This window comes from Nicotiana tabacum, chromosome 22 (assembly GCF_000715075.1).
Source record: "Nicotiana tabacum cultivar K326 chromosome 22, ASM71507v2, whole genome shotgun sequence".
Taxonomy (NCBI): Eukaryota; Viridiplantae; Streptophyta; class Magnoliopsida; order Solanales; family Solanaceae; genus Nicotiana; species Nicotiana tabacum.
Genome location: NC_134101.1, coordinates 194689926 through 194762014, shown reverse-complemented (window position 1 = coordinate 194762014; position 72089 = coordinate 194689926). Strand labels below are relative to the sequence as shown.

General features: G+C 38.6%; 1 protein-coding gene across 1 annotated transcript; it reads left to right on the top strand.

The window, feature by feature from the left end:
• The first annotated feature begins 13409 nt into the window (after positions 1-13409).
• Positions 13410-56694, top strand: LOC107780783 (DExH-box ATP-dependent RNA helicase DExH3). The gene is made up of 19 exons (XM_016601363.2): positions 13410-14129; positions 18040-18194; positions 18284-18371; positions 18665-18901; positions 20796-20891; positions 21463-21651; positions 21807-21966; positions 22057-22187; positions 22623-22793; positions 27495-27767; positions 29064-29258; positions 30345-30548; positions 39486-39555; positions 39734-39882; positions 46899-47207; positions 47299-47358; positions 51225-51377; positions 51473-51583; positions 55395-56694. The coding sequence occupies exons 1-19, from the start codon at positions 13839-13841 to the stop codon at positions 55857-55859; spliced, it is 3507 nt and encodes a 1168-aa protein (XP_016456849.1). The 5' UTR covers positions 13410-13838; the 3' UTR covers positions 55860-56694.
• Positions 56695-72089: the final 15395 nt, after the last annotated feature.

Below are 72089 nucleotides of genomic sequence, written 5' to 3'. Positions count from 1 at the left end.
CAAAATCATTCTCTTAACTTTCAAATATTCTAACTTTTCCAAACACGTATGAAAAATACTTGACATTTCGGATCACTACCAAACTTTGTACTTCCAATCAACTAAATGAACCTATCTGAAGTTTCAAAACCACAATAGAAGTCCATAACACCAAAGTCAACTTCCAGTCAAATTTATAAACTCTTAGATTCTTCAAATTGCCAACTTTTGACAAATAGAGTCAAAACCCTCTAGGAACATCCAAATTCAAATCCGAACATACGCCCAAGTCCAAAATCACCATACGAACCTATTAAAACCATCAAATCCTGATTCAAAGGTCGTTGATTCAAAAGTCTAACCTTGGTTAACTCTCTAATTCAACTTCGAATTGAAATTTTTTATTCCAAATCAACTCTGAACCTCTTGAAATTAAAATCAACCATACACGCAAGTCATAATGCATCATATGAAGCTACTCAAAGTCTCAAACCACCGAATGGAAATACTAAAGCTCAAAATGATCTATCGAGTCGTTGCATTCTCCCCCACTTAAATATACGTGCATCCTCGAACGTGCCAAGAGTCGTTATAAAGCCATTAAATCACTGTATAAGCTCATCATACACATACACATGGGTGTTCTCATATTACCTCAATCCACATAAGCCCATTAATATAATCCGGGCTGAAGATTCTTCCTTCAACCTTAGCTTACAGTCCTTAGAACCAAATTCCAACTTCCGAAACTCTCTCTGAAATACGTCTCTTATATAAATATGGTGTTTTAATCCCACAAGCTACACCAAGACATAAATATACTCCCAAGATATAACCATTTGGTGTATCGGATAACTCATATACTCATAGCAATACCTTCCGACCATATTAGCTGCTCATTACCAAACCTAGTATCGGTAATATACCTCATATCAAGTAAAACCTTATTTCAAACCTTCGCAATAATTCTAATGATGAAAGAAGCATGAAGAAACTCATAAACACCCAATCAAATCAACAAGTCGGGGAGTCCTCTTGCCTGATAAGAACCTTTGTTAAATTCTGAGCTGACTAATGTCATTTCTCTTCTTCCAAACATACCTTATACAAATCTGATTATACTAATTCCAGGTCTAATAACCTTGTCTCACATGGTACAAGCTATTCGGGCGACATGCCATATCAAATGCCATCTAGAACCTCATACGATGCGATCTGTGCGACAAACAAGCAACAACTCGAATATGACTAATAATGGGAAGAGAAACAAATAAGAGAACTGTCAAACAAGCTTAGCAGATACACCTACTAAAGCACAATGCTATGAATCCATCCCTACAAGGGAGAAATAAAACATGCGAAATAAGAAAAAGGAATCATACCCAATCATCACTATGTTGTGGCATTCAATCCGATCCAATATCACATGATCATGGAATGGAATCCAGTCCAACCTAACATCATTGTAGCGCGCAACCCTATCCAAACATATCAATCCACATGGAAAATACCTATTGAGCCATAATTCTCATGCTCGCTAAACATAGGTGTATCAACAAGAAGTACATGAAGTGCATACACATAACCATAGGGAGACATATAGCATACTACACTATGAATAAGGAAAGCACAACTACGGTGCAATAAGCAAATCAACATCTCAAGAGCCATCTCGCTCAATATATAGCCCCAAGGCCTAAACAAGACCATAACAGGCGTGTGAATAATCAAGTATCCTCACAACTCATCATAGCATAAGAGAGTAACATATGAAACAGATAAGGGAATTAATAACATCCATTCTGCCCGATAATACACCCACAGTAAATGTAGCGTAAGAGTAAGCAAACTCGATTCGATGTAGAATACACATTCTCACTAGACCTACTATTGGGCCCCCAAATCAATTACTATCATCCTAAAATAGGTAAATAAACTTCCAAAAGTCCATAGTGACCTATTTATAAAACATATAATCGGTTGTCTAACCCTTAACACACCTTCACAATCTGCAACCAAGGATCGTCTGCCCTTGAGAACATCCAATCTTTAAACCTCAAGAATATAGGAATATCCATATTAGATCTCCAACTCTCCCACAAAAATGATTGCCACATCATTCATACACAATCACCTCATGAAAAATGCTACCATAAATCTACTACGCCAGGTAGCAAATCCTAAATATCAACGGTTACCAAATACACGAGCTTTGTAGTACTAGTCAAGCATTTGCAAAATCAATACACAATGTGTCTTCTATAAAACACACCCTTCTCAAGCGACTCAAGATGGTGCTAACATTCTCTTAAACAACTGAAACCTCTCATGTTGTCTAAAACTCATGACATTCCTTTTAAAATTGAACTGCAACATTGTCCATTCAATCCCAATTTCACACGGCTCGCCGCCTCTATTAGGCTACAATATGAAAATACAAGGATCACATCATCAACTCTAAATCACAAGTAGGATAAATACTCCATCAACTAGAAACCTTTCACTTAACTCACTCTAGGAGAACATCACAACATGCAATAAACCATCTATACCCATAAAAGACATCATCCTCAAGGCATGGACTAAAACCATCATGAACTCTTCAAAACCCATTAGTACATAACTCCAGAACGGAATCCCTCTAAATTGACCAAGTCACGCAGAAGTTAAACCCAAAGAGTATCTCAAACTGAAATGCTCACCCAAAGAGACCTTCAATAAAACTGAAGCTATTCATCTCATCTTTCATATCCTAAAATGTAGAATCAATAATGATATATAGAAATACTACAAGTCACGGGCACAGTCCAATACAAATCTCGAATTTTTAGCTACATAATAGAACCCCGCAAATCCTTAAGTACCACATTTCAAAACTTAAACCCACTAGAACCTTCTCTGGGGTCATTTACTATGCTCTAATCTTCGATGCACAGCTAACAAACACCAAACGGCTTGTGCTCTATTAGCATATAAATACTTTAAGAAGCAACCTTATCCTGAAGCACCAAGTGAATCATTTCTCCTTGCACACCATATCCACAACGAATTTACAACTTGAATCATTCACCAACCTTCATATATCAATAAAGCATACTACATCAATGCACCCAGCAAATTCCTTGCCCCAAATCATCCCCGATGGCACCCTTCTCACATCATAGCTAATCCACAATCACATTCTAGTCCATAAACTATAACAACGAATGCCAATATGACTTAATCATTGATGGTAGACTCCCCCACTTGATTGGAAGCCACAAAACACATCATGTGATAGCACACAATACTCTTCCTTCTCAACTGCCATGATCTCATATTGTTATTTAGCTGAGTATCCTCATAAGTTCATGTAGCACTAGTCATCTCACCTTCCAAATCATCTGCCGAGTGCATACTCATCCTCGTGATAGTCGTGCGAACTTCCTCAAACGATCTGAACTCTAATAATAATATATGTATTGGATAGAATGAAAAATCTTTATAATAGCCTCATAAGAATCATACAACCTCAAACTTTCTCGCAGGAGATAACCCACCTGCTAGCCTTAAATCAACATCCTTCCATGACCCTACTATGGTCACAACCATTATGTAATTAATTAATCTTCCCGAGTTTATACTCGGCAACAAGATACAAGAATTCATTTCATTCCATAAATGAGCAACTGAAAGATCCACCAACACACCCACATCTTAAGACTATACGACACATCGAGGCGATAATCAAGCATGCAAAGTTCTTCACATCCCAAGCAAATTCTTCTCGTCATATCCAAACCATCTAAGCATAGTTCTCAACCACATCATACTCATCATATAGATATCTTGCCACTAACTAAGCGACTAGTCCTCGACTACCTTGCAACACAGGAAAACATCCCACTACTCATCCAAGACATCACAAATCTTCAGTGCACAACCGGTACATAGTATTCAATATCGCATACGGGTAAACATGAAAGAACTGATGATATGGACTTCAATAAACTGAAACACAATCGCACAATAAGGATGAAAAATAAAGGGGAACTTTTCCTAGATTCCTAGTCGCTTCTTGAAGATAACTATGGATGTCATCATACCGATCCACAAGACTCTACTAGACACTTGCTCATGACTCGTAGAACCTAGAGCTTAGATGCCAACTTGTTACGACCCAAAATCTCACCTAGTTGTGATGACACCTAACCTCTAATATGCCAGGTAAGCCAAACAATAAATAATATAACTTGAACGAATAATAATATATAAACAATAAATAAGATGGCAGAAAAATCCATACAACTATCCCTAAGATTGGTAATATACATCATGAGCCACTAAAATTAAGATTTACAATGCTGGTATGAAGAAAAATACAATATATGTTTGAATATTCATAAACAGAAGTAAATATTCGAATCTACCATGAACAAGTGGTAGTTCTTATCTGGAACGTTGGTAACTCCTCAAAGCTAACCTTCGATATCCACAAAAGCTCAGCTCTAAGATCTGCACGCAAGGTACAAAAGTGTAGTATGAGTATAGTCGACCATGTTTACTCAATAAGTATCTTGACTAACCTCAGTGCAGTAGTAAAGATGTTTTCAAGTCAAAAGATACTCACTTTACTTAACCTACGTAGCTCAAGAGCATATACATGTACACAACACTGTACCAAAATTTAAGCATGAAGTACAGGTAAAACCACCAATGCATATTGATATGATGTGCCCTAGTATCATAAACTACCATAGTTCGGTATATAGAGGAGATATACATAAGTATCGTTAACCAGCTACAATCAGCATATAGAAAATATATGCATCTGAACACCAAATAACTCGTCAACAATTGCATATATAGAAGATATGCATCAAAATAATCCATCAATCATTGCATATAGAGAAGATATGCATGAAATATCAAATAATTTATCAATTATTGCATTTAGAGAAGATATGCGTGAAATATCAAATAATCTGTCAATGGTTACATATAAAGAAGATATGTATGAATAAACAAGTCAACTTACACATATTCACCTATAAAGAACATATGTACCGTGAATCATTTCATCAAGTAAAGCAACATATAGAGAAGATATGCATAAAAGTCATGTATACATTCTGGAGCTAGCATATATAGAAGATATGCAGTAAAAATCATGTATACATCCAAGGATTTTATAAATAGAGAAGAGATGTAAAATCCAACCACTAATCAGTTTTTTCATAATCCACATCAATAAAAACCCCGTAGGTTTCTCACAACCTGTGTGTACATCATCAAGAGAGAAACATGAGAGTGTGATCTTAGAGGGACAAATCCTTATCCACACGTTGCACTAACAACTCACGTGCCATAAACACAAGGACAACTCACGTGCCATAATAACTAAACTCTCACGGACCACTCACGTATTGTCATTCCAGTCCATCACACAAAAATCATATACAAGAATACATATATACGAATAACAGATATCAATCACATACTCGTGGACTAAGGAAAATAGCATACTAAGGTTTATGTATGTGCAAAGTGTACGACTATAGCTTAGATTCAGCGAATATTCTATACAATAACGAGTATCACGTTCAAATTGAAAATCAACATTTACACATGATCTCCAGCATAATTCAAGAAGTTCACGTAATCATACAATAATTTGAGGCATAGCTCAAGAATAACAGGTATGGAAAATGTGTTCATAATATACGTGTGTCTGCGGCTAAATCAAGTATATCAATAATCTTGATAATAACTCATCACACTCAAAACAAGATATCATTAACCGAAACATTAGCTCTATCATGGCCCACCATGCTCACGTAGTCATCCAATCAAGTAAATCATAGGACAAGTAGAACATACAACCGAACAAAGCATAAAGTGATCCATAATCTACCCCGAGCATAAATAACTATGGCACATGTATATATGCTCATCACCTTGCATAAACATCCTCTCCCTCCCATTCCTCTGCATTTAGCAAATAATGTTATTTATTAGGAAAAATTCTCTCAACCCAAAGTTATGCACGACACTTACCCCATCCGGACTAGTTTTCAACCTCAAATCGCGTCAAAACTTTGTTCTAGCCCTCCAGTCACACAAATCCAAGCCAACATCATTCAAGGAAGTCAAATAACAGTATAGGAAGCAATCCCAATCAATAAAGCTTCGATCTTTTATGAATTCTCAAAAGGTTAACTCAGGCTTGCGTGCCAGAAAACCAATACCAAAATTAGATGACCCATAACCTATAGAGTCCAAGTATATAATTTATTTTCAAAATTGAGTCCAACTCGATCCTCAAATCCCAAAAATATACTATATTAAAGAGCAGTCTAAATCCCAAATTTCACTTTGGAATTTCATGATTTAGGTGTAGAAATCCATAGGATTCATGATATATATTAAAAATCAAGTAGAAATTATTTAATCTCAAAATATGGTTAAAATACATCTCCAAAATCACCTCATTCTATGCTTAAAAAATCAAAATAATGAAAAAATATGTGAAACCCTCGAAAATATACCATTTCCAGGCATCGTCGCACCTAAGCTCACTAAGCAGGTGCGATGTCGCTTCTATGACCAAATGTTTGCTTATGCGAACACCCAGCCTACACGACACTCTCACTTCTGTAATCAAGTCTCAGCAGAAGCGCCATCGTTGGTGCAACCAAATCATCCGCATTTGCAATCCTTCCCCAGCATGACCAACATGTGCATTTGCGCAAAATGCATTGCAGATGCGACTTCGCATTTGCGCAACCACACTCGCAGGTACAATGCATTAAAACCATCTATGCCAAACAACTCCCAAAAGGTCTGAACCCATTCTAGAACACCACTGAGCCCCTTGGGACCCCGTCCAATCATACCAACAAGTACAAATATATTATCAAAATTTATTCAAAGGCTCGAAATACTACAAATAACATCAAAATCAAGAATCAAAGATCAAAATTATTCTCTTAAATTTCAAATATTCTACCATTGTCGAACACGTCCGAATCACATTTACACATTTCACATCACAACCAACTTTGTACGCAAGCTTCAATCAACTAAATGAACCTATTCGAAGTTTCAAAACCACAATAGGAGTTCGATAATTTCAAATTCAACTCCTTGTCAAACTTGTAAACTCTGTAATTCTTCAAATTGCCAACTTTCAACAAATAGAGCTAATTTTTTTAGGAACATTCAAATTCAAATCGAACACACAACGAAGTCTAAAATCACCATAAGAACCTATTGAAACCATCAAATCCTGATTCTAAGGTCGTTGACTCAAAAGTCAAACCTTGGTTAACTCTTCTAATTCAACTCTAAATTGAGAATTACTCTTCCAAATCATCTCGAAACCTTTCAAAAATAAAAACAACCATACATGTAAGTCATAATGAATCATATGAAGCTACTCAAAGTCTTAAACCACCCAACGTAGATGCTAAAGCTCAAAAATAACCGGCTAGATCATTACAGACACTCACTAAGTACCTAGTACTCATACATACTATTGTTATTTTTGATAGTATGTTAGATATCCGAGAAGAGCAGGTATAGGAAGATTGTACGGAGTAGGAGTACTTGTTGCTTTAAGAAATTTGGTTAGCTCACATGCTTGTCTGTGGGACTCCAGTTATTTATTTTTTCATTCATAGTAGTTTCAGGATATGTCCTGAGATTACTTTATTACTTCATCCTTCATATAAGCTCCATAAATAGATGTTGGTGTTGTGAGTAGTATTTTGTTAGAGTCATTGGTTGACTTGTTGGGCTACCGAGATACAGATTATTTATTTAAGTATTGATTTTTAACTCATGATTATTGCTTTTAATCTGCATTAGAATATTGATTAAGTTGTGTCTTCACTTTAGTTATGTAGTAGTGGATAATTAAATGAATTTGGAATATTTGTTGCAATTTCTATCTTATAGGTACTTCTGGTATGGTTCCTTAGCATCGAATGCATGTTGCGCCAAACTAGCATGATAGAAAGTTAAAAAAAAAAAGCAAATTACAAAACAAATAAAAAAAGAAAAAACTTATATTGCCAAGAAGAATGTTTTAGGAAATTTGGAGAAAGTAAAAAATATAAAAGAGAGTAAACAAATTAAAGTTAAAAGAAAGAAATATAAAAGGCATCAACTAGAAAAGACAACATGATTGGGGGGATTCGACCCAAACCCACGGTACTAGGCGCTCCTACATCTAGCTTTAACAACAACACCCACTCATCTTTTGAGTGTCTAGATGCTGACTTAATATATTATCTCTTATTATTATCAATTGTTACATAAAATACAAGTTCCACGTCAAAAGCAATGGATGCTCGAGCACCCATATAGCTCCACGTGGTTCAGCCCATGCATGCATGGCCTGCTGTGTTTAAAATAGAAAAAATTGCACAAATATACATACCGACATATTGCACCCACATAATTATATTTCTTAACAAAATTTACATAGCCAATATATTTTTTTACAACAATATTTATACACTTATAGAAGCAATGTATCTACCTTATATAAAAGTATGTAATGATGTAATATGTATCAACATTGAATAAAAGTGTATAGTAATTTTTAAAGACAAAAACATTTCTACCTACAATGATGAAATTCTTCTATAATTTTCAGTTGCAATTCCTATTTACTACTTCAAATCCCCACCAAATGGTTTCAAATTTTATAGACAATGTCCTAAGATTATTTCTAATAAATCTAAATAACACTCACTCCAAATTTAATATAAAAATTACAATCGAAATTCAAACTCACTTCTTCAAAGTTGTTCAACAATGATAGATTACCTTTCTTATATGATTTTCACCACCCAAATTTTGTAAAATAAGTTCTTAACCATGATTTGAGTTCCAAACACAACAACAAATTCGAGTTTGTCAACTACCAACCAATAGGATTTACACTTTGTATTATTATCCTATCTTGATTACTGCAATTTTTCGATTCGACAACAGTTACATTTGCACACATCGGATTGTAGCGAGTATAGTTCAATAGTAAAATTATGATTTGTATTGTTACTTCTTAGATAGTTAAAGAGTCATCCAATTTGATTCATACTCCAATTGAAAACTTTATTTTTAAAAGGATTTAACCCTTTTCTTCTCAATGACTGATTCAAGAACAATCAATTGGGTCTATGGCGGAGAAGAATGTCACGACCCAAAATTCACTGAGGGTCATGATGGCACCGGATACCGCTGTCAGGCAAGCCAACCAAATTACTTAATTAAATTCTCATTTTAATAATTTTGAAAACTATGATTTTCCTTCGATTTTACAAGTGAAAGGTAATCATTTCCAATTAAATATAATGTTAAGAAGTTAATACAAGATACCCCATAATCATTCGAGAATCCGATGTCACGAGTGCATGCGCATTTACTAGGGAATGAAATAAAATACAATAACTGTCCGGAATACAAAGTGGACAGAAATGAAAATACAGTTTAATACTTTGAAGGAGACTCTGCTGGCTACGGGTCGTCTAGATAAATGCAGCTCACCTAAGTCTTCGTATCAACCATGCCGCTATGCCACTAAGCCACATGAACCTGTGCAACAAAAATGCACAACAAGTGTAGTATGAGTACAAAAACAACGTGTACCCAATGAGTGTCCCGTCTAATCTCTAAGAAGTAGAGATGAGAGGTCGACTTCGACACTTACTAGTGGTCCAATGATAATATAGTAAAAATGTAAGGAAATCAAGGATTTCATAAAGCAAAATTTAACTCATAAAGCCGGAAAGCAGGTAAACAACTTCTCAAATAATAAAGGATTTCCAAAGATTTACTTTTCATTATCTTTATCAATTTATCTCTGGCCAGGAAAGGCAATTATCAACATTTATAATTCTCAGGCAAGTAATACTGATCCAACAAAAAAATAAAATGTGCACTGCCAGAGGGTCGTATGGCGCGAACCATAGATGTATCTATTACCCCGCTCGCGAATCATACAAGCGACGCGGTCAAATATAAATAAACAAGCACCCTGCTCGCGAATCATGCATGCGGTGCAAGTACTTATAGAAGCACATGCTCAAACAGTCAATCAAGACGTTCATCTTGGAGACAATTATACAAGGAGGTGTAAATTTTCCTCTTTTTTACAAGTCGTGAAAATGAAGTTTAACTCTTTTAGAAAATCATTTGCCACTTCGATATGATTTAAGCAATTTAAACTATCAATAAGGTTGCACCTATTACAAGTAAGCATGCTTTTGGATCCTAGACTACCCGGCAATAAGCATAATAGTAGCTGCGCACGGACTCTCGTCACCTTGTGCGTACGTAGCCCCCACAATTAGGAGCACATATTCAATTAATTCATCTATGGGGACAATTCCCTCTTACAAGGTTAGAAAGGAGACTCACCTCGCTCCGAAGTCTATATTCCGATTCAAGAACGCGCTCAAATCTCCAATTCGGAACCGAACGATCCAAAACTATTCAAATAGGGTAAGAACTAGTCAATACATGCTCAAAAGTTCATATTCTAATTATTAAACCAATTTCCCAACCATAAATGCAAGGTTCCTAAAATTCATCCCCGGACCTACGTGCCCAGATTCCGGAACTTTTTGAAGAAAGTTTTTACCCATAACCTAAGGATCAAGAATATATGATTTTTACTCCATTCCCTAACAAATTTCGTGGTTAAATCTTATTTTTACCAAATTCTAGGTTTTTCATCTACAACCCTTGATTTTTCCTAATTTTCACATGTTAATCTACCCATAATCTATGTATTTAACTCATGTTGTGTAGAAATTACTTACCTCAAAGTGCTAGGTGAAAACCCTATTCCAAAAGCTCCAAAAATCGCCTAAGAGGATGAAGGAAATGAGCTAAATGGTCTAAGTCTCGAAATTAATAGCTGGGCACAGCCCTCTGATGTCGCATTTGAGACAAGGAAATCGCAAATGCGACCCCCGACTGAATTGGCTGACTTCGCAAATGCGATAAGGGTTTCGCAAATGCGAACTCTTCAGGCCTCGCAAAAACGACCCAATTGTCGCAAATGCGAACGATCCCCCCAGCCGCCCAGGTTCTCAAATGCGAACAGAACCTCGCAGATACGATGACCGCATTTGCGACCAATACATCGCAATTGCGATCATACCAGTACCAACAATCCTATTTCTTAGCAAATCACTCCAAAGCTATCCTAAATCACACCCGAGCCCCTGGGGCTCCAAACCAAACACCCGCACAAGTCTAAAAACACAACACGGACTTGCTCGAAGCCTTAAATCACATCAAACAACACTAAAACCATGAATCACACTTCAATTCAAGCTTAATGAACTTTAAAATTTCAAACTTCTACTTTCGATATTTAAACCTATCAAATCACGTCTGATTGACCTCAAATTTTACACACAAGTCATATTTGACATTACGGACCTACTCCAACTTCCGGAATCACAATCCGACCCCGTTATCAAAAAGTCAACTCTCGGTCAAACTTCACAAAAACTTTCAAATTTCTATCTTTAGCCAAATGACTCCAAAATGACATACGAACCTCCGAATTCACTTCCGATCGCGCTCCCAATACCAGAATCACCATACAGAGCTATTCGAAGACTCGGAATCCCAAACGGATATTGATAACACTGAAATGCACTTCAACCCAAACTTATGAGATTCTTCCAAAATGCTAACTTCCACAATAGGTGCCGAAACGTTCTCGGGTCTTCCAAACACAGGCCGGACATACGTCCAAGTCCGAAATCATCATATGAACCTGCTGGAACCTTCGAATCCCGATTCCTCCGAGGTCGTTTGCTCAAAAATTCAACATTAGTCAATTCTTTCAACTTAAATCTTATGAAATGAGAATTCTCCTTCCAAATCAACTCCGCACTTCCCATAATTCAATTCCGACCATACACACAAATCGTAATACCTGAAATGAAGCTACTCATGGCCTCAAACTGCTGAACGATGCGCTAGAGCTCAAAACGACCGGTCGGATCATTACAAAGAAGAACCACTAGAAATTGCCTATTATATTCAACGTAACTAACATGCTTTTAAATCGATTTCATAATTTGATAAATTCTTTAGGTGAAAAAAGGGCGAAGAAGAAGGGAGAGATATGGGGGCATTCAAGTTTTTGGCATATGTACAAGTTAGGCTAAATCAGGCAAGACAATAGAGCATGACTTAAATTGGATAGAGAAATAACGAGGTGTACTTTCTAGTAATATAATTTCTAAAATATGTGTTATGATCAATTTAGAAATAATTTATTGAAAAGTAGCCAAGAAAAACATCGCCTTAACAAGACCATGTAAATAAATATTTTATTTGTATATTAAACTTTTATATTTGACCTTATAAAATGTGAAATGAAAACAAATATCGATTGTAGTTTAAAATTTTATGTGATTGATGCCTGAGGATAAGAAATAGTATTTCATTAAGTAAAAATGGGTTGAAAAGCATGAGATCTCAAGTTCAAATCGAGCAGCATGTCTTGATGGATAAAGTTACCTAACAGTGGAATATAGGAGGTACCTTATGAAATTAGTTAATGTGCCTACAAACTGACCCATACATTATACATTATATAAAAAAAGTTTCCTTATGATAAAAAAGAATGAGATTATTTGCTTATTAATTCGTTAAAAAGATGATACAATTATAATTTGATTTTTTTTTACTAAAACTCCTTACTTTATCCTTAGCCATAAGCGTTCGTAGCCATACAAAAATTATGACATGTCCAAACACAAGTTTTCAAAATCTTATAGCCACACGAATATTATAACACATTTAAGACCATAAATTTTAAAAAAAATTATTTTTTTCTTAAACTCTATTTAAACTACTTCCTATAACCTTTTTAGTATTACCATATGGTTTATTATTCACGAACTCGACTAATTTAAAGTTGTCTCGTGTTAGAATTATTAAAAAGAAAAATACTCCATATAGAAATTTCTTCAATTGCAACCTGATACCTTTAGTTAAGGTGCAACAATAGTACACACATGATCTAACATGCGTGGCTCGTAGAAGATCCATCCACACGTATTTTTTTTGTAAACCAACACGACACCACTGCTTTAAATCCATCGCAGGTGCGAGCACAAATGATCACAACAATCAAGAATGTAGCTATATAGATACTGAAACCACTTTTTTTGTATTAATCCATCTACGGATGAAACTATAGATCTAGAATATCTTTTTCCTTATGCTACCAGTGGTGTACCTGCACCTTGCTACTTGTATGCTCCTTTTTTGAAGTAATGAAAGTGTTTGATCTTATAAACAAAAAAATAAAATAAAAAAAATCCACCTCAATTATAGTATTCCATTCCATCCATATGGACTAAGTAATTATTTGTCGAGACAAATAGGTCAAACTTATTACACCCAAACACAATTACAAAGGTTGCCTTCCAAATGGCCCTAAAATTGAGAAATTAGTTCTAGCTATTTTTCGGGAGAAATTCAAAAATAGCCAGATTTACAACTGGTCGTTTAAAAATAGCTCAGTTTCAAAAGTAATAGAAATTTAGCTACTTTTTATGTAACTGAGCAAAAATATTTTTCAAAACCCAAAAAATATGCTAGTATATTATGGTATAGTTGTGGCATAAGTATACTATACTTAACTACAATTTTACTCACCCGGCGCCAGCGCCAGCGCCACTCTACTATCCTTCACCACCGCCTCTGTGCTATCGGAGCTACCATTTTCTTGGGCACACTATCATCTTCTTTTCCTTCCCGAGGCAAGAGAAGGTTAAAAAACTGAAGTACAGCAATGATCATAGCCCCTTTCAAGCTCCTTTTATCAAATACATAGAATGCATTCGAGAGTAGGGTTTCTCTTAGCATGCACAAAACGGAGGTCTTCTTATTTTTCTACTTGCTCTACACTTCTCTCTAATCTATTCTCTTCCAATTCAAACCGGAATATATTCGCGGCTTGCCACCGGCGAATTTTGATCGGCAGTGATGTAAGTAAGGTTTATTATTTACCGGATTCGAATTTTCGTTGGTTGGGACAGCCGCGTGGGTTTTGTAGGTACCCTGCTACCGCCGCGTTGGAGCAATTCTCCGACGATGAATATGAATGCGACTACGAAAATCATCCGGTAATTTCATTTTAGTTATTTTGAAATTTCCTTTTTTGGGATAATAAAAGTAGGCTTTATTGTTAAGTTCTATGCCTACGAGAATCATTGCATGTGTGTGCTTATCTTATTCTATGTGTTGAATTTCATTTTGGCTTATTTTGGGAAATTAAATGCTATATATGGATTTTAGATGTTTACTGTTGTTACTGTTGTAGTTATTTGTAATAATAACAAAATAATAACTAAATTGAAGTGCTAATTGTTGTTTGACAAGTTGATTTGGAATTAACAATGTTTTTAATATTAATACTTCCCAATTGTCCTTTTTTTCTTGGTTGGGCCAAGCAAGCAAGGGGTAGCTGTGTTGTGTGGACTCTTCAGAAAGCTGCTTCACCCATATCGGACCTTCCAAAAACTATTTTCAGAGGATATGATATGCACTCGGCTACATTTTTGAAGAGTCCGATCAACATAGAGGGGGTAGTGTACTGGAAAGGAGTTTTAAAAATTACTTGTAGCTTAGGTCATGTTTAAAGCTGGGAGCTTTGAGTTCTTTTCAGTTGTGGAACCTTTAGTGTGAAAGGAAACACTTACAATGTCGTTCTCTTGAAAATTTTGACTTTTCATTTTCAGGACAATGCTATTTTTTATTGGGGGGGGGGGGGGGGCTCAACGTTTTTCCCATTTTTCTGTTTTTAAGTTGTTCTTTACTTTTGAAAATACCACTTGGCTGGTGTGCTTGGGACAAGGATTCTTTCAGTTGCTATTACTTGAGCCTAGCGACCCTAGCCAATACTAGGCTGCTGCCATGTGTTGGATCTCTGAAGAGGTAGCGCAAGAGGTTGCGAGTTGGTCTCTCAGAAGATTGCTCTGTTTTAAAGTTGGCAATAATAGTTATCGTTGCTGATTAGAGGACAGATAGATTTGTATGCTCCAAAAAGATGTGTGAAGAATAAACTGGAATGTGGATTCTAGGAATTTATAGGGGTGGGCAAAAGCTCCATTTTGAATGCTTCTGCTGCAGACCTAAAATAAACAAATCAAAGTGGCTCTTCTCTAATAGTTTTTGTTTTTAGTTTTTAGTTTTTAGACCAAGAGGTTGTGAGTTCGAGTCACCCCAAGAGCGAGGAGGGAAGTATGCCGAGGGTCTATTGGAAACAACCTCTCTACTCCATGGTAGGGGTAAGGTCTGCGTACATACTACCCTCCCCAGACCCCACTTGTGGGATTATACTGGGCTGATGTTGTTGTTGTAGATGAGGTGGCTAGGAAACTGAGCACCATATTGATTTCTCTATTGTTTTTAAAGTGCTAAAATCAGTCAGAATATTATTCTTATCATCAGTTGTGCCAAGAGGGTAAACCTATTACAAACATTGGGATTTGTCTTGTGCAAATGTTGTGAAGGTGGAATTCTTTTGTGGAATGGGTGTGTGAAGAATAAGCTTGTGTACGAACTTTAAGGGACTTGTTTGGGTGGCAGTAGCTCAAATTATAAATGTTCAAGTTGCATGCTTGAAAAAAAATAAATGAAACTCATTCAAGATTATTCTTCATACAACCATTCAAAGCACACAAATCTAGTCACTCAACTCCAAAATTGAACAAAGAGGAGTTTGGAGCTCAATAATCTTGAATTCAACATTAATTATGAGACAGACACAAGCAGGGGAAAAGGCAGGAAGGTACCTTTTTAACATTTAGATGAAACTGAAAATCTTGTCGTGGAATGTTAGAGGTGTACAAAGTTTGGAAAAGTAGAGTGTGTTAAAGCTTTTATTAAAAAGACGAAGCTGATAAAATGCGTTCACAAAAAACCAAGCTGCAGATTTTTTCCCCTTCACTTTGCAAGTTAAGTGGGGATGGGTCGTACTGATTATGTGGCTTTAGAGGTAGAAGGCACTAGAGGAGATGAATTATTATTTGGGACTAATAAGCTTGGATTAATAATGAAATCCTACGGGTCAACATACCATTTCAGTGCTTCTCAGGAATATTGTGACTATTTCAAGCTGGTGTTTGGCTTGAACTTAGCCCAATTGAAGAATTATTCAACAAGCCTCGAGTTATACGTGATGGCTTCAATGTTACCGGATTCCTAGGGGAAAGGATGAAGAACAACAGAATGACAAGTGCTGCTATGGAGGACTTCTCAATCTTCATCGAAGAGCTTGAACTAAATGACCTGCCGCTTGTGGGTGGCAATTTCATCTGGTCAAGAGGTCAAACAGCACAACAAGCTCCATAATTAATAGATTCTAATTTTCTTCAAGCTGGGATGATTGTCTTAGAAACATAAAACAATCATTAATGCCTAGTGTTGCTTCGGATCAGTTCCCTTTCTACTGCAATGCTGATAGTGGTCAAACAACCCATTACTTCAAGTCCGAAACATGTGATAACATTAAGGATTCGATGACCTGGTAGAGGAATCGTGAGATTCTATATACGTCCAAGGCAATCCAGTTCATTTTTTCTAAAAACTCTACCAGATTAAGGTTATGTTGAAAAAGAATTTGTACACCTTTGGAATGCTAAAAATCAAGAAATCTGAAATATTAAGCAAGGTGCTAATTTTAGACCGGCAATGGGAGAGCAGGGACTTAAGAGGAAGAGTTGGTGCCCAAAGCTGATCTTATGATGGAATTGGAAAAAAATGCTAAACTAGAGGAACTCTCTTGGATATAGAAGTTAAGGTGCCTATGGTTACGTCATGGGGCAAAAACACTAATTTTTTTCATAATATGACCAATGCACTCAAGCGATTGGCCATTATTAGCTTGAATCAAATGATATTATTTTACAAGAGGAAAAAAATCAACAATGAGATCCTGAGGTTTTCTTGAGCCGAGGGTCTACCGGAAACAACTTCTCGACTCCCTCGGGGTAAGGGTAAGGTCCGCGTACACTCTACCCTCCCCAGACCCTACTTGTGGGATTTTACTGGGTTGTTGTTGTTGTTGAGATCCTGAGGTTCTATGAAGCACTTTATTCCTATGTCCGGAACCCGTGTTGGATTCTCTGAAAATACACTGCTTTTGGAGAATCCGACACGCACCCGACGACGTTTTTGGAGAGTCCGAGCAACATAGCTTTATTCTGCAACTGAACAATAGAGATCATCTTTGTTAAGTCTACCTTCTATTTCAGAAGAGGAGGCAATGATGCAAAGACCTTTTGATGAGGAGTAAATTTTGGCAGTGATCAAATTCTATAACGGGGATAAAGTTCCAGGGTTCGTATGGCTTCATTATGGAATTCTAACAAAAGCGCTGGGGCATTACCTATCAAAAAGATGCGTTGGGGCAATGTCAAGTTTGATCTTACCAGAATTTTGTAGCTAAAAATATTTTGAAAGAAGCCTTAATGATTCATGTATTGCTCTTATTCCAAAGAGAAGTGGAGCGAATGAGTTGAAGGATTGCAGTCCAATAAGTCCCATTGATAGTTCCAGTATACCTCTTGTACACGGGCTTGTTTTTGCCCAAACATTAGTAAAGTTTTATTACTTTTATCAATTTTTATTTTTTTATTTTCATGTTCTGCTAAAAAGGTATGCATGATAGTTGGCAATTGGTGTGCTGTTTGCCTGTTTAATTTACAAAAGAGTCATGGAAAAGAATAGTTGTGAGTTGGCTTAGAATGTAGATATGGACTTCATTTAGGGATTCTGTGGCTGTTGAAAGGCTTGATGGTGGGTCTTGTTGTCAGTGGTCAACAGCCATTAGTTTCTGCTTGGGTTTGCTCAAATGAAAAGGCCAAGAAATTTTAAGAAATGAATAATATAGATCTATTTCATCAATTTACATGTCTGCTTTTCGTTTAATCTTTTTAGTAAATCTTGTGCATATTTTCTGTGTAAAATATTTTTGGTATGAATGTTTTTTCAGTTAAAGCTTTACTTATGGACTTTGAGATTCAATGGCAGGCTTCATCATCAGTGGCCAATATAGATGAGTGGAAATGGAAACTTAGCCTGCTGCTGCGTAACGAAAAGGACCAAGAGGTTGTATCCAGAGATAAGAGGGATAGAAGAGACTATGAGCAGATATGCAACCTTGCCAAAAGGATGGGTCTCTATAGGTAGGGAAGAGTATTTTTGGTAATTTCTCCCACATAGTTTGTTATCATGTGTTTGTGCTTTATTAATAACTTCTTTTTGCATCTTGCAGTGAAATTTATGGAAAAGTTGTAGTGGTGAGCAAGGTTCCTCTTCCAAATTACAGACCCGATCTTGATGATAAGCGGCCTCAAAGAGAGGTATGAGTTGTCCCTACCCGTACAATTATTTCTCTCTGTTGCATTTTGGTAAGGGTTTGAATATATATGCAGTAACAATTTGAGCAATGAACTTTTAAGTTGGCATAAATGGATGTGGTTTTAATTTTGTGTTAAACAAAAGAATAAACTTGAGAGATAACAATTTAGAAATGGCATTGATGTGTAGTTATCTGAATGTGTCCTCGCCAGATTTCTTAAGGTTCAACAGATACTCTAGATTTGTTCTTTAATTTAGAAAGCAGAACTTAAATGTTTGATTGGCCTTGATGCAGGTAGTAATCCCACTAAGTTTGCAAAGGAGAGTAGAAGGCTTGCTTCAGGAGCATATTGATAGAACACAGCTCATTAGTGGAAAAGCTGAAAACATTTTAGATGGAACTAACTCCTCTGATATGGTTGAAGATGTGAACTTGGATGAAAATCCAGATTCATTCTTAGATGGCTCTGTCATGGAGAAGGTTCTTCAGAGGCGGAGCTTACGCATGCGTAATATGCAGAGGGCTTGGCAGGTATCATTCCGTGTTCTTTTTTCCTTTCTTTTAATTATGTTTCTTTATATTTGTGGAAAACATTCTCTGTTCCAAATGCATGTCTCACTCTCTGCTCCTGACCTTAATCTAAAAGACAAGGGATGTTGGCTTGCAATAGTGAACACTGGGAAAGATATAAAGAACAATTCTTAGAAAAGTGTGGGCCCTTATTAAAAAAAAAAGTGTGGGCATATCATCAGTTGTGCGCATATTAATTTCACTCTCTGACCTTTGAAGTCATCTTTCCAGATTCATCCTCAGTTTGTTGTGACATGTTGCAACTTTTGATAGATTTATCACTGTCCTCCCTCTTATAGATCATATTTCACCTTTATCCATGCTAACATGTTCTTGGTCAATCCATGTCAATGTGCCAATGCATGGGTTCCATAGATTTGTTGCTTTCACATTTCTTAATGATTTAGTTTATCCTTGTTGTTTCAAACGGCCTAATTTTATGCTTCTCAATTCTCATAGTTGTAAGAGATCTTCTATCATTGTTTTGTGAAAGTGTGTGACCATCTCATCTAAAAGTTTAAGCTGTTAGAGAGAACATTATTTTATTATTCAATTATACCTTCAACACGCATCCTCACCTATGAGTCTTAATCTTTTTTGTGCGCCAAGTACGTTGAAATTATTTTTTGATAATGGGTGGCGGTGAGACTCGAATCCAGGACAGTCAGACAACTCAATAACGATCTCTTTTTCCTCCCTGACATGGCTGGTGATTGCACAACCATAATTTAACACAAAGGTTATGATACCAAGTAGAAGTGTGTGACTATTTCATCTAAAAGCTTATGTTGTTACCAAATGTTGGGCCGCCATGTTATATTGTTCTCACTCCAGATGTCCGGAGTGTGATGGAATCGGTTGAGGGAATGGGTTGGTATCTCTTTATATGGTTTCGGACAATCCTCATCTCATGAGCTAAGTTTTGGGGCTAGTTAGGCCCAAGGTCCATCTTCTTTATACATTTGATTTTTAAGATAGTTAGAGTGAATTTAGAAGGGATAAAGACTCGAGGTTCGTCTGCCTTAGAAAATAGATAATTTAAGCAGTATATGCTGAAATTGAACTTGGCTTTTCACAAGAATCTATTAATTTTTGTTGTTATATGTTTTTGTGCATATTTTAGTGTCTATAATTTCATATTGATCTGTTATTTCTTACTCTTTTAAGTAGCTGGAATTGTTTGGGAATTCGTATCATTCTGGACTAATTAGATTCCAGTATACTTTGGTTTATTATTTTATAAATAAATTGGTTGTCTAGTTTGACAACTCTTCATATCTATTACCTTTGCATCCCATTTTATGTGACAGTGCTAAGACAAGATTAGGTAGTTAATTTGCTGGTATATCATACTTGTACTTATTGAAACTATTAGTGATCATCTAAGCTAAGCGACATCAGGCACCTGACAGTTAACTTGAGATTACAAGGACACATGCAAGACAACTATTTCAAACCCCAGTGTGGCTGCACATTTCATCATCTTGTATCATTTTGACATTCTAATATGAAATAAGCAAGCAACTCTGCTTCTTTAGCTGATCTCTTAACCAAATTTGGGACTAGATAGCAAGTCTAAGGACTTCTGAACCAAGAAGAAATATTGATGCTTAGAGTGGTTTGAGAAGTCTCCATATGGCTTGCAACAGTTAGCATTCTATATTGCTGAGGTGAATGTAGAGAATTTAATTGCACTGGGAGCTTTTTATCTAATCACAACCTCTTTTTTAAGATGCTATCTTTGTATGTTCAACTCATTGTTTCGTCCTCTTTTTTTCCCTTCTCCCATATCAACGAACTTTGTTGGATACATATTCCATGTATAAGTTTTTGTTGGATTTTTATTTTTGCACAGGAATCTCCTGATGGCAACAAAATGCTCGAATTTCGGAAATCTCTTCCTGCATTTAAGGAAAAAGAAAGGTTGCTCCAAGCAATTGCACGTAATCAGGTCATACTCTGATGAACTTGTGATTCTTCTACGGTGATTGCATATGTCAGATATGTCGTCCGAGTCGGTGCCCTTCTTTATTCTTGATAATATGGCACTAGTCCTTTATCATGATAGATGCGATCGTGCTTGCGGTTTAAATGCTTTTGAAGGTTCTCTTGCATTTCATAATCATTTTTGATTTTTCGGACTAAAGAAGTTCAATCAAAATATGTATACGCCTTTGCTCTCCTATTTGCGCAGTCAAGAGTCAAGACCCTTAGTAACTATATGATTTGCTTAAGCACTGTAAACAGGTAACCCATCACATTTAACTGGCTTTGGTCCTCTAGTATATGGAGTATATGGAGGATGTCCAGGGAGCAGACTAGGACATATTGCTGTTCGTAGCGCGTAAACCTATTGTAGCATTGGGATAAAAAGAGAAGATAGCATAGTTTAATAACTATTATACGTGTAGGGATTCTAGAAGTTTGTGAATTGCAGAGTAGAAACTTAAGGAACTGAGAATTGATTGTGACATGTTAAATTGATTTATGTCAACTAAGTTTTTTTTTGATTATTACAATAGGTGGTTGTAATTTCTGGCGAGACAGGATGTGGTAAGACCACTCAACTGCCACAGTACATTCTAGAGTCAGAAATAGAATCTGGTCGTGGAGCATTTTGTAGCATAATTTGTACACAGCCTCGAAGAATATCTGCTTTGGCGGTTGCAGAAAGAGTGGCTACAGAGAGGGGAGAACCTCTTGGTGACTCAGTATGCTACTATTCCTCTTTGCACTGATTTTTTTTCCATCTTTGGGTTAAGCTTTCACCGGATGAGACAGTCCCAAAGTCAAAATGATGTTGTTACAATATATTTTGGAAACTTCTTTATTTTAGTTGCTGTTCTTCACAGACTATTTTTGGTAGGTGGGGTACAAAGTACGATTAGAAGGGGTGAAAGGAAAAAATACACATTTACTATTTTGCACAAGTGGTATTTTGCTTCGTCGTCTTCTCAGTGACCGCAATCTTGACGGTATAACCCATGTTTTCGTTGATGAGATTCATGAGCGAGGCATGAATGAAGGTACATGAATTAGCAATTTGGTCTTTGGTTTTGGTTTTCTTATGAAAGTATTTTCAATGCCTTCACTATTTACTTCTCATTCTTTATCAGACTTCCTGTTGATTGTGTTGAAGGATCTTCTTCCACGACGCCCAGATTTGAGATTGATTTTAATGAGTGCTACTCTTAATGCTGAATTATTTTCCAGTTACTTTGGAGGGGCACCGATGATTCATATCCCGGTAAGCTGCAACTTGGATCCCACTTTGTTGAACTTATTCACTTTATTGGTGTTTGTGCTCTAGATTACACTGCCCAATACTCTATGTTTCACCTGCATGTTCCATTTGCAGAATTTCTCAATCCAGATTTGTGAAGAATGAGCTTCCCAATTTTATGCCTTTAGAAGGGTGCATAAATGCAAGATGTTAGTCTATTGTTTGTTGATTCACAGTATTAACAGAAAATATTTATATAATTTTAGCTTTACTTGAGATTTATGTTTCATTTCGTTGCTTTGTTATGTAATATTATACTATCAATTAAGGTCATAATATGTTGACTTTTTGTTCCAGAATAACTGTAAATCCTTCTATAATGGTTTTGTTAAACCAGGGTTTAGGCTTATTTGACACAGTATGTTAACATTTTGGCTGATTGGATTTTGTATGATCTAGGGCTTCACATATCCTGTAAGAGCACATTTTCTGGAAGATTTGCTGGAAATAACAGGGTATAAGTTGACTTCGTTCAACCAAATTGATGATTATGGTCAGGAGAAGATGTGGAAAACACAAAAACAGTTAGCACCCCGCAAAAAGAAAAATCAGATAACTGCTCTTGTTGAGGTTGTTATTCTATTTGCAGTTGTGTCTATACATGAGATGATGTACTTTCTTATTTGCTAGTTGTAAATTTTCTTTTTTAGTCAATTTTTGTTAGGTTTCAGCTTCTTTCTTCATAATATTTTCACAACTCTGTCCTATATTCTTCTTTCCAATGCTCGTTTCCTGATTGTCTTTTTATTTTCTTTTGATGTCCTTCTCTAGCTATGAACATCTAAGATGGAGAAAATTCATGATTTTTCCTTGATCTCGAAATTTGGAAATTATGAAGACAGAGTGACTCAACTGAAGTTTGATCTTGTTAGTTGTAAATCAGATGTTCCCTGTAGGCTGTAGATCATCAAACAATATCATAAATTAAGATGGAAATTATATGCTCTTCATATGGTAGAACGTGAAGGCCTTGAGGGAAGCTAATACCATTCCCTAGACCGTTAAAACAGAATTGTTAAAAGTAACTTCACAGAATTGCTCTGCCCCTTGTTCTCCATTACTTCTGTACCCATTCACTCAACTGCGCTCTCTGCTAAATGTCAATTTAGAGTGGATGAGCTCTCCCCTATTAATCTGGATAGAGAATTCACCTTTTGGATTCTGGTTAGAAGAAAGCCTTTTGGAGTTTACTTATCAAAATTAAAAAAAGGTCTCTTGAATTTTTCTGGTTCTTCCATATGTCGAGGCAAATATTTGATTCATCTAAAGGAAGCCCCTTTTTCACACCCATTTCACTCCCAAATGATCAATTTAAGTTTAAAGCTTCAAACATCTCAAGTCCAAGGTGCACTTTTTCCTTTCTTCCTAGAAGGGGGAGAGGAAACAGTTCATTTTGGCTAATTACTAGATGCATAATGTTTTTCATTTTCATTAGGAACCAGCATGATTTCTCAAGAAATTGCTCTTGTTTAATGCCAAGGTATTAGATGTCCCTGGCATAATGTGGGTGTTCAGATGTGTTTGCATGACATTTTTTCAGAAGGCAACATATTTTATCTATAAGATAAAGTAACCCTTATCACAAAGATTGTGCTAAGAGATTACAGAAAGCTACAAAACCCCAAAAAGAGCAAACACATAGTCTCGTGGTAGTTACAAGGCCCCAATGATGTCCACTATGGACTCTACATCTTCTACAAGGGCTTCTTTACACCAAAATTGAAACAAAAAATATACCGTTCATCTTGATCGTCTATGCAGAACTAAAAATCTATCTTCAAAGCATCTATAGTTCCTTTCCATCCATATTGTCCACTAAATACAAGCTGGACTATGCTGCACCATTTCTTCTTCCTCAGTTGGATACCTGGATCATTCTAGCATGCTATCATTTCTGCAGTTGTCCTGGGTACTGTCCAGTTTAATCCTTTCATACTCATGAATAAATACCACAACTTGCTGGTCACTTTACAATGTATAAAAAGGTGGCTATTTGTTTCAATCTCATTGTCACACAAAAAACATTTAGAGCATAGTTGCATTCCTTTCCTTATCAAACTATCATGAGTTAGAACATCCTCTTTAACCACTAGCCAACAGAAGCATGCCACTTTAAAAGGTATCTTGACCTTCAGATGTGCTTCCAGTTCCACGGCCCATTGCGTGGTTGTCCAGAGCAATTTAAAAAACTATAAGCTGACTTCACAGTATAAATTCCCCTGCTATCTCTTTCCCATGCTATTCTGTCCTCTTCCTCTACAACCCCTTTGAAGCTATCAAGCAATTTGAAGAATTCACTCACTCTATAACCTCCCAGTTATTGAGGAACCTTCTGAATGTCGCATTCCAACCCAGCAAGCTCATGTCACATTCCAACCCTGCAATCTCATGTCTTAGCCGCAGTAGCTTGAGGTTGTTGCACTAAGTTGAAAATGTCTGAAAAAGTTTCTTTCAGAGGTTCATTGCCAACCCAGTCATCAATCCAAAAAGAAGTTTTGGTGCCATTACCAACTGTAATTCTCACATTACTGAACAAATCTGACCATAAGCATCTTATAGACTTCCAAACACTTACCCATAAGCACCAGAAACACTACTTGTACACCACAACCCATCTGCCCCATATTTTTGACTGATTACCTTCTTCTACAAAGCTTGTTCCTCCGGGGAAAATCTCCACAGCCACTTCATAAGTAAACTCTTATTATGTTGTCTCAAATTTTTGATTCCCAGGCCTCCTTCATTCTTGCTGTTGATTAGGGTCCTCCATTTCACCACATGGTACATTTTTTCTCCTGCCTTGCCATATGAATTTCTCCTTTTTTACATCCATCTTTTTCTCAAACTTTTACTGGTATTGGAAACAACGACATCATATAAGTAGGAAGAGCATACAAAACACTATTGACTAAAGTAATCCTTCCCCCCAAAGAGAGATAGTTACTTTTCCATGTGGTTAGTTTCTTTTCACATCTCTCCAATACTCCATTTCAAATCTCGTGCGATTTATTTTTTGCTCCGGCATCCCCTAGTATGTAGTTGGAAGGTTTCCACTTGACAACCTAAAACCCCATCCTACCTCCAAGTCTTGGTGACCTTATTAACTGTATACATCTGCGACTTGCTCCAGTTAACATGTAATCCTGAAACTGCTTCAAAAATCGAAAGTATCAACCCTGCATGTCTGACTTGCTCTTCTTCAGCATCACAGAAAATCAAGGAGTCTTCAACATAAAGAAGATGAGTAATTTCCATGTTGCTTTTGTCATCATTCACCACCTTGAAACCTCTTATCCGCTCCTCATGATTTGCCTTCTTGGTCATACTATTCAACCCTTTCGTTGCAATTATAAAAGGGTAAGGAGATAGAGGGTCTCCTTGCCTTAACCCTCTCTGTGAAGAAAAGAACCCCTCTGGAGAGCCGTTAACCAAGATAGAGAAGTTAACATTGCTGATGCAGAAACCTATCCACATGATCCATTTATTTCCGAAACCCATATTCGTCAGAGTTTTCAGAGGATAATCCCGATTGATGTGATCATATGCCTTTTCAATGTCCAGTTTGCCTAGGAATTCTCCCTTTAATTCTAGAATCCACACACTTATTTGCTATTGAAGCAGCATCCATGATCTGCCTGCCTTTGATCAAGGCCATTTGTTGAGTGTCAACCAACTTGTGAATCACTACTTCAGTCTTTCTGTCAGCACCTTTGATATGATCTTATATACACTACCTATAAGACCTACAGGTCTGTAATCCTTCAAGTCTACAGCCCCAACCTTCTTAGGAATTAAAGTTACATAAGTAGCAGTAGAACTTTCTCGAAAAATTCTTGTGAATGAAAATTTTGAAAAGTATGCAAACATCTTCTTTGATCACATCCCAACACTGGATAAAGAAACCCATGATGTACCCATCTGGATCCGGGGCTTTGTCTGCAGTATATGCCTTTAAACCCCCAATGATTTCTTGCTCTTCAAACTCCCTCTGCAGCCGTTGTTCCTCTGCCTCACTGATTCTGGGACAGTTAGGGCAGTTGAACTCTGCCCTCCAAGCTTCAGATTCAGCATACAAGGATTGATGGAAAGCTAAAATCTCACCCTTAATAGCATTCATGTCCTCAACCTGTGTCCCATTGACGTTAAGCTTATCGATGTTATTAAACCTTCTATGAGCATTAGCAATCCTCTGAAAATGCTTGGTATTTCTACCCCCCTGCTTTAACCATTGGACTCTCAGTTTTTGTCTCCAAGGTAGCTCCTCATTTTTAGCAATCTCCTCCAGCTCCATTTTTAAGACTAGCCTTTTGCAATAATTCATCTTACGAGAGATCCCTGGAATCTTGTGCTACATCAAGTTCAAGAATTTTATTCAAGCAAATATTTTTCAAAACCTCCAAATTTCCCCCTTGTTCTGACCTCCATTCTCTTAGTTTATCTTTCAGTAATTTGAGTTTTTGAGCAAGGATAAAATCTGGTCTTACTTGTACAACAAAAGAATGCCACCAAGTAGCTATTCTATCCCTGAAGCCCTCTGTCCCCTTCCACCAATTTTCGAATTTGAAATATGATTTTGTATTCTTCCATTCCCCGCTTTGTGATATGGGGACATGGTCTGAGGATACTCTTGGAAGCATGGATTGCCTGATATTCTAAAACTTTCATCCCACTCCATAGAGAATTTTCTTGATTTCTGTGATGCATATACTGGAATTTTTTACTTATGTCTTACGAATGCAGTCTTAAACTGCATAATAGGGCCTTAGCTGTTGCATATTCATAACCTGGTGGGAAAGAGAGGGTACAAGTTTTGGGAGAACTGAAAACAAAATATGTTGGAGAGCTAAGCAACATAATTTCCTGTACAGAATCTTGAATTTTTAAGGAGTGACTGCTCCTTTTTGTAAATATTATATATGTGCCACTTGAACATTCTTTTCTTTTACATCACTTCTAAAAAAGACTTTCCAGTTACCATTATGTGAGGAAATCCTAGAGATATGCTGTATAGTTAGCTTTGTTGAAAACCAATTTATATTATACGATTGAAGCATATTAAATCTTTTGTTGAACTTCTCTAGGACAAGTTAAGTATAATTTCTACTGCTATCTATTGCAATATATGTGTTTCCTCCCATTGTGTTCTTTCTCTCTCAGGTAATTTCATTCTTGTTGGTTAGATGCTGTAGAAAGAAATTGCATTGTCTGATTGCTGGTATTGAAAGAGAAGTTACAGTATTAATCTTGTTTGAATGATGTACTGTATAACAGGATGCTCTAAACAAATCAAACTTCGAGAGTTATAGTGCAAGGGCACGTGATTCACTAGCATGCTGGGCTCCTGATTGTATTGGATTCAATCTTATTGAGGCGGTTTTGTGCCATATATGTCGAAAAGAACGTCCAGGTGCTGTATTAGTATTTATGACTGGTTGGGAAGATATTAGTTGTTTAAGAGATCAACTTAAAGCCCATCCTCTCTTGGGAGACCCAAATAGAGTGTTGTTGCTCACTTGTCATGGTTCTATGGCAACCTCTGAGCAGGTAAGACTGCTTATCTCTCCCTACTTTGATGCATCTTTGTGTTTTGCAACTTGCAGTTGTTTCCCCTTTTCTTTGAATGTACAACCGCATATCTCCTTCATTTTCATAATGTTGACACGTGTATCTATTGTTACTAGGATCTGTTCTGTTGAGGTGTCACCTTTTCAGGCGACACAAGAGAAGTAGAAGCTGTACAAATTACAATAAAGTTACATATGACTCACTTTTTTTTCACTTGGTTGTCAATTTTCCTCCATTGTTCCTTGAGCCGAGGGTCTATCGGAAACCGCCTCTCTACCTTTATAAGGTAGGGTAAGGTCTGCGTATACACTACCCTCCCTAAACCCCATTTATGGAATACACTAGGTTTGTTATTTTTGTTTGTTGGTCGTCAATTTTCCCTTTCCTCTTTCCCAGAAACTCAAAGAGAAACTCATTGCCTCCACATTTTCCCCATAATGTTAAATGACAACACATTTCGACAGTCTTGATAATTTTTTCGAGCAAAAGTACGGTTCATCTTCTTCATACCATAGCGCTAAGTGCTTTCTCTGCATGAAGATCTTCTTACATGGGCTTTCTTTGCTACACTTGTGATAATCCTGCCAAGTCAAAGGCCAATATATTATTAACTTTTGTCTTGGTCGGGAGTCTGGCCATGGATGCTCTGCTGGCAAACTGGATTACTGGGTGATCTATTGAAGAAGTAGTGCACTACAGCATACTGATTCATCGTTCACGACGGGAGGCATATATTTGACATGCCGATTAGCCCACTTAATATTTTTTGATAAGTCTGGCCCACTCAATTTAGTAGATTTGTTAAATGAAAAGTAAAAGTTTCTTTATGTATTGCAGGTATCTTAATTGATCCTCTTGTAGGTCTCTATAATTAGAATTTCTTTTTCGATAAAAAGCCAAAAAGGTTTTCAATAACCTCTGAATCCCCCACCCAAAAGAAAAAAGAACCACCTTCATTTATGCACTTTAGTACACACAGAGAGGATTTCTGTTTGAAGAAATATAACGGCGTTATTCTGGAATAGGCCTGCTGCCTAGCACCTCAAGGAGGCTGAGGAAATTTGTCTGTCCCAATCAGCGAGTATACATAGATGATGGTTATAAATGGAAGTTGCATTTTCATCTTCCTTGTTTTAGAAGGAAATTCTTCTACTAATTGCAATGGGATATCTATGCTTTACTCTTTTACTATCAGTTCAGATGTATTCTTACTAGAAGTGTACTTTCCTTGTCCTTGGCTGTAATGTTTTGACAAACTTAAATTGTAATCTGCAGAAACTCATATTTGAGAAGGCACCTCAGAATGTACGTAAAATAGTACTTGCAACAAACATGGCCGAGGCAAGTATTACTATAAATGATGTTGTCTTTGTAGTGGACTGTGGAAAAGCGAAGGAGACGACCTATGACGCGTTAAATAATACTCCATGTTTATTACCTTCATGGATTTCACAAGCCTCTGCCCGACAAGTAAGTTCCTTGAGTAAAAAGCTTCATTCTTACTCAGCCTAAGCCTAAACTTTCCATATGATAGTTCTTTTTTCCTTTTACCTTCTTTTCAAACAAAATTCTAGATCTGTCTTTAACTCAAGTACTATAGGAATAGTTCTTTTCCTTATAAGTAACATGAGTCAGTTCTGTTCTTAGATGGTACGTAAAAAAACATGATAATATTTTGTTTTTGAATTGCTTTTTATGACTTTCTTGGTAGCTTAATATGCTGTTAAAATTTATTTTCTAGTTTGGTCCCTTGTAGTAAAAAGTGTAGGAACCAAGTTGATCACACGGAATTGTTGCTTATTCCGCTACAGTTGGAATAAACTGGATTATGGTGCCTTGCATTTCAGCTTATAAAGAAAAAAAAAGGTCCTTGCGCTTCTATTTGGTTAGAGTTAATCCAATGGAAAGCAAACTTAATGAGTTCTTTAACTCCTCTTTCACGTCTCCAGTTATGAATGAAGAGGAGGAGAAATGACATAACTATCCCTGCATTTGAAATGTAATATAAGTTCTTGGAGGATGAGATTGGTGAACAAACTGGTTTCCTTCGCTCCTCCCTTTGACTCACCAGGTGAAAATCCAGCACAACATATTTCTCCATCCATGAAGACTAGCTCCTTCCCCTCTTAAACCAAAGGCGAGCATTAGCAAATACCTAAAATGTTAGCAAATACCGAAAGTGTCATAACATGTTAACTGAGTCCGATGATGAGCTGAACCGTGTACACTTTTTTTTTCCTGCTTGTTTTGTAAACCTTTGCACACATGAGGGAGACTGTTTCTAAAATTTAAAAAATCACATACTATCTGAGATCAGTTTTCCTGTGTTTACATCAAATGTTGTTGTTGAAAAGGTGAAATATGCTACACTGGAATTTTATTATTTGACAAAATACTAGGTGGTACATTGCCTGGAAGTAACATCTCTTCAATTCATTTTGGATATCTGATGATAAAAATGTAAATTCTTCTCAGTGTTATATCGAGTCGAATTTTGATGATATGTTGGATGTTCTTGTGTTTGTTTATGGAACTGTTATGTCTCGTGCTTTGCAGAGAAGGGGCAGGGCTGGCCGTGTGCAACCAGGCGAGTGTTACCACTTATATCCACGATGTGTTTATGAAGCTTTTGCTGAATATCAACTACCTGAACTCCTGAGAACTCCTTTGAATTCTCTTTGCTTGCAAATAAAGAGTTTGCAGGTTGGAAGTATTGCTGAATTTCTATCAGCTGCTCTTCAGCCGCCAGAACCATTGGCTGTAAGTGGTTTTTCTTTATGCTAATTTCTATGTTTCTTATGCTCTTTTTTGGGTCAGTAATAACTTTCACCTTTGTAACAACAACAACAATAATACCTAAGCCTCTTGAGGTGTGCATATTTTGTATATACCGAGTTATCAAACCAACACCGAAAATTTTAGTATTGATATTCAGTATTTCAGTATTTCATGTGGTATTTGGTTTAAGTTTTTAAAAAATTCAGTTTTTGGTATTTACCGGAAAAAAGAAAAGAAAAATAAAAAAATCGAGACCATACCAAAACACATACTTACACAATGCACATATATTAGATTATATCATAAATAGAAAAGGCCTAAGATTTTACTAACTTTATCCTTGTTTTTATTTTAACCTTTCCCACCTTTATCTTTACCTACTTAACTAGTTAACTTTCAAGCTTTCCCACCTTTAGGCTTTAAAATTAAGAATCAACAGTTTCAGTTTTCAAAGTTCAAGCCTTTCTACTTCAGAGTTGATGGACCTCTCTTGCTGCACCTTGAAGAAATCGTTCCATCCACTTTCAATCATACATGATCATGCAAACCTTTCCTCTAACTCACTCTCTAGAAGGGTGGTTGAAGAGGAAAAAAATTCTTGTGTGCCTTATCCTAGATGGTTGTGACGAGGGTGTTTTTCTCTCTCTTGGACTCGTGCGACTTTCCAAGCTTCGACTTCTGTTAGTCATCTCCGGCAATATCTGAGCTTTCGAAACTAATTTCTTGATCCTTCTATATACTCTTATATCTTAATTCCTTCCTTTCCTTTCCAGTATCTGCTAATCTTGCATCTAAGTTTCTTTTCTAGCAGAGTTTTTAGTTTCTGTTTTTGTCTTTTTAGTTTCCTCATAATCCTTACTTGGTTTTACTAAACTACATTCACTGTGTAACTTAAGCCTAGTTTACACCGATGAGAAAAGAGAATGTGAAGAAGTTTTAACAAAGTAATATGGGTAGAAATCTTATTCTCGTTGCTGGGCTAAAGTCTTTCGCGATTCTGGAAAACGGTGATGAATGGTATGAAGTGGTGGAAAGACGTAAGAGCTTTATCAGCATATTGCCTCTTGATAGATACAGTATTCTGGAGTTATGTCGATGCATACAGGTGGCTTCGATGGAGAAAGGGAGAATATGTAGAAGATGGGAGAACCAAAGACAACTATACTCCTATCACTTTTTCTTAAACTTCAACAACATGGGCAGATTCATCAAGGTGGTGGCAGTAAATCCCAGAAGTTGGAGAGAATGTTGGATGAGCTGATTATGCCGAAAAGATTATAAGGTTTGTGGAAAAAGGAAAGTCTATAAGGGTGGACGTAGAAAATAGTATCAGAGATGAGAGCTATGTTCAGATGGCTCGAATAGACGATTGGCATAAAGATAGAATCATTGTGGTTGATGATAGCAGTCTAAAAGCCAATCAGTTCTGTATTGATAAATCGTCGGGCAAAAGCAGAGTGGGATATTTGCGAAGATGTTTATTGGGCATTTTCATAAACAACAATTTTAAAGCACCATGCTGCAACAATGGGCAACCAAGAATTGGAAAATTTCGGCTGGGATTTTAGTTAAGGAAATTAGTGTGAATGTTTCTTGATCGAATTCCCATCAAGAACAGAAGTTGAGAGAATTAAGATGGGGACATGGAGGTTCAATGATGAGGAGATTTATCTAGAATGGTGGTCTCCTGTTTTTGTTTGTTACTGACAGAATTTTAAGTCAAACCATATATGGATTAAGCTTATGGGATTTCCTAGCCATGTTTGGTAGGAAAGCATTTTTAAAACTATCGAAGATTGCTTTGGAGGGTTTGTGGATGTTGATGAGGACACTAAGCATAAACGTTATTGGAGATGGGCAAGAATTTATGTTAATTTTGCTGGTATTAGTTTGCTGGCGATGATGGAGCTTATAGTAGATGACTTGGTGTTTAAGGTACCGTTGTGGGTGGAAACGCCTTCCTGGGTGGAAGAGGCTGATCAGAATCAGGTTGGGGCTCTTCGGAATGTGAAACCTCGCCAGACAGTTACACAGACGATGAAGAATCTTTATGGTGGGACCGAAGAGTCACAGTCCCTTACCGATGCAACATTTAATGATACACGTGTTAAGAATAAGTTAATGAAGGGTTCAAATTCTAATCCTAATCCTGATTCTTTACACTTGTTAAAAGGTAAGGGAAAGGTAGATTATGTTTTAGGAATTGGGCCAAGAGCTCAACCGGAGAAAGGAGAAAAAAAAGGGGCCCAAAATTAATCATAAACAGATGGGCAATGCAAAAGGCCTATTTAATAATAAATTTGGTGCCGGAGAAAAAGAATAAGGGGGGGGGGGACAGAATGGTAATTAGGTTTAAGGGAGCCAGAGACATATAACCTCTTCAATCCTTTGTCTGTAGAGGTCGAAACAATTAAGAGTAAAGTTCTAACAGGGGAAAGAATGGAAGATGATCGTGAAATCAATATTCCAAGCATAATTACTGAAAGATCGATTGAGGGTTCTGAAGGCACCTGGCAATTGTAGGAGGAGAGGATCTTGTAGACAATTCTAGCAAGGACGATACAGTAAACGAGTGGGACATGGACATATTGGTAGGGGGTACTCAGCTAATGATCTCGATGAACTGCCACAAGATTATCGACTCCAAGCTACCAGTAAAGGATCGAACCGTGGGAACGAATCTACAGGGCTATCACCTTCTTTGGCCAGATCTTCCAATCTTTTCACAACTACAGTTCACTACGCCCCCTCCTTTAAAGGGCGGCGGCTTGAAAGCTTACCTTATTATTAGAGAAAGGTTTGGAACCCTAACCAATGTTTTGGATTTGAAGGCATGAGGGTTTTCTAAAAGTCTCCTCTCATTACTTATGGATAAAGCTCTTAAGCTTAAGCTTTTACGAACGGAAAGATCTTCCCATTCTAAATAAAAATGAGAGTCTTTCAACTAGATGTGCTCTTTTGGCTAAGTTTGAGAGAAAGAGAGAGCGCGCGCATGAGATAGTTGGTCTAATAACTACTCCAACTTCCTTGTATGAAGATGAGTTATAAACAGCCCAAGAGATTCTAATATTGCCTTGGTATAGTGAGGCAAATTTAAACATGCAGGATTGATTAAACCAGATTGAAGCTTCCAACTCGGTTAAACGACATATGGTAAAAATCAGTAAACAACTGGGAGTGAACTCAATCAAGATAGAAGAAAGATTGCTTGAGTTATGATTGAAGATGGCAGACCAAAGAAATCTATTTGTTCTTCTACGAATAAGGTCGTCTCCTCGAGTAAGAAGTTTGAGAGAGGTAAAGAAATTGTTGGAGTTTGGGATTAAATTTAAAGGGGAGTCCAGCTCTGGTGAGGATATTAGTGGTAGAGGTAAGGGTAGAAGGGCTTTATCTATTTCCCAATGAAGCCGAGAATTATTTGCAGGAATGTGAGGGGTATGAACGACAGTGGTAAAAGAAGACTGGTAGATTTGCTTCTAAGGAGATGGAATGCAGACATTGTATGTTTGTGTGAAACAAAAATAAGTGGCCAGAGATAGAAAGATATAATGCAAGTTGGGGGTCTAGGTGGAGTGAATGAGTGGAGTTGGAGGCTCAGGCTATGGAGGGCACAAATATGTGGGCCATCACTCTGTAACTATATCTTTGGGAGAGGAAAAGTTTTGTTTTCAGTGCACATTCACAGGGGTTTATGCGCCTTGTGTCAGAAAGCTGGGGAGAGGTTTGTTGAAGGAGTTGGCTGCAATTTATGGTTTAACCTCACAACCTTGAGAGGACGACCCTAGGGGGATGGATCCTTATCCACATGCTGCACAGATAACTCACGTGCTATAATAGCTCACCCCGCACGGACCGCTCACGTGCTGTCAAACCAGTCCATTTAACAGAAAGCATATATGAGAATACGAACAACGGATATCAAATCACATACTCATGGATTGAGGAAAATAGCATGCTAAGGTGTGTGCATGTGCGAAGTAATAAAACTTCAACTCAGATTAGGCGGGTACGCCATACAATAACGAGTATAATGCTCAAACAGGAAATCAAAGCCTACACATGGTCTCTAGCATGATTCAAGAAGTTCACGTAGTCATACATATAATTAAACATGAATCATATAAAACACACAGTCCAAACAAGGCATACTAGAAGCCTAAAGTCTAATTCAGTCAAAATCACACATAGCACCCGCATATACGTTCATCACCTCGCATATACGTCGCTTTTCACACATTCCCAAGTAGACAAATAAGGTCACATCCTAAGGGTTAGTCCTTCGCAACAAGATTAGGCAAGATACTTACCTCAAAGAAGCAAAAATCAATTCTCCAAGAACGCCTTCCCTCGCAAATCGGTCTCCGAACGGCCCGAATCTAGTAAAATACAACTCAATAACTTCAAACAAAGCCAAAGGAATCAAACAATAAAGCTTCAATCTTTACTTTATTTCCAAAAAGTCAGCAAAATCGGAGTCAAGGAGTAAATCCCGACTACGCATAACCCCACGTGTCCAAATATGTGATTAAATTCAAAAATCAAGTCTAAATCGACCCTCAAATCCCCAAAATTCATTCTCTTAAGTTGTTGATAAACCCCCTAATTTTTCTCTTCAAAATTCCGTGATTAAAGCGTATAAATCCATGTGGATTCAAGATATTTAGTCAAATCCATGTGAAAATTACTTACCCACAAAGTAGTAATAAAATCTCCTAAAAAATTGCCCATTACTGAGCTCCAAAACTCAAAATAATGAAAAATGAGCTAACCCTCGAAAATATAACATTCTACAAGTGATGTTGCATCTGTGACAACAAGTCTCACATCTGCGAACCCGCTTCTGCGGTCCATAATCTCGCTTCTGCGAGCTGCTTCCCCTCGGCCTTCCCTCGCACCTGTGCCACACTTGCCGCATCTGCGGTAATGTAGGTGCGACCACACTTGCGTAGATGCGCATACCACTGGCCAAATTCCCCCTCACAGGCGAGGCGCGCCATGCATCTGCCCAACAAGGTTCGCACATGCAGACTCCCAACTCTAGCCCTGCTCCTCGCATATACAAACACGTACCTGCAATCCCTCTTCCGCAAACGCGGCCAACCTCCCGACCACATCAACTTCACAAATGCGGTTCAGCCACCGCAAAAGCGACTTCTCGCCTGCGCTCGGCCTTCCGCAGGTGCGATACACCAAAACCAGAACTGCTAAATGACACCAAAATGCTCTGGAATCGTTCCGAAATACACCCGAGTCCCGTCCAATCATACCGACAAATCATAATACTTTATCCAAACTTGTCCAAAGGCTCAAAACACCACAACTAACATCAAAACCAAGAATCGAAGATCAAAATGTTCTTCTTAACTTCCAAACTCTTCGGCTTCGCCAAACATGTCCGAATCATGCCTAAACATTCCGAATTCCAACCAAATTTTTGGACACAAGTCCCAATCAACTAAACAAATCTAGCCAAAGTTCCAGATCCCGATAACATCAAGTCAACTATCGGTCAAACCTACCAACTCTCCAGCCCTTTTTTTTGTTGGTAAATGTAAGATCTATTGTTGTAAGACAGCAAAAGCTGGAGAGAGTTCACCCAAAAAGGCTATGTGCATCACAGAGAATGTAATGAACAATAAAATCCAGCAAAGCATCTGGCTCTAACAAATTTGCTGCTGCCATGTTGCACCAAAAACTAAGCAAGAATATACAATTGTGTTTAAGCTTGAGAATCGATTCATTCTTGTCTTAAAAAATTCTAGCTTTTCTCTCGTTCCTAATAATTCAGCAAATGGTGGGAGGAATGATGTTCCAAATAGCAACGAGAGGTTTTGGGATTCCTTTCCCGTACCAAGCAAACAGGAATTCCAAAAAGGTTCTAGGCATGCACCATTCGATACCTAGGATGTTGAAAACCAGATTCCAGAGATGACGGGAAACTTTGCAATGAAGGAAGAGGTGACGAACATCTTTCTCATTTTCTTTGCAGAGGACGCATCGGTTACACAACTTGAAGCCTCTCTTCTGCAAGTTGTCTTAGGTGAGGCGCTTGCCGTTTGTCACTATCCAAGCGAAACATTTCACTTTTTATGGGATCTTGTTCCTCCAAATTGTTTTCCAAGGCCAGAATGGGAGAAGCTGAAGAGCTAGAGAAAGAATAGTAGCAGCTTTTCACAGAGAAGACACCTTTGGAAAGCAACTTCCATTTTAAGTGATCCGGTTTAGAGCCAAAGGGTGGGAGATTATAGGGAAGTTGAAGCATCATAGTATAACTATCAATTTCCCGATCATTAAAGTTCCTTCTGAAATGGATGCACCAGGCTAATAGATTATGCCTGAGCTCGGGAATAGTAGCATCAGGAAGAATGGTGCAAGTGTAGAGGGTCGGGATATTGAATTTCAAACGGGTATGGCGCAACCAAGAGTCTTGCCAAAACCTAATCTTTCTTCCATTCCCTACCTGTAATGTAGCATGTTTCCTAGATGAGTCCCCCAAAGATGATATATTCTTCCATAAACTTAGGCCAACAGGAGGTAAGGGTGTTTTAGTTGACCAAGGACTAGCCAGACCATACTTGACGCTGACCAGGTTCCTCCAAAGATCATCTTCTTCCGTATTAAACCTCCATAACCATTTACACAATGGACTTTTGGTATGTGCCCTCAAATTTTTAACTCCAAGGCCTCCAGTTTGCTTGCGAAGTGTAACAGTTTCCCGCTTAAGAAGGTTGAAGGATTTTTTCTCCTTGTTTCCTTGCCAAAGAAAATCCCTTCGAAGTTGATCAACCTTTTTAGAAATAGAAGATGGCAAGGGAAAGAGGGCCATGGTGCAAGTAGGCAAAGCATCCAACACACTGTTAATGAGAGCTAATTTACCTCCCAACGAAAGATATTGTCTTTTCCAATTGGAAAGTTTATTTTTCTAGTATTCCATCCCAAATAGAGATAGAAGAAGACAACACCAAGAGGGAGGCCAAGATAAGTAGTAGGCAAGGTTCCAATATTGCATCCGAAAAAGTCGGCGAGCATAAGGATATTTGGAACATCATTCACGGGAAACAGATTACTCTTAGAAAAATTGATACGTAGCCCTGAGGTTGCCTCAAATGCATTAAGAATGACTCTTAAAAAAAGAATCTGAGAGACGGAGGCCTCGCAATAAATAAGAGTATCGTCTCCAAACATAATATGACAGAGGCCCAATTTCATAGAATCTCTAATAGCAGGTGAGAATCCTATTAGCCATCTTTGTTTTACCGCTATGCTGAGCATGATACTAAGTCCTTCTTTAACCCGGATGAAAAGGAACGGAGAAAGAGGAACCCCCCTTGCCTTAAACCTCTGTGAGAAGGAAAGAAACCTTGCAATGGAGAAACGTACAGATGATATACAGAAAGAAATCCAATTTATCCACTTTTGGCCGAAGCCCATATCCTTCAATAAAGAGAGGAGAAACTTCCAGTTGACATAATCAAAAGTTTTCTCATTGTGCAACTTGCAAAGTAGACCTGGCTTGTCTTGTTTTAATCTGGAATCAAGACATTCATTAGCAATAAGGATATCCTTCAATCATTGTTTTATCAATGATTTGTCTGCCTTTAATGAAAGCCATCTAGGAGAGCAATGTCCCAATAATCTTCTTTAGTCTTCCTGCTAGAACTTTTGATAAAATCTTGTAGAAACTACCCACAAGGCTAATGGGTCTAAAATAACGCGCTTCTTTTGCTCGTATTTTTTTTGGAATAACAGCAATGAAAGTGGCATTCGAGCTTCTAACAAAATATTCATGTCTATGAAAGTGATTCAAAGCATTTAGGAGATCAGTTTTGACGACTTCCCAACATTTCTAAAGAAGCCCATAGTGAAGCCATCCATTCCCAGGGCTTTATCCCATACGCAATCTTTAATCACGCAAAACACTTCTTCCTTTGAGAAAGAAATTTGAGAGCAGTGTTCTCTTCAGCGAAATAAACACTTCATCGAAATAAACGGGATGTTTGCATTGGACCAAGTTGGTCTCGGCCCCTCTTGTTCAGTATAGAGGGAGCAGTGATAAGAAAGTATCTTGTTTATGATAGTTCCTCACAACCTTTTAGGAACCTCCAAATCCAAATCCGAACATATGCTTTAGTCCAAAAGCACCATACGAATCTATTGGAACTATCAAATCACCAAGACCGTCTACTCAAAAGTCAAACCTTGGTCAACTCTAGCAACTTAAACTTCCATAATGAGACTAAGTGTCCCAAATCCATCTCAAACCTTCCCGAAGCCAAACTAACCCTCCCCGCAAGTCAAATAGGGGAACAAGGCTCAAATACACAAACGACTGGTCGGGTCGTTACAACTTTTTAGCACGTGATGCTTAAAACTACTTTTATTCCACTAAGCCTAGCCCAACTTCTTTGGGATTGAGGTGTGGTTGTTGCTTGGTTTCATTCAGCTAAGCCAAACCATATATGAGGTTGATAAAGGCGTTAAGTTGACAACAGACTGGAGAAAAGGGAAGGAGCTTTGGATAAGTTTCTTGGAACACACAACAACATGCTTCATCAAATATAATTGAAGACTTTGTTAGACTTTTAACAGTTCTCTATTATCCAATATTCAACAAGTTATATAACTGCGGCTTGCTGAATTTGCTTTTGTCGGTTTACTGATAATTTTTTTTCTAACGTATCTCGTGTAAGCAAAATGAGCAGGCGTGAAGGTTGATTAGTTTTAACATGCGAATCCTGTATCGTTTCTGAACATTAAATGTGGACTTGAACTTGATTTTCACCGAATTTGGTCTTGTGAAGATTGGACCTTAATAGGCTTATAAGTTCATATGATGCTATACACATGCCGTCTGACTTTAGAGGGTTGCTCTCTTAGTTTTCCACCTAACATAGAAGTTGCTATTTCCATGTATTGCAGGTGCAAAATGCTATTCAGTTTTTGAAGATGATTGGTGCATTAGATGAAAATGAGTATCTTACACATCTAGGTATGTGGATTTTTAGGAGTGGAGAGTGATCTGCTTCATGAAAATGTTAATTTTTTCTATTAATACACACACACACAAAAAAAAAAAAAAACACAGACACACACAGTGTGTGTGTGTGTGTTTATGACTTCTATTCTGAGGTTTATAAGTTATATCTTCACCCTTTCTTCCCAACCAGGAAAGTTTTTAGCAATTCTCCCTGTGGATCCCAAGCTTGGGAAAATGCTCATTATGGGTGCTATTTTCCGTTGCTTTGATCCTGTTTTGACTATAGTGGCTGGTCTTAGCGTGCGGGATCCATTTCTATTGCCGCAAGACAAAAAGGATGTAAGTAGAAAGCAATTGCACCATAAGCCTCCCCCCACCACCCTTTTAAATTCATTTACTACTAGTTGGTATCATTCTGCTCTCAATTTGTTATTCATTCTTTCTTTTCATTAGTTTCATGTCTTTAGCTTTTCCACCACTTCCAAGATTGTGCATCCCTGCTTCTTTCTCATGTTTGCTCAATGATTAGTTATTCCACTTTGCTATTTACATCTTGACGTAAATAACCCAAAGTAGTAAGAGGGAGCTATATTGAAAAAAGAATATTATAAATGATTTAACTTTTGTCGCTTGAAATGTATTTTGGGAGAATTTTAGAGTTTTAGTTTGAAGGAGTTCTACTTTGTAATATTCCAAGATGTATTTCTTATTAGGTAAAATGGCCTCCTAGCCACTTAAATTTGTATCGGATTGCCAACCCGGTAAACGAACTTAGGAATTTTCCAGTTTAGCACATTTACTTTATAGAATAAGGACTAATCCGTCTGAGCGTGTTCCTCAATCGCTATGACAGAAATGACATGTCATATGCTTAACTTTTTATAATTTGATATGTGTAAATTTGTAGGTCCCACTTTTTTTAATTCCAATTTATCAAAATTTTAACTTAATTTTTTTCTTTCTCTTCTCTTCCACTACAACTAAGACCAACAAGAAACTCATAAACTGGCAAAAAACTCAAGTTGGCCGGAGAATTCACTATTAATGTCTCTGGCCGGCGATGAATAGTTCGCTCTCCATGTTTGCCTACTCATTTTGTTAACTTCTAGTCACCATCTCCGCATAAACACCTTATTCCATTTGATTGCAACCACCTCAAACACCATCTCCATCGAAACATTCTTCCCGCCAAGCCCATTGGCATAGAGCAAACAAATCAGAAATGGCATTTCACCCCTGCCGCTAATATTTTCTTTAAAAAAAGAGAATAGAGGAGCAATGACCAGATCAGAAAGCTTTTAACAGTGACCTCAACCGCCTAATGTGAAGAACAACAACAATAACAACAACCTAGTAAAATTCCACAAGTGGGATTTGGGGAGGGTAGAGTGTACGTGGACTTTACCCTACCCTGAAGGGGTAGAGAGACTGTTTCCGAAAGACCCTCGGCTCAAGAAAAAGAAAATAAACAATAGACAATAGATCAATGACAACAGAAGCTAGAAAAATAATATCAGCATAGTAAGAAACAAAAAATAGATGGAAAAGCAATAACAATACCTAGTAATAATGCCATCGAAAATAGGGTGGAAACTACATAAACCACTAACAACCCAAGGCGAAACATTATCAGCCTAGCTCCGTCCGCGGTACAACGTAGAAAAATGCTCGACTCCCTCCTAACCTACAACCCTGATGTGAAGAACATACTCCAAAAAGAAATACCCAAACACTTAATATGAAGAAGAGAGCCTTCTTTTTCACCCGAACTTCATAACAAAATCAACCATCACTATCAGAGTAATGGCTAGAACGGAGAAATTGATGCGATTTCCTTCTACCAAAATTCGACTTGTAGGTTACCTTCTCTCTAGATTCTTAAATTCATTTTTTTTTTTAAAAAAAAGCTCTAATTCCTTTTCAATTAAATGTTGATACCGAAAAGAATGGAGGGGGTGGGGAGGAAAGGCTGGGGTGAGGGATGGGTTACAAAATGAAAGAATGGGGAAAAGGGATGGCGTTTTATTCTTTTTTATCTTTTGTTATTATTTATGCATTTTTGTTTATTTTAGTATTTTTTTCTATCAAAACTACTACGTTCACGGGCCATTAAAGTGTGATTTGCACGTTGTTTCGCCATGGCAGCAATGTCTCCTCCACGTATGCATGGTCAACAGCCAGAGGTATTTATTAGTCCTTATTCTGTAAAGTAGAGGTGCTAAAGTGGGAAACTCATAAGTTTATTTACCGGGTTGGCAATCCTGTGCAAGTTTAAGTGCCAGGAGGTCGTTTTGCCTTGTTTTTAAGCAGTTTGACATTAATGTGGCTTTCCTAGAAGAACACAAAATATTTAAAGTCGGAAGGAACAGAAGGAACAATAAGACAGATGGCAAATGCATGTCTTTATGCCTGAGAATGGAGGGTTTATTGGTAGAGTTAGTGTCACATAGGTGAGGTGGGCACCAAAGTGGGAGTAAAATATTTAAAGTAATAAGGAATAGGAACACACATGGAAAATGCATTTGCTTATGCCTGAGAATGGAAGGTTTATTGGTAATAGATAATTCACATAGGTGAAGTGGGCACCAAGGTTAATTTTAGAAAGTTCATCTCCCTTGTTCATTGAGGAAAACAATGGAAACTATATTGTTTTTATTATGTTATAAAGTAATAGAATTTTATTAAAGAAGGGAAAAGCACACCTATATTCAAGTGGTATACAAAAAAGTAAAAAGCCTTACAAAAAGCTATGATTTTCTATGAACGGCTCCCAATCTTCTATACATATTAGGAACCTTTAATGCATAAAAGGCTAACCTAAACATTTCCTTTGAAAGAAAGGGATAAGAGGCTATGGAGGGGTGGATTAGGGGCTTCAGGGTTCCCAACAATGCAAGTAGTGTCATGGAAATCACTCATCTTCTTTATGCCGATGACTCACTTATTTTTTGTGATGCCAAGGAGGAGCAGGTTACTCACCTGAGATTAATTTTGACTGTTTACGAGGCCATCTCAGGTTTACATGTGAACTGGAGTAAATCCTTGATTTTCACTGTTAATGAGGTCACTGATCTTCAAAGACTAGCTGGCTCCCTAGGCTGTGAAGTAGGATCTCTTCCTACCACCTATTTGGGGCTACCACTAGGTGCAAAGAGCAAGTCTAAGCAGATATGGAATGGGGTTCTAGAAAGGTGTGAAAAGAAGTTATCCACGTGGGGAACAGTTACCTATCCTTGGGAGGGAGGGTCACACTAGTCAACAGTGTACTAGACTCCCTCCCCACCTACATGATGTCAATTTTTCCACTACCTGTTAGTGTTGAGAAAAAGATTGATGCTTTGACGAGGGACTTTATTTGGCATGGGAATAAAGAAAAAAGAGGCTACCATTTAGTTAAATGGAAAACTCTCACGACTAGCAAAAAGGAAGGTGGATTGGGAATCAGAAATTTGAGGCAGCATAACAAGAGCCTACTTATGAAATGGTTATGGAGATTCCCCTTGGAGGAACACGCCCTATGGAGGAAATTGATGTGGAAAATATGGGACTGAAGGCCAGTGGAGCACAAGTACAGTGACTAGCCCTTACGGTGTGAGTGTATGGAGATCTATCAGATCTCTCTGGCAAAACCTAATGAGCAATTCTAGCATAAAGGTGGGTAATGGTGCAAAAACTATCTTCTGGAAGGATGAGTGGATAGGGAATACTCCACTAAAAGACAGTTTCCCTGATCTATACTCTTTAGCGCAGCAAACAGATGCTTCTATTGCTGATACCTGGAGTCAGCAAGGCTGTAATTTAAGCTTCAGAGGACTAGTGAATGATTGGGAGGTGACCAGAGTAATTGAGCTTCTGAAACTTCTGGAAAACTTCAAAGGACCAACTGAGCAAGTGGACAAACTGTTATGGAAAAACAATAGCAAAGGAGTTTTCACTGTGAAATCTGCATATGAGGTTTTAAACAGAAGTTCGCAGCAACAAGATGCTTGGATATGGAAGCACATCTGGAGGTTGAAGGTCCCTTTTAAAGTTAATGTGTTTTGCTGGCTAGTGGTCAAACAGGCTGTTCTGACACATGAGAGCTTAATGAAGAGAGGAATGCCTCCGTGCTCCAAATGTTTTCTGTGTGGAAGGGCCAAACAAACAAACATCTATTTCTCCATTGTCAGGTGACCAATAGTTTGTGGCAACTTTTCATAAGTATGAAAAGCTTAAGCTGGGTGATGCCTAGAGAGACTATGGACATACTGTCTAGCTGGGACTATTTAGCTGCAGGAACCAGCCAGAAGAAGTGGTGGAGTCTTATTCCAGCATGCATTTGGTGGGCTATCTGGCTGGAAAGGAACTCTAGATGTTTTGAAGACTCGGCAAATCCTGAACAGAAGATTAAAATGAACTGTATATCATTGTTTCACTTTTGGTGTAAAGAAGCTTTAGTACAAGGTGTAGATTCCCTAGTTGATCTCATCGGATCCTTGTAAATGACACAAGACTTGTATTTCTCTGCTTGTTTTTGTTCATCTTTCTCTTTTTTGGAAGTCTTGTAACTAGGGACCTTTTCTCTCAGCACTATCTTGGCGCTGAGAATTATATATCAATGAAATCTGTTACCATTTCAAAAAAAAAGAGGCTATTCCTCAAGTGTACAAACTTATTCTCTACTTCTCCAAGATCTCATGCCCTGCGGCTTCTCTTCCATCTTCTAAAGGACGAGCTGATATTGCTTCATCGCGAACTGAAGTTCAAACTATCTCAAATTTCCCACCACAAGCGAGATGCTAACTCTCGATGTAAAAGGAGGTGATCCACACCTTCATCCTGGTTTCTGCATAGTAGAGACCAACTGACAATGCTTTGGTGTCGTAATTGCTCCTGAAACTTTGTTTCCCCGTTTGTTGAATCACATAGAAAAATTCCTTTGAAGTTTTTCCAACTTCCTCATTAGACTAACTGGAGCTTGTAACAACATAAAATATGTGAGGATGCTCGATAACACACTCTTAATCAACACATCCTTTTTCCCTTTTGACAAATATCACTTTCGCCAACCCGCTGACCTCTTTTCAAGCTCTCTATATCACAAGATTTCAAGTAGCTGGGTCCTTATAAGATGCACCACCTAATGGTAAACGAAGATAGATAGTAGGAAGTTTCCCAACCTTGCAATTAAACACATATACCAACATCTCAATATTCTCCGCCTCACCTACGCGGATAAGCTCGCATTTTCTTAGATTAATCTTTAGGTCTAATACCATGTGGAACCATGTTAGCACTTGTCCAAGTATAGCGAGTTCTTATAACAACACAAAACACGAAAGTGTCATATGCAAACAATGACACCCTTGCAGTACTTTTCCCTCCAACTGATTCAGAGAAGCCGCTACCATATGTTGAGCATTTATCCATCATCTTGCTCAACGCTTCCCTCACGAGTATGAACAACATGGGAGAAAGCAAGTCTTCTTGCCGTACTCTCTTGAACTACTGGAAAAGCTACATGAATTGCCATCCACGAGGACCGAATACCTGGCCATTGATATGCAAAATTTGATCCACTTCCTCCATCTTGCTCCAAAACCCATCATTATCGTGAGGAAGTCAAGAAAACCCCAATTAACATGATCGTAGGCCTTCTCAAGATCTAGTTTGCACAAAATACTTGGTTCTTATTTTCTCTAGAATCCATCACTTCAGTTGTCACCAATGTTGCATCAAGTATTTGTCTACCTTTCACAAAAGCATTCTGCGTATTAGATATAGTCTCATCCAAGATCTTTTTTAGTCTATAGAAAAGCTTTTTATATATAATCTTATAGATGCTACCCGCTAGACTAATAGGTTTATAATCCTTGATGCTCGTAGCAACCTCCCTTTTCTGAACATTGGTAATGAAAGGTGTTGAGAGTTTTTTCAAATTCTCCCATCTCCTGAAAAGCTGCAATGGCCTCCATCACCTCGTTTTTGAATATATATCTATTGGAAGAATGCCAAGTAAATATGTCTGGTTCCTGAGCTTTATCCCCTGAACAATACTCAACAACCACCTTTTGAACGTCATCTGCCCCAATTTCTCTCTCCAACCACACTTTATTTTCTTCCCCTATTTGATTAAACTCTAGACGCCCTAAATTTGGTCCCCGTACCGCCTCCTCTCTAACTAATTGCTCATAGAACCCTACTCGCCCCATCTACCTCCTTTCCCTCATGCACTACCCCATTAACCTCAACTAATCCAAATAAATCTCCCCTCCTTCAAAATGGAAACCCTATGGAAAATTTTTGTTTCGGATCCCTTCTGTCCAGCCACAAAACCCTCTATTTTTGTCTCCAACTAACCTCTTGAGCTATCACCATAGAAGCTAGCTCACTCTTCAACTCCTCCTTCCTCTCTTTCCCTTTCCTTCAGCTCCCTCTCCCCTCCTGCCAGATTTAATTAAAATCCATTTTTCCTTTTCTTTTGATAAATAAGTATGAATCTTATTAAGTCCAAATCCTGCATTAACATAATGCTGGGTTATGCGTCTTGATTAAAAAAATGCTGGGTTATGTACAGAAATGTTCTATACAATGAAGTACAATATATGTTCTATCCGTGTTCTGCACTAAGAAAATTCTTCATTTCCTGCTGATCTTTTTCCTGCCAGAGTACCGAAAAAGTTGCTTTACAGTCTGACAAAATTCATACCAAAAGCTTTAAAAGCAAATTACTTATAGGACAGTGTAGAAAGTAAAGACAAGTGTTCTATGTCTTCTTTTCTTGTTCACACTTGTAATATCTACAAGTAATGAGCAAGCTACCCCAAGATTCTTATATCTGCTGCTCCATCTGGCAAAAGCTTCTCCATTCTTTTAGCTCGTAACTTTTTTCGCAGAAGTTCAAATCTATGTACATACATGTCAAAAACTTCTTAAATGCTTACCTTGATCTTGAGGGGAAAAAAATCAATTTTTGGTGTGCTTACATAATTTTTCCTACAACATTAGTCCTTAAATTGATTAAATTGTCCCTTAAAAATGAGACGTGATATAAACTTCTATTTTAAAATTTAATGATATATCTTTATAGTCTTTAATATTTTCAAATGTTTTAAATCTATTATCCAAAATTTGAATATAATAGTTTATTTAATTCTTTCTCTAAATTTTCTGAAATGTTAATTACTTTATAATATTTGGTCTTGAGGACATTTGAACAACACACTAACTTGTCATTCTTCCCATCTGAGTCATTTTCTTATTATCAACTCTAGCTATAGCCTCGACAGCTAGAGCAGTATGACACTGCGCTAGATAATGCTTTGTTGGTTTTACTAAATCGTGTCCACCAATATTGATACACTCCTATCTTGCAGTTAGCGGGGACTGCAAAGTCTAGATTCTCAGCCAAAGACTACAGTGACCATATGGCGCTTGTCCGTGCATATGAAGGATGGAAAGATGCTGAAAGGGAAGGTTCTGCCTACGAGTACTGCTGGAGGAATTTCCTTTCTGCCCAGACTCTTCAAGCAATCCATTCTCTTAGAAAGCAATTTATCTTCATCTTGAAAGATGCTGGATTGCTTGATGCTGATACTGCAACTAACAATAAACTAAGTTACAATCAGTCTTTGGTTCGTGCAGTCATATGTTCTGGCTTGTATCCTGGAATCGCATCGGTAGTGGTATGCAATGGTTCCACAGTTCTGATCTATTTTCACGTTCATCTTAGTCCAACTGTATATATGTACTTATAGAAACCATGTGCATGTGCAGCACAGAGAGACATCAATGTCCTTCAAGACTATGGATGATGGACAAGTCTTGCTTTATGCTGTAAGTTCAATGGGCAATACTTTTGTAGTTATTTGTTTGGATTATGAAGTTGACACGATTGTTTTTGTTCCTGCTCTTTCTCTTTTTGCTGGTGCTATTTAATCTATGTGGTTTTTGGAGAGTATCATATTAAGTCCTGATGCAATTATGTGGTTCCCTTCCCAATACAGAACTATTTTTATTGGGTTCATTTGCTTTGATTTTAGTAACCTGAAAATTCTTGCTGGAAACATTAGTTCCCAGCTCCTTTCTTTTTCAGCATTTTCCAGGATTCAGTTGTTTTCATCAGCCAAGCAAGTCCATAAATTGTTGCTCTATGTTTGTACAGGCTTCGTTACTGGTTCAAAGTTCCGGCTTGTTTGGATCTGTATAGATGTTCATGTTTAGTTTTTCGTAGGTTATTAAAAATAAGGTGTAAACTGCCATCAGGTACCTGTTTTTCTGTGTATATAGTTATCAACTCAAACTTTTACCATAGGCATTCACCAAACTTAGAAATGTGTGTCTTACATGTATTTTCTGCTACAAAAGTATTTGATTTTTTTTTGGAACTGGAGGAGGTTTTTCAGACAAAAAAAATCTTTTCCTCATTGTATTTGATAGGATGTGTGTCCAACAAAGTTTCTGCCTTCGAGGTATCACCTTTAACACAGAATAATAAACCATAAAAGGAGAAAGAAAATAGAAGAATGAGATAATATTCTGGGGGAAAATGTTAAAAATTCTGAACAGGGAAAGCATGCATAGCTTGAAATGATGCAGCTGGACCTATTAGGAGATTGGAAGGTTTGGTTTCCTTTTTTTCTTTTCTTTTGGCTAGCCTATTTGTTTTCAAGTCCACTGTTTCATTTGATGACTTTTTCCCAGAATTAGAAAGATCTTGATCTCCCCAATCCACATTCTTTACTCTAACAAAAGCTCTTATGTTTCTCCCTTTTTCTATTACCCAAGCATTTGATTTGCTACTGTTCTACAATGGTACCCGTGGTTGCTGGAAATGCCACTGATATCGAACTATTTATTTTGATAAGGGTAAATAATTTTATAAATGTAGGAAAAACTCCCGCATACAAGCCGTATACCAAAATTAGAGAACCTACACCAATAATATGATTCTCTACAAATGTCACCTAATCTTCTATACAAACAGGAACTTCATGGGTGCGCACAATATAACACTCAAAAAATTAGAGGTTATCCTCAAGAGTATAAAATTACTTTTGACCCCTTTATTTCTCTTTCCACAAGACTCAGATGATGGCTATGAGGCAACGACCCATGCACTACATCTTCTTTTCCTTCTTCTAGCAGCCTAGCTATTCAGCGCATCCTTGCTAAACCCGCATCCCCTTCCTAGAGCTAGAAACAAATGCAACAATTTTTGATAGTAGAGTAGCTTAGTATAGCTATTTTGTAATCCAGTAGATTAGTTGATGATGAGATAGTCAGCAGAGTTTTATGCTAGACTATGGATTTGTAAAGACTGATCTTTGGTGATTAATACAAAAGAAGTTAATTATCAAAAAAAAAAAAAAAGCCCACGCCTTCCGCTGTGTGCCCGGACCCGGATCACTTAAACAATTTTCGGCACAACAAATACGACCTAAGGAACCATTGGCACCTCGAACCAGTTCAGAACAAACCACTACAGGAATGAAGCTACTTGGCAGTGTAACAAGAGGTGATCAACGTCTTCTCTCGAACATCTTCACATAAAACACAACATAACATACGTAATCCTCCTCCTCCTTATGTTCTTTGCCGTCAATATCACCGCTCTTGCTGCCAAGAAGCGAAGAAGCATGGCTTCCTAGGTGCTCTAAGAGTCCAAACTGACACATAGGGAAGTCTTGACTACCCTCTCACCAAAAGCTTATGGTATGAGTTTACTGAAAGCACGTGATTACTTCTCGATCCCCACCTCCATGAATCCTGAACAGTGAGGGTAGTATTTTGTTTCTAGAGGATTTCGATCAACCTTGGAATTCATCCACCTCTCAATCTTGTAAGTTCCTTCTGACCCCCGACCACCCCCCCCCTCCCCAGGAAGCTGTTGCACCATCGCCTCTTTTGACACGAAACTCTAAATAAGTTGGGGAAGGTCGTCCTCAACATGCTCTTTCTGCGTCACCGCTGATCCCAAAAGATAACTTTACTTCCATTCTCCACCCTACATGTAACTAAGTTATTAAATTCCCATCTCTTCATGATATCTCTCCATAGCCTGCATCAGTGTTATCAAAGTCGAAAAGTGCAAAAAAGCTCTAAGATCTGTTGGGGCTTTTAGCACAAAGCGCAAATAAAGCATGCGCTTTAATGAAAAAAGGCGCAACTGGAGAAAAAGTAAAAATATATATATGTAATCTAAGACTAATAATTATAAGCATGAATAACAAATATATGGACAAAGAAATTGGAAAAAATTTACGAATAAGTGAAATATCAATTGTTTAATGTTGCATTTTTAGGATTACACTCATTGGCAAGTAAAAAGTATGCCTGAGAGCCTTGATGCAATACTAAAGCGCCCACAAAGCGAGGCGAAGCACTCAACATGTTTTGAGCCTCGCTTCAGGGCTTAAGCGCGCCTTTGACAACCGTGGCCTCCATCCATAAGGTAATCAAATGTTCCTAAACTTCCATCCCCCTTCTACGACCCCATATTTTCCCTAGTTTTCCTAGTGCAGGACAAAAGATTTCCTGGTGCCTCCAAAGAGGCTAAAGTCCTCACAATCTCCTGAAGAGCTAGCGCAACACTGATAGAACACTACGGCTTCCCACAATACGACGAACATGAGAAGGAAGTGATCGTGCTGGCAACCGCAAAGAGTGGACAAAAAGGCTTTCTCCCCAGCTGCGGTGATGGACACCAACTTAATTGTGATTACCTCGAGGAAGAAGCTCACAGCTGTGGTAAGACAAGGGGGGACAAGTGTTCTTAAGAATGGTTGGGCTTGAAGACACACAAATCAGTAGAATCACTGTAGCGGGGCAACAAAAGCTGGAATTCTTCCTGCCGAAAACAAGGGACCTCCTTGTCATCCTAGGAGTTAGCAGAGGTATGAAAGAGAAAGAGTCCTCTTTCTGTATCTATGGCCTTAGAGTAGTGTATCGAATTGACGGACAAGAGCGGCCATTATCATTGACGAAGAGGAAGGCTTGGAAACGGATCAAACGTATTGAGCATGCTACAATTTGTTTTTTCTATCTTCCCCTTTTTGGCAGAAGTAACCCAAATTAAGTATCTTTCTCCCTCCTTTAAATTCTCAATTGTGAGAATTGCACTTCTTGCAGCATCCTTGCAAACACCGCTTGCTTTGCGGAACATTGCTCCAGAACTGGAATTCAGAGCAAGTTCCACAGGCCTATGAAAGCCTATAGAGTTATCTTCGTACCAGTTAGTCTCAGCCATTCTGTTGAATTTTCAACATTCTTTGGACATTGTAGATGTTACAGTTATAATGATTACCTGTGTAAGCCCATTCTATGTCTTATAAAGTTTGTAGAACAATTGCCGTTTAGGAATTGAGGATTTGAAAAAAATGGTTCTTACTGCTTTACTTGTGTCCAAGAAGGAAAGAGTGTTACCAAGAAAGTCTTGTTCAACTTATCCTTAGTTCATAAATCTTCTTTTCAATCCTTCCTATTTGTGTAAGCGAATATCTAACTATGTCATTTAATTACACAAGTTCATTGCCTAAACGTGATATTTTCACAACAGTTTCTTTGGACATCCCTTTTCAGTTAGGAAGGTGGACCTGCACTTCAGCAGTTGAATAGTTGTTTAGTTACAAATGTTCACTTCATTAGCTATGTTTATGTCATATTGCTGAAGTTGTTTGAACATCTAAATGATGTGTCTTCAGAATTCAGTCAATGCTCGTTATCAAACGATTCCATACCCTTGGTTGGTGTTTGGTGAAAAAGTGAAGGTCAATACAGTCTTCATACGAGATTCTACTGGAGTATCTGATTCGATTGTGATCCTATTTGGTAGTACTCTAGGCTGCGGAGATACGGTAACTTTTCCTCTGCCTAGATGCTTACAGATTCATATAGGAAAGTTGTTAACTGGCTGAGGATTTCTATATCTTGTGATTACATTTTCTTTCAGGCTGGGCATTTAAAGATGTTGAGTGGATACATAGAGTTCTTCATGGATCCTACTCTTGCGGATTGCTACATAAAGCTCAAAGAGGAGCTTGAAATGCTTTTGCAAAAGAAGGTAAATTTTCAAGTATCTCATTGCCTTTTCGATGCTTCTATTCCTAGTTATGAACCATTTTATTTCTGGCTAGATAGCAGGCGCACTAAACTACTTTAAGCATGGTATTTAGGTAAAGTCCTTCTTTACGTTTAGGATAGTCTAGAACTCAAAAGGTACTCTCAATTCGAATTCTTACAGTCATTACTGTATTAAGGAGTTTGGCCAAATAACTTGCTTGATGGTTATAACCTTAGTAATACTAATTTGTGTAAAGCAATTTAAAGTTTGAGGTTTATTTAGTGGTTATCTAATTAAATTTGACGGTTCTTTTTTGCGGCTGGGGTAGGGTGAAGAGCAGGAAAGAAAGTGGTCCACCCTGAAAACTTGTGAAGAAAGTGCACAAAAAAAGATGTAAGAATGAGAAAAAGTATTGAGTGCTAATCCTTTTGAATTCTGTATTAGAGCAATGGGAGGAATCTCATGTAAAAGTATGACATAGAAAATGTTGAAAGGCCTCTTTTAATAGACGTGGTTGAACTGTATAGTCCTATGTAGTCAAATAACTATAAAGGTGACTTTAAATTTGAATTAAGATAGATTTCTGTAAGACATGCTTGTTCCTGCTCTAACCTGATTGTTCCAATTCGGTGATTAATTTATGTTGTGAAATTAACCACTTCATGTAATGCTTTATATTGGTTGCCAAAAGTTAGCTCCTAACAATTTTAACTACCTAATCTATAGAAGTTTCCATGAGTAAATTATTTTGAAGTATCCTTTAATATGTGTCATCACAAGCTTATTTTAGGAACATATTTGGTGAATGAGAATTAATCTCAGAACATATCTGGTAGCATCTCGAATTGGCTAAATCGTATGGTAAAGTATATGGGATAGTAGTCTCTCTCCTCTTTATTGTGAAAATTTCACCTTGCAATCCCTCCCCAATGAGTCGTTGAACCCATGATTATATGCTAGAGATCTCCATCAATAAAAGGAGATAACCAATTAGATCCACAAATTTTGGGTATCTCATTCTCAGAATATGCAGCAAAAATGAGGAATGATTCTTACCATCTTAGATGCCTTTTGACAATGCGGATGAGATAGGGCTGCATAGAAAAATAAAAAACGACAGTCTACATGCTTGTTTAAGAAGGGACTGCAATTTGGTAAGACACGGATTTAGCAACTTAAGGTTACAAACATACTTTCACAAAAAGAACACCATGTATCCAGTATTAGGTAATATTTGCATACTACTGGACGCCCTGTACTAATAAAAGATTTCCGGGAATATGTAATGATAAATGGACCTTGGGCCTAACTCAATCCCAAAAGCTAGCTTATGAGGTGAGGATTGCCCAAGACCATATAAGGAGACCAAGGACCTCAAATCCCTCCGTGGGACAACTCACACCCCCCTCTCACGCCCCGGCATGCAAACTGAGCGTGGATAACATAAATGGGGGTCCAACATCAGTAACAATAATTGGGATGAGCCTGACTCTGATACCATGATAAATAGACCTTGGGCCTAACTCAACCCCAAAAGCTAGCTTATGAGGTGAGGATTGCCCAATACCATATAAGGAGACCAAGGACCTCCAATCCCTCCGATGTGGGACAACTCACCAAATAAAATATAGGTGAAGGATCCATGACATTACCAAAATAAAGTATTTGTTGCTTTTTAAAAATAAGATCTAGATAAATATGACCTAATAGAGTTCATACGGTGGAATTACATGAACAGTTTGGCATTTATGAAAACGTGGATTGATCTCTATGGCTGTGCTAAATTCTTCCAATAAGTTGGTTGATTGAGATTTCCTGAAGTTCAACGTTGCATTTCTATTTATGTTGGTGCTTTTATCTCTGATATATCTTAGTTAAGTGCTCGACGATATATTTTGTGTTCTACAAGATCCAAATATCAGAATACCTAATCAGAAAGTAACATCTCATGTCCTACACGCTGTTATATAGCACTTTATTGATTTACTTATACAAAATGAAATGTCTTTTCTCCCCACTTTCAAATTTAATACTCCCTTTGTTCCAATTTATGTGAATTTATTTCCTTTTTGGTCCGTTCCAAAAAGAATGACCCCTTTCTAAATTTGGAAACAATTTAGCTTAAACTTCCAACTCTGCCCTTAATGAGAAGCATTTATAACCACACCAATACTCTGGACCCCTTTTTAACTTGTTTAGGGCCACAAATTCTAAAAGTCTTCATTTTTTCTTAAACTTCGTGCCCAGTCAAACAGGTTCACATAAATTGGAACGGAGAGTAGTATCTAATTATTGATGCGGGCTGTGCATTCTGCAAGTTCAGCGATCTGCTTGCTGCATAAATTTAGGTGTATTTATTACAACTCTCTGTTCTATATCCAGGTATCTGGGAATGTGCAGGAGAGGACACATTAGTTCTCTATGAGTCTGAATTCTAGGACCAGAAAGTTGCCCCCATGGTTTTGACCTAGGGGTAAGAGCGCAATGCCTAATGTGTGGGTAAGACACACGTCACATGTTCGAACCCTGCCGCAGACAAAAGTCGGGTATTTTAGTGAAGAAGGGTAAAGGGGCGAGCACATTACCAAGTTTCGAATCGTGCACCATCAGCCCTCGGGGGTTTTTTAGTTACCATAAAATAAAAAATAAAAATCTAGGACCTGAAAGTTAGAGACGTTTTCCTTTTGTATCTTTAAAGTTTAGAAAAGTGATTTGGAATTACATCCACAATGAAAGGAATCAAAAGATTCACTGGCTGTGATACTTTCTTCCAATTGATCCTTACTGCATTTGCTCAATGTCAAAAACAAATGCCGAAGCTGATGCAAACACTGCTCTTATGCTTCCTGAAGGAGAGGTAATTCCTCATGAGGGGTGAATCGAGACGACGGCAACAACAATAACAACAACCCAGTGGAGTCCCACAAGTGGGGTCTTGGGAGGGTAATGTGTACGCAGACCCTACCCCCTACCCTAGGGAGGTAGAAGGGGGGGGGGGTGAATCGAGAGAAATTTGAAATTAGAGCTTTGGATCATCAAAACATTCCTTTTCTTTCCCTTCCTTCTGCACTTCTAATTCACCAATACAAGACTGTACAAAGTGTTTAAAGGACAAGAAAGGTCATTGTCGTTAATACTTTACAAGCAAGAGAATAATTTTGGTCATTTCAGAGGATAAAGAATTAATACTTCTTCTATCAGGTATGGCGTGGAGCTTCAGGAGCATGTTTCCAATAGGATGTACTTCCCATTTCCTTAAATTTTCTAATAAAATATGCTTATCCATGGTGCACTGATATAAAGATCTGGGAAGTCAGAGAGAAGCTCATCCGCAAAGCAGTTTCTGCCTTTCTGGAGCAAATATCTTTGATGTTTGATTATTAACACGTCAGAATTCCTCCTAGAAATATTGATGTCTCACCATAAGCCACTGCTGCTGTTTAAACTAACATCTGTCTAGCCGTACTTCAACTCTTCAGTCTTTCTCCGTTGAAAAGCCACTTGGCATTAAGGCTTTAGTACACTTCAAACTTCTCAGCCTTGTACGTCATCTTCAGCAGTATGGTAGTAGCAAAATTCCATTCCTCTAAGGTTCAGTATGACAATCCCATGTTTTTCTTTGATAATTTTCCTGGAGTTTTTGGAGCCTCAGGAAATTTTCACCTTGAAAAACAAATATCTAATCACGTCAAGTTATGTTTTGTCCTTGGTTGTTAGTTTATTTTAAAGGATTTCCTGGTTTATCTGCTATTCAGTTTTTGGATTGCTTATTAAAAGGAAAAAGAGTTTCACTGATTCTTGGATGCTGCAGCTTCAAGATCCTGAGGTCGACATCCACAAGGAAGGCAAATACCTTATGCTTGCAGTTCAGGAACTGGTTTCAGGAGATCAGTGTGAGGGAAGGTTTGTGTTTGGTCGTGAAAACAAGAGGCCTAAAGATTCTAAAGACACTGATAGATTTACAAGGGATGGGACAAACCCAAAGAGTTTGCTGCAAACCCTAATGATGAGGGCAGGTCACTCCCCTCCGAAGTACAAAACAAAGCATCTAAAAACAAATGAATTCAGGGCACTTGTAGAGTTCAAGGGAATGCAATTTGTAGGTAAACCAAAGAGAAACAAAGCTCTTGCAGAAAAGGATGCTGCAATAGAGGCACTAGCTTGGTTAACTCAAACTTCTGAGAAGAATCATGATGAAGATGATAAGTCTCCTCCTGATGTCACCGACAACATGCTGAAACTTCTTGGTAAACGCAGGAGATCAAAGCGTCGCTGAGGATGGACAGCAGACATTTTCTTTTGAAGTTGGTAGTGCGGGACCATTAAAAGGCAAGCTTGAAGCTTCCTGTTGATCAACCTCCATACGCTGCATCACTTGTGGAAGATCAAATACTCAGTGTGGCTGCTGCTTGCCACAACCTGATAATGGTGGTGACAGTGTTTACCCTGGTTTACAGGTATCAGGTTCAAATTCGGCTCATAAAGAAGAAAACATCCATGAGTGCAAAGTAGGGCCATGGATTGTCACCTGATGACTGCATCACTAAACTAGAATGGTTGACCGCATTGTAAAGTAAGGGGGCTGTAAGTGAGGTTCAGATGTGTTGCAACTAGCAGGAATCCTGCAACCATTTTTGTTTGATCACCATGGCTTGATTCTTTTGTGTATAAAATAAAGTGTCATGCTCTACAAGAAAGTGACCTTAGCCGAACCTCCAGGTAATTTCTGCAGTTTTATAAGGAGAGGTTTCAACAGCTTATTTTGAATATGAATTGAGCAGTCTCTCAAAGATTCAAGAGGCTATCAGAGATAAAGCATTATGTCTTGAGCTGGTTGCTTCTCTGCGTCAACAAAGTTTGTTACTGTAACGAAGATAATGAAGGCACTCAGAGGTGGCTATATCTACAAATGGGCTAGAAATTTTTTCGCTCTTATCAACTTGTTCAAGTACCTGAAAAATCCTACAACATTAAGTGGTTTCTAATAACATTTTATAGGTTTTATATATTATTGATTGTTGTAACTTTACACATTAGCTTATTTAATTGTTGTAACTTAATAATAGCTTTTCAGCTGTATATGAATTAGTCTCTACTCTTTGATCAGCGTCAATCTGTTGTGGTCTCTTGTAGAAGAATAATGTTGTAAATCTTGTCCGATGCCAGATTGCAAGGGTATAAGTGTATTATGAGAACATTTCGGCTTTCAGTAACCACCCAAAGAGCCCTGATCCCACTGCCAACATGGTTAACCGGTTGTACTCCAAACCTATTCAACAAGGCGGGCTTAATTTGTTTTCAATTATTTTATTTTATTTTGTTTTTTATTATGGTAAATTTTGAGTCAGAAAAAAGTTCTTTTGCTTATAAATGTTTTTTGGGGGTTTGTTGAGGTTCGCAGCAGGAGAAAGGGAAAGGAAGGGCTTGATGACAATCAAATTTGTATCTGTAGGCGTATGGTGGTGTCTAGTTTCACCTGTAAGATATCAGTCAACCCTTGATGAAGAATTCTGTCTTGTTTTTGTTTTTGCTTCTAGTTGAAGTCTATAAACTCTTTTACTTAAACAAAAGTTCAAATTAGTTAAAAGGACTTAGTTGATCCGGTATCTCCGACGACAGGAGTTCCATTAGTCAAATCTGTATTTCTTTCCTTCCATGTTCTAATGTGTGTCGTAAAAGCAAAATCTTCCATAGGAGAGGCTTCCAAAAGTATTGTAGTTGGGAAGCATTGGCACGAACAAACGACTTGATACCATTGATTGCTAGAGTTTCAATTTAGACAAAAATGTGAAGAATGATATTCCAAAATATGTGTTGCTCTCGTTGGTGAATAGTACGACATGTGAATCTAAGGCCAAACTTTGAGCTGTTACCCTCGGCACAATATCAATTTAATTAACATAATATTAACAAATTAGGATAGCTATCCCTTAACTGTACGGTTTCGTATTTTTAACCAAAAAAACACTAAAACCAAGCATATAAAATTAAAAATTTCTTAACTATCATGATCCAAATTGGCATTTATGTCGTGCTAGGGCACCCACCGATGCACTAGCCATCAGGCGAACCCTCTAAGCTAGAACATGCGGAAACATCGAAAAGATAAGAGAGAAATACTATTCAAATGTCTAATATAGATAAAGCGCGGAAGTATAATTAAAAATTTAAACAACATCCCATCAATTCACTGAAAAGACCAAGTCATGGAGATACTAAATCTGAATACAACTAATACGAGTCGCTGCTCAAAATAAAGAATGTTCTCAAGTCTACCAGTAGATAGAGTTGCCTCCACGAACTAGTGGTGGCTCACCTTAACCGAAAAGACTAGAGAAAAGTTAGAGTCGCTGCTCGGTAGTTGGATCTCCCTCTATGGTACCCGCACACATGCAATAACTGTAAGTCTAAAAGACCAGCAAGATTATCGACTCGTTTTCTCAGCTTACACCTGGAATAAGTCTGTAGAAATCGCTGGTAGTGCAGTAATACTTAATAATATAAAGTAGTACAAGTATAAAAATAATATACAAGGAAACTGGATCTAAGATTATGGATACAAATAATGAAAGTAAATATGATGATACTACATGTTGGTGCACTGGTAGAACTGCTATGGGGACATAACTCAACCCATCATCGGAGCGTGGATTGTATATCTAATAGCCTCTTTGGCCAAGCTTCCAAAATCTGCTTATTTTGAGAAGTATTTTTTTTGTTAAATTTTTTTTTTCAAAAAAGATCTTTTAATGAGAAGCAGTTTATGTTTGGCTAATCAATTTGAAAAATACTTTTGTGCAGTAATTAGTGTTTGACCAAGTTTTTAAACTTGTTTCTAATAGCCTGTTTGACTAAGCTTTTTTTTGGGCCAAAAGTGCTTTTTTTTGGCCAAAAGCACTTTTGGCCAAAAATAAGTGTATTTTTCTCAAAAGTGTTTTTTCAAAAAAGTGCTTCTAGGGAGAAACTACTTTTTTTGCTTCTCAAAAACTCTTTCTGCTTCTACTGAAAAGTAATTTTTTCTTTGAAAAAAGCACTTTTGGCAAAAAAAAACACGCTGCGTGGTGCACCAATCCCCTGTCTCACCCTGTAACTAAAACCTCCAGCGGAACATAATTCTACCCATATTTGGAGAGTGAATTGTATGTCTAACCTGCCTGGTGTGGTGCACCAGTCTCCGATCTTTACTCAGTAAGTAGAACTGCTAGGTCAAGAGCAACATCATACCCGGGCTATATGAAATGCTACTAGCTCAAAGAAATTATTATTCCCGAGCTAAATATGATGCTAGCTGTGTGATAATGCATGCTAAGAAGTTAATCAAATATCACAAAGAAGTAAACACATATACTAAAAGCTGACTGATAAATAAAGTATTGTATACGGTGAAACGGGGGAACCAATTTCTCGTTAATAAGGCATCTCGGAAGATCACCTTGAAGGCTCGAGACCACGGACCGAGTACCCCCCTCGAGGTCTATCGACACCCAACTTGGGGATAATGTTGGCCGTGACCCCAACGGGCATGGGGAGTTTCTGAAGAGTGCAGCCGGGGCCGGCAAAATCTGTCAGGCTAGTCTGAAGCTAGTCTGAACCTACATCGTGAAGTTAGTCAGCTGTCCCATCCCGTTTTCTTTATCATTGATGTATTTTGTACTATGTTGGAATTTCCCCCTGCTATATAAGGGGGATCCTTGACATTTTGTAAACCCTGTTGCTCCAATTACTCCACACGAAATATACAAGAACCCTCTATTTTACTCTCTAACATATTCTCTCGATATTATAGCTTTATTTATTATCTCCATATTTGTTCATCATTTATTGCTTATTATTGGCCATAAAGAGCCCTCTTTAATTGCCTCATAACTGCTAGCCCTACCCCGATTACCCTCAACAGCTCGTGGCGGAGCCCGGGGATCGACCTCGAGGTTCATAATCGACAAGCCCGAGATCCCAAGTAGCAAACCTGTCGGTTTGATTGTAGCTCCCTCCTTAACTTTATTTCATCTCTAAATCTCATATACTTAGCATCAATTGCCTAACAAACTAGCATAAAAATAGATCACGTATTTTTAGAGTCCCATCAACAAATTTAATTGTTATTACCATTTTCGCGGTAAACAGTTTGGCGCTACCGTGAGGCTAAAAATAATAGTGATTATTTTCTTGCTGGTTTTACTACATAACGCAAGTTATATTTCACGCTTTTTCTTGTCCAAGATCTTCGATTTCAGGTCGAAAGGTCTAACTCGGTAAACGGAGATGAAAACAACAACCCTGAGGACCATGGGAAAAACGGTATGGCTGTTCCAGGTGTTAGTGTGCCACCACAAAACCTTGGGAATGCACCGGAGCCAGTCCCCATGGACACGGTCTCACGTGACGCCTAGCGCATCGACATAAGCTCCGACACTAACAGGAGCGTGCACCAATAGGATCAACAAGAAGCTCAGAAAACCCCGACCAAGGAAGATCGTGAGGTTAGCCTTCACGTTATTTTTGAAATGTTGTAGGCACAACAACTAGCTATTGCTCAGCTGCAAAGTCACCAGAAAACTCCTAGCACGGTAGCACCGGGGACAGCTCCCCCAAGTGAACAGGTACCGGAGAGATCAAGCAATAACGAGTCGATGACCAATCCTGCCATCGTAAAAATGCTCGAGGACCTCACCAGGAAGATTGAGTCGGGCGAAAAGATGATAGAAGCCAATGACAAAAAGGTCAAAACTTACAACTCCAGGGTCGACCAGATTTCGGGTGCACCCCCGGTCTTGAAAGGCGTGGATTTGAAGAGGTTCATACAAAGGCCGTTCCCTGAGAAAGCGGCCCCAAAACCCATTCTAAAGAAGTTCAGAATATCAGAACTCCAAAAATACAACGGGACCTCAGATCCTAATGAGCACGTTACTGCCTACACCTGTGCGGTAAAAGGCAACGACATAAAGGACGACAAAATCGAGTTCGTCTTGTTAAAGAAGTTCGGGGAAACACTCTCGAAGGGGGCCATGATGTGGTATCAGAACTTAGCTCCTAACTCTATAGACTCATTCTCCATGCTAGCAGACTCCTTCATAAAGGCACATACCGGTGCCATCAAAGTAGCAACTAGAAAATCCGACGCTTTCACAATTAAGCAAAGGGAGAACGAGATGCTGCAAGAATTCGTATCTCACTTTCAAATGGAATGGATGGAGCTACCACCAGTATCTGACGACTGGGCAGTGCAGGCTTTCACTCAAGGTCTGAATGAACGAAGCTCGGTGGCTTCAAAACAATTGAAACAAAATTTGATCGAGTATCCAGCTGTGACCTGATCGGACATCCACAATCAGTACCAGTCGAAAATCAGGGTCGAGTATGACTAGTTGGGAGCCCCCTCGGGCTTAGTATACCCAAACAAGATCCTGGCAAAGGAGCCAAAACCAAACAAAGAAAGATATCAGCCATATACCGAAGATAGGAGGAACGCCCCGAGGCGCAATCCACCTCACAATGATCGAAGGATAGATCGAGGATAGAATCCTCGGGGAATAATCAATAGAGCCGGGTTCGATAGGAACGCAAGACCAACATAGGAACCTCACTTATTAGAATACAACTTCAATGTCAATGTATCGTACATCGTGTTCGCCATCAGCAAAATCAGAGACGCTAGATGGCCCAGGCCTATACAATCGGATCCTACACAAAGGAACCACAACTTAGTGTGCGAGTTTCACAACACGCACAACCACATGACCGAGGATTGCCAACAACTCCGAGAAGAGGTAGCTTGACTACTTAACAAGGGTCATCTCCGGGAATTCCTTAGCGATCGAGCCAAAAATCAGTTCCGGGAAAGAGAGGCGGCCAAGAAAAACGAAGCAAATGAGCCACGTCATGTCATCCACATGATCTTGGGAGGCGTCGATGCCCCGCAGGAACCCGTAATGAGAAGGACAAAAATATCCATTACCAGAGAAAGGCAAACCCGAAGATATATTCCCGAGGAAACCCTCATATTCAGCGAAGAGGACACTGAGACCTTGTCTCAACCTCACAATGACGCACTAGTAATCTCCTTCCTTGTGAATTCTTTTTGAATAAAATGTGTATTCGTGGATCCAAGTAGTTCGGCCAACATTATTAGGTAGAGGGTGATAGAGCAGATCAGAATACTTCACCAAATCATGCCCGCCACTCGAGTCCTCAACGGATTCAACATGGCAAGTGAAACAACAAAATGAGAAATCACCTTCCCGGTCACCGTGGCCGGCACGACCCAAAACGCCAAATTCCATGTCATCGAAGGAGACATTAGGTATAACGCTTTATTCGGACGACCATGGATACACTGCATGAGGGAAGTACCGTCCACTCTGCACCAAATGATGAAATTCCCGACAAAGGATAGGATTAAAATCGTCTATGGGGAACAACATACGACAATGGAAATGTTCGCGGTGCACGATGTGGCACCGGTACCCATACCTCTGCTCATAAAAGAGCCAAAGGGTAATCAAGCCACACCCCTGATTAAGCCCAAGTAAAAGAAATAAAGGACCGTACCGCATCCTCATCTCGAGTGATTGGAACATATCGATCCTAAAAACATCACCAGCACATCTCACAGTAAGGTACAACCATCTCCCTTTTCATTTCGTATTTCAGACTAACCCTTATGCAGGTGCCTGATCGAAGCAGTCAGAACGTTAACCCAGCTCGAAGACCTTGAGGTTATAAAGCATCCGTTGCACTCTTTTCCTTCGACCGAGTTTTTGTCCCAAAAAGGGTTTTACCGGTAAGGTTTTTAACGAGGCAACATCTGCATGCTGCCTAAGGGAGATTTAACAAGTGTCCGAGGATTCTTTTGCAATCAACCTCGAACACTAAGGGGTATCCCGCTCGAAGGTCATTCGCTCAAAAAAGCCAAGAGATGCCGAATCAGGCCCCTATAGGAAAATGATGTACCGAGCCAAATGGTCGAACGAACCGTGTCCGTATAGCCGGGACCTCGATGCCGAAAACGTGTACACTTGTACCAAATAATTAAAGAATATTTGTTATCAAAGCATCTCACGCTCCAAAAGTGTCTCAACACCTTCGCAAAAACAACTCCTCCTCCGAAAATGTCCCGAACACTCGGGGACTAGCGTCAACAATTCAACACCTAAACAACCTCCGGGTCGGGACTCCAAAATCGTAAGCCCTAAGATAAGGCAACGTGGAAATCGCTAAACATCTCCAATGCCAAAAGTACCTCAAACACTCGGGGACTGGCGTCAAAATCTCAAAAGAAAAATGCACGGCCTCAGGGTCGGGATCTCCGAAATTGTAAGCCCTCGATGAGGCAATGAAAAATTTTCAAAAAATGGCTCCCGAGTCAAGAAACTCTCGACAACTCGGGGATTGACGTCAAGCGCCACCTCCATCAACTTATCAAAACCCGAGACCCTAAGCGGGCAGACTCGGTCTCGTAAGACCTACATAAGGAAACAACTATATCTATAAAACCTCAATGACATGACAAAACTGTAAGACCTCAATGACATGATAAAACTGTAAGACCTTAACGACATGAAAAACTTGTAAGACCTCAATGACATGGAAAACTTGTAAGACCTTGCTAAAGGCATAGACACGATCCCAAGTTTTCAGCTATATATCGAACTTGTAAGACCCCTAAAAAGGCATACCCTCGATATAGATGCCGAAACTACTTTACTCGGGACTCAAAGGCTCCAGCCAAACACAAGTGACTTTGGTCACACAGTTGTACCACAAGGTGTAAGAGCCACTATCGCCAGCCCACACAGGCCTTCAATTACTCCGAATCTATTTCGAAAAGAACCGGTTAAACATGATACCCTCGGCATAGGCAAAAGAGCTTTGACCATGTCAGCTCTGAATCACAGGCTTCGAGCTACTCAGTCTCCGATCCAAATCTCCCGAGGTGCTCGAACATCACCGCAAGTTACTCAAAGTCGAGGTTCTAACCGAACCGACGACGAGTCAGGAAAAAATTACTTCAAAAGTCCTTAACGAGAGGAAAATAAAGCCTACATAAATGGTCACATCGACCAATAGCGTAAGAGCCATTGTCGCCAGCCTAATGAGCCTCAGGGCCATACACACAAAAGGTCGCATCGACCTAAAGCGTAAGAGCCACTGTCGCCAGCTTGAAATCTGAAAACTTGAGGGTCAAAATGAGCTCGAGTTGTAACCCGATTCAGAGACCGGACCCAAAACAGTTAACTAAAAATGCCTGAGAGCAAGACATAAGAGCCATTGTCGCCAACCCTCATTAAAAGGTTGCCTCAACCAAAAGCGTAAGAGCCATTATTGCTAGCCCTCATTAAAAGGTCGCATCGGCCCATGACGTAAGAGGCATTGTCGCCAACCCTCATTAAAAGGTCACATCGACAAAAAGCGTAAAAGCCACTGTCACCAGCCTAAAGTTCGGCCATTCAAAGGCCAAATAAGCTCCAGTTGATGCCCGACTCGGGGACTGAGCCCAAAACAGATGACCTAAGTATGACTAAGAGAGAAAGTACATAAGAGCCTACAGGCCAGTCCAATGAGCCCCGGGGCTACATCACTACTCTTAGGATTCCTACCAACGCAAAAACCAGCTCGCCTGGTCAGAATTGAGACAAAAAAGATACGAAAGGAGTAAAGCCGCAAAATTTTCTTTTTATACACATGTGCAAAAAAGCGCAATCTCCTACTACAAATATGCTTCGAAAATGCTATATACAGATGGCAAAATCTATGCCCCCCGGGGGCTACGACCTGCCGGCCTCATCTTCGCTTTTTTCGGCACCGGGTAAAAGCAACCGAGCGTCACGGTCGTCCGCCCTTGCTAGCGCCAATTCCTCCAAGAGGGCGAAGCCCCTAGCATAGATCTCTTCAAGGGTCATCTATTTGTTCATCATCTTTAAACTCGATTGGTTTCGAAAACCCTAATTTCTTTGGGGTCTATTCGAGTTTCTGAAACTGCTTGTGCAATTCATTTGTGTGAAATTGCTCAACTTGATTTGAAATTCCTTTATTTCAGCATCTCTTTTATTTACGTGATTCCTTTGGTTCTGGGTTCTTACTATATTTGAAACTCGACTATGCTTTTCAGAAGGGGTTTTCACTTGACTCTTTGCATGCTTCTAATATTCTATCTTTTTCTCTACTACTATGTCAATGAAACTTGACCTACGTAACTATCATATTTCGAATGTTTGCTATCTACTAACTTTGTGCTATTATTGCATGCTGTTTATTTTTGCCAATAGTTTGGCCTCGCATGTCCAGTGTTTGTGCACTCTATTTATATGCTGAGTTTCCTTCTTTGATTGACCTTCAATTGTGTGACTGATTTCAAACTTTTCTTTTGTGAAAATCTGATTTCACTCGCCTGTTAAGGTTAATTGATTTCTTTCCTTGTTTTGCCTTACTAAATCCTTTCCAAAACAAGAATATTCCTATACTTAGACTTAATCACTTACTCAATTGTTTTACTACTTCTTTTATGGCAAAATCAGTCCGCCTATAAATTGATTTCTTTCCTTATTTTGAACCTGTCACTGCCCATTAAGCAAGTGATCCCTTAATTAAAGGCAATCACTTGTGTAATTGATTCTCAATAGTGATTGTTTCCATGTTTGTGGCTTATTACTTCTCTTTCACTCGTTTTCAAAAAGCTATAAATACCCTGTACTTCTCTTCTTTCAAAGACACGAACACAAGGCATAAAATACTTGAGTTCAGACACACACTCCACTAAAATCTCCCTCTTTCCTCTGTTGCTACTTGTATTGCTGCCTTACCTAGCCGGCTGAAAGCCAGGGCTAGGCTGTAGGAAACCTACTTATTTTTCTCTGCATTTGCATTTTACTAGTATGTTCTTATTAAGCTTCTGCACCAACAACAACATGTTTCTTTACTGTCTCTTTCATCCTTGTTTGTCCCCTGTTTGTATTTAACCTAGTACCATTATTAAACATGCTTTAATCTGCCATTTCCTGTTCTGAATTAATGTTTGTCCACTACTTACTGTAACTTGTGAATCCTAAATCCCCACCCTAATGTGTTTAATACTTGTGTTTGGTTTGGGGCATGACAACATTGGACATTGTTATGCATGACCCAAACCTGATTCGCCTGGGATCATAACCTCCATGTTTCCTCCAGATGTTGTGTGGTCTGATTGGTTTATAAGCATGTCAGCACCTTCTATTTTTGTGCATGCCCAAAACTGATCCATGCCTAAGTGCATGGGCTCCTTGCAATGGATTCCCAACCCTTGACCCCCCTTTGTATGAAGTTAGTAACTCTATGTGTTATTGATTACTGTCTCCCTATCACCCTTTACCCCTCTCCTTTATCCCCTCAGTTTTTAAACTCTGTTCCTACACTTTCACTATCCTCTTAGAACTTAAGTTCTGCATTCCTTGTGTGAGCCTTGCCTCGGGACCCATGAGCTCCCTCTAAACTTGGACACATAAGGGCTGGCCCTTCCACACTGCACTCATCTCTATTTGGTTATGTAACTTGTGTGTGAGCACTGCCCGGGGTCCTATTGAGACCCTTAGGGAACTTTGACAAACTCAAGTCCGAGAAAGGCTTTGAATCAATGGCATTTGAGGTGGTTTATTCCCTAACTCGGAGAGGAAGTCAAGAATCAGTCTTCCTCTGGTTGTAACTTTTCTTTGAACTTTTCTGGTGTAATTCATTATTTCTGGTCTGTAATAATTTGTAATAAACACTTGGGGCTGGCTAGTGAAAAGGGTTGGGTAATCATGTATGCTCAAGGGTAGAAAGCATGCCTATAGGACTTTTTCTTTTTATTCTGCGTGTTCAATTCTACATTTTAGACACCATGTCTATAGGGTTTATCTTAATTTCTTCACGATCTATTTCACATCTAGATAACCTGCCTATACGACTTATTTATAATTCTGCCTGTTTGTTGTCACTTAGATATCATATTTTAGGTTCTAAACGGCTATAAGTAAGTATCATGTTCATAAGGTTAAAATCAATATAATATATAAAAATCATGCCTATAGGGATTCCCAAGAAAATCCTATTCATTTCCGTTAACATTCAATGTTAGATATCATGCCCATAGGGATTCCCAAGAAAATCCTATTCATTTCTGTTAACATTCAATGTTAGATATCATACCTATAGGGATTAAAATCAGCAAATATTAGATACCATCACCTACAAAATCTGAAACTAGTTCAATTTCAAATCAGTTCGATTTCGAACCAGTTTTAGACAACTTTCCTTCTTTATTTAACGAGGTTTAGCAAGCATGCCTATAGGATCGCAGACCATTCATTTTAAGTTGTTACTGCTTTGCTACACTTTGAAGCAGTAAATAGATACCATGTTCCTAAGAGCTCATCCAAACACTTAGGCAAGCCTTAGGTAATAATAACAATAGAATTTGAATTCTCTTTTGTTAGTTGCTACAACCAGCAGGCAGGCCTGATTCAGACTTCTTATCTGAGTTATGTAATAAACTGATCTGCCTTAATAATTAATCTCCCCTCGTCTTTAGTATTTTAATCAGACCTAAAAAGTATGTGCAAGTCATGCTATTTATGTGTTTTTTGTTTGAGGAGGAATACATTGGCCTTTATCTGTTTATATGCTTCCCCAACATGCAATATTATGTGTTTTGTATGTCGCCTTATATTTTTTCCTTTTGAAACCAAAATCAGCCTAATATCCCTCCCTTTTAGGAATAGTAGTCCTAAGCTCCTCCGGGACTGATAGAAATGGGACGGGTAATAGCATGCAATACTGATTGAGACCAATCCGCACTTTAAATATCTTAACGGGGTGGGAAGGGTAGATATGGATATGATGACCGGTGCGCTAACACCACATGTATCCCCTCTTTTGAGGAGTGTAATACTGGGTATTGCATTGATATGATCAATATTAAATACAAACCTATGACCCCTTTTACATTCATCAACATGCTTAGTTATAACTCTTTCAAAACTTTGCTTTATTTTATCATTTCTAAACACCTGTGTATTTAAAATCCCCTCTTATATGAGCCTTGTTTGTTTACTTGTTAATTGCACAAATTCACAATCAATTGTCTGGCCGGGAACCACACTAGTGGATCCTGAGGGGTGCCTAACACCTTCTTCTTAGGATAATTTCAAGCCCTTACCCTATCTATGGTTATTCAAAAACTTAGATTTAAACCCTATTGGTGTCCTAATGCACCTTAAATCATTAGGTGGCGACTCTTGAAATTTCAAAACCCAGTTCCCAAAAGGAACGAGTTGTCCCATACCAAATGTCATAAACCCGATTTCGCGAGAAAAAGGGGGTGCGACAGCATGGCGACTCTGCTGGGGATACTTAGGCCTTTATCATTTCAGAGTATTATTGTGGATTTATACCTCTTTATGTGCAATTACTTGTTTAATTCTTTTAAGAATTCAATTCCCTTTTTAACTGCAAAACTGACTTGTCTTCTTTTTCTCTTTCCTTACTACTGCTCTAAATTATGAAACTACTGTATTTACTGCTTTCATAACGTGAAAATACGTGCCAACATGCTTTTAATTATTGCATAATCATTCTCAACATCATACTCCACTCATGTCAAATGAATACCATAACAACGCTTATAATGAGTGGTTGTGCTCTTCCTATATTATTACCCCTAAATCCGGAAAAGGCATATTTACGGTAAAACCAGTCGATCAACGGTGCAGTCGACGGTTCCGTGCCTTTCCCCCTTGAGTTGTCCCCTCAAGGGTACCAGTCTAAAACCCCATAGAAACCTTACTCTATTTATATTACACATGCATCATGGTCAAACCTAGCTGGGTCAGTTATGTTGTCCACATAATGATCCTTTAAGATAAGCCTTGTCCAAAGTCCAATAGTTTCCCTAAACCCAAACGGACATCACCACGTTCTGTACATTTATTTGGAGAACTAAATGCTTTATGCCAATTATTGATATTAAATAGTCGAGTCTGGTAGGGGTAAGGGTCTAACTTTATTTGTCTTGCAGAAATATGAGGCACGAAGTTCCTAGATTCAGCATAGTCACCAACATCCACCCAAGACTGTTAAGTTGGTGGAAGGATCTTCCCTCTAGTGATCAAGCTCTTGTTCGGAAATATCTGGGCAATCTACCTTCTCTTCTGGAGATCCAACCCAACAACAAGATCATAGAAGCTGCTACTTTGTCCTGGGATTGTGAGAGGGCCGTATTCCGCTTCAGGGACATTGAAATGACACCCTCGCTAGAAGAAATAGGAGGATTGGCCAGTATAGTGTGGGAAACTCCGGGTCTGCTGATGCTTGAGAACCGCAAAGGCAGGGGTTTCCTCAAAATGATGGGTTTAAAGAAGAATCCAGAATTGACATGTCTGAAGGGATCCTACATTCCTTTTGACTATTTGTATGAAAGGTACGGTCACAGCAAATCCTATCGTACCTACCCTAACGAGTTTGCCATCACATCTTTGGGCACATCCATCGAAGGGTCTTCGTCTTCATGTTTTATTTCCTGGGGCTGATCGTGTTTCCGATGAAGAAAGCAAGAATCCATACCAGGCTGGATATGGTAGCTAAGACCCTAATGGAAGGGATTGGTGGGCAGCCATTTGACATCGTGCCCATGATCCTTGCAGACATATATCGAGCCTTGGAGAAGTCTCAACGAGGAGCAAAACACTTCGAAGGTTGCAATTTATTACTTCAACTCTGGCTCATGGAGCACCTCCAAAGGGGAAAATACCGACAAGAGATTCAACGAAGGGATTGGGATAATAACATTGCTTTACCTCATCCAAAGCGAATGAATTACATCCCCAATATGTTCGCTCAGCCGGAGGATGCCAAAGGATGGGTTGAGCTATTTGATAATCTCACTGAGGAACGGGTCCAATGGATGTTCGAGTGGTTTCTGACCAAGGAGTTCATCGCCCGATCTAGAGATGCACCTTTCCTGATACTAATCGGTCTGAGAGGAACATACCCTTATGTCCCTCTCCGAGTTATGAGGCAAGCTGGTAGGAAGCAGGTTATACCCAGGGTCGACAAGATGAGTCATTTTCGGACTGACTTCCAGAATGATGATAGCCCTTACAAGTGCCAAGCTCAGGATATGTGGAACTGCAAGATCATAATGGGGAGAGATACCATCGAGCCAGACAGATACCACGCTGGTTGCACTCCCTACTATTCAGGCTGGTTGAAATATAATCACGATGGTCTGAGATAGCCAGGGTTTGCTAGGGGCCACAGGATCATAGATGAAAGGGCCGAGGCACATGTCAAATACAACCAACTGCACAAGAGGATTCGGGAGTGCGAAAGCGAGCACCGTGAGCAGCGATGTTGCAACATTTTACATTCCGCACTACGTGTTTAAATATTGCAACATTTTTATGATCCTTACTAACTTGATTACCTTTTGTTTTTATTTTTGCTTTTGTTTTATTATTCCCATCCCCAAAGGTTAGTTCGTGCACTATGGCAACATCATCCTATTCCACAAGATCCAGGGGACCTCCACCCACTCCTCCTTTTAGTCCTGTCAAAAACAAGAACAAAGGGAGGATGTAAGATTTGAATAACGTCAGAAAAGAGAACTCAACTGAACGGGTAGAGGTCACTCATGGTCATGGTACTCAGGTTCCTAAGGAAAATGCATCCCAACTCGAACAAAATCTGCTGAAATTCCAAGAAGAACTTGATCAGGTTCGGAATCTGGCAAATCTGTCATTTTCTCTCACCACCCCGGATATCAATTTCCCAAATGCTCAGAATCCTACACCTCCACAGAATATCCCAAAGCAACAGAACCATCCCGCTTCTCACCACCATTACAACACCTGCCATACCTCAAACAACACCCCATTACTCATTCCAAAACCCCAAAACTCCATAAATGACCACTTACGCACCCACCATAACACCCCCATTTATGTGGAGACCATGCCACACTCTGCCCAACCCATATCAAGCACACCCGAGTCTGATGATAAAGACCTGCTCATCAGGAACCTGGCTGAAGAACTTAAGAAATTGATTAGCCGGATTCGAGGCGTCGAGGGAAGCAAGGGAATTGAAGGGCTGAACTATGAAGATCTTTGCATACAACCCGATGTCGAGCTACCCGAGGGATACAAACCTCCGAAGTTCGAAATGTTTGATGGTACAGGGGATCCAAGGGTCCATTTGAGAATGTACTGTGACAAGCTAGTTGGAGTAGGGAAAGATGAGAGAATCCGTATGAAGCTTTTCATGAGGAGCTTGAAAGGAGATGCCTTGTCCTAGTACATTAGCCAAGATCCAAAGAAACGGTCAAATTGGGTAGGCATGGCGTCTGACTTTATGGACAGGTTCAGGTTCAACACAAAGAATACGCCAGATGTGTTCTATATTCAGAATCTAAAGAAGAAACCTACGGAAACATTCCGCGAGTATGATACTCGCCGGAGATCCAAAGTTGCTAAGGTCAGACCTGCCTTAGAGGTGGAACAAATGAATAAGTTTTTTGTCCGGGCTCAGGACCCGCAATATTATGAAAGGCTAATGATGATTCAGAACCACAAATTTTCCGATATTATCAAGATGGGTGAAAGGATCGAAGAAGGCATCAAAATCAGTATGGTTACAAACTTCGAGGCCTTGCAAGCTACAAATAAGGCCTTACAGTCAGGTGGTGTGTCCAAGAAAAGGGGCGTAGGAGCCGTAATGGTTGCACAGAGGACCAAATCTCCTGTCAAATACCAAATTTACCCAACACCTCCACTCACATATCAACCAAATCCGAACTACCAAGCACCATTACCCTCCTATCAAGCTCCACCACCCACTTATCAATCACCTCCACCTCCCACATATCAGCCTACTTCGCCCAGATATTCCCAACCGCACATGTCTACCAAACCTACAATGGTCAACCATCCCACTATCAATCACCTCCTACACGCCAAAACTTCCCTAGACCTCGACCGAATTTTGATCGCAGACCTTCGAAACAATATACAGCCATTGCTGAACCTATTGACTAGTTGTACGAGAGACTCAAAGCTGCTGGTTATGTCACTCCCATCTCTGCTGCAACTCCTGAGAACCCTTATCAGTTGGTTAACCCAAACAAATCCTGTGCATACCACTCTGGCATGAAATGACACACCATCGACGAATGTCGTTCTCTGAAAGACAAGATCCAGACTTTAATTGATAACAAGATTATTGTGTCAAAGGAACCTGCTCTAAATGTACGCAGTAACCCTCTGCCAGACCATAAGGGTGGAGGTATCCACATGATTGAAATAGAGGATAATTGGGATCCCGAGGGATCAATCGGGTTGATTGCAGAGGGTAATGACCCAAAGAAGCCAATAGTTACTCTAAATCCCATCATAGTCCAAATTCAGCCATCTAGGGATGCTGAGGTAAATATGTCTGTGCCACTTGAGTTCAAAGCGACATCATCTGCAAAGACACCAGCGCAGATTGAAGTTGAATTCTT

What these genes read in the sequence shown, in the direction of transcription:
- LOC107780783 (XM_016601363.2), top strand. Translation starts at nt 13,839, where the DNA reads ATGCATTCGAGAGTAGGGTTTCTCTTAGCATGCACAAAACGGAGGTCT. An exon ending in AGCCGCCAGAACCATTGGCT is followed by an intron (nt 30,549 to 39,485) that starts GTAAGTGGTTTT and finishes CATGTATTGCAG; the next exon opens with GTGCAAAATGCTATTCAGTT. An exon ending in TGCCGCAAGACAAAAAGGAT is followed by an intron (nt 39,883 to 46,898) that starts GTAAGTAGAAAG and finishes CCTATCTTGCAG; the next exon opens with TTAGCGGGGACTGCAAAGTC.